At 49.4% G+C, this 62,627-nt stretch overlaps 2 protein-coding genes across 7 annotated transcripts; both read left to right on the top strand.

Moving 5' to 3' along the window:
- Nucleotides 1–20,075: 20,075 nt before the first annotated feature.
- On the top strand, nucleotides 20,076–43,226 carry LOC129129602 (hydrocephalus-inducing protein homolog). Its single transcript, XM_077189894.1, has 9 exons — nucleotides 20,076–20,085; nucleotides 26,993–27,125; nucleotides 28,563–28,751; nucleotides 32,051–32,175; nucleotides 33,479–33,682; nucleotides 37,415–37,533; nucleotides 38,652–38,875; nucleotides 40,804–40,871; nucleotides 43,001–43,226. The coding sequence occupies exons 5-9, from the start codon at nucleotides 33,577–33,579 to the stop codon at nucleotides 43,207–43,209; spliced, it is 726 nt and encodes a 241-aa protein (XP_077046009.1). The 5' UTR covers nucleotides 20,076–20,085; nucleotides 26,993–27,125; nucleotides 28,563–28,751; nucleotides 32,051–32,175; nucleotides 33,479–33,576; the 3' UTR covers nucleotides 43,210–43,226.
- Nucleotides 43,023–54,009, top strand: LOC129129600 (hydrocephalus-inducing protein-like). Of its 6 annotated transcripts, none has more exons than XM_077189890.1 (6): nucleotides 43,023–43,163; nucleotides 44,272–44,504; nucleotides 45,971–46,071; nucleotides 49,855–50,020; nucleotides 51,317–51,543; nucleotides 53,360–54,009. In XM_077189890.1, the coding sequence occupies exons 2-6, from the start codon at nucleotides 44,340–44,342 to the stop codon at nucleotides 53,769–53,771; spliced, it is 1,071 nt and encodes a 356-aa protein (XP_077046005.1). In that variant the 5' UTR covers nucleotides 43,023–43,163; nucleotides 44,272–44,339; the 3' UTR covers nucleotides 53,772–54,009. The 6 variants fall into 6 exon arrangements, 5 of the variants coding, with proteins under 5 accessions (XP_077046005.1, XP_077046007.1, XP_077046008.1 ...); XR_013185027.1 differs by lacking the exons at nucleotides 43,023–43,163; nucleotides 51,317–51,543 and adding exons at nucleotides 47,310–47,445; nucleotides 47,893–48,057 and having other exon boundaries at nucleotides 43,233–44,504; nucleotides 53,360–53,489; XM_077189892.1 differs by lacking the exons at nucleotides 43,023–43,163; nucleotides 49,855–50,020; nucleotides 51,317–51,543 and adding exons at nucleotides 47,310–47,445; nucleotides 47,893–48,057 and having other exon boundaries at nucleotides 43,228–44,504; nucleotides 53,360–53,525.
- The last annotated feature ends 8,618 nt before the right edge of the window (nucleotides 54,010–62,627 follow it).

Raw genomic sequence — 62,627 nt, 5'->3', positions numbered from 1 at the left:
ATGAGAAACACCCCCCAAAAACATGAGAAGTCTCCAAAACCCCTAAGGAGCCACCCCAAAAAACTCAAAAAAAATCATGTAGACACCCAAAAAAACCCATGAGAAAATACCATAAAGAACAAGATGACACCAAAAAACACAAGGAGAGAAAAAAAAAAAAATCCACAAGACCTCAAATCACCCTGAGAAGACCCCAAAACACTGTAAAAAAATTTCAAGAAACCATGAGAAGACCCCAATAACCACAAGGAGACCCCATAAAACCTTGAGAACCACCCCCCCCAAACCCCCTGAGGATACCCTAAATCCCCCTATCTTCCATGCCCTCCCAGGGAACCTGGATCCCCTCCAGACTTTTGCAGTGGCAGCAGTGCTGGGACTGCCTCGGCGCAAGGTGGAGGGTGCCCTCCAGGCCACCATGTCCCTCCTGTCACAGTGCCTGGGGATGGGTGAGGACGTGGCCCTGGTCCTGAGGGATATTGGAGTCCTTCTGGTGGAGAGGCACAAGGTCCGGATGAGGTTCTACCACAGCTTCCTGGAGGCAGTGGCTGGGAAGGAGAACCTGGAAAAGGGGATCTTCAAGGTGAAGGGGTTGAGGGGATGGGGGCAGGGGAGTGGGGTGATCCTTTAAAATTACTTCATCCATGGGGAGAAGGTCCCAGCATCTTTGGTCTCCTTCAATGTTGAGTTCCTCATTCACATTCTGGAGGTTCTGCCATCTTTGGGATCTCTGAGTCCCCTGGTCATGTTGAGGAGACCCCACCATCTTTGGGGTCCTCTCTGGGCTCCTACAATGCTGCATTCCTCATCTTTGAGGTCTTCCATCACTGACCTTCTCATCCATGATAGGAAGCTTCGGCCATCTTGGCGCTCCTCTAACGCTGAGCTTCTCATCCATGAGAAGGTCCCACTATCTTTGGAGTCTTCTAATGTTGAGTTCCTCATCCCCATGTAGAAAGTCCCATCCCTGTTCTCTTCCACTGCAGATCCAGGAGCTCCTGGACACTGTGGTGCCTCGGGGAGTCCCTGTGGCTGCTCTGACCTCATTTGGCTCTGTCATCGTCTTCCCTGAGTGCGTCCAGGGGCAATCCAGGGGCTCTGGGATGGGACTAGAACAGGGTCCAACCCACTTCAGGATTCCTTGGACTAAGAGGGCCTGGAATTCTGCCTTGGGAGGGTTTGGGGAATGGTGGATTTTGGGAAAATGTAGGGGATTGCAAGGAAATGGGGTATTTGGGGAAATATGGTGGATTTGGGGGAAGGTAAGGAGGACTTGGAGAAAACCATGGTGGAATTTAGAAAATGGGGTTAATTTGGGGGAAAAGGGGGGATTTGGGGAAAAAAAAATGTATTGGGGAAAGTCATGGAGGGTTTGGGAAAATGTGGTGTATTTGGGGGAAAATGCGGTGGATTGTGGGAAAAAACCCAGGTGAATTAAGGAAAGTGTGAATGTGGTAGAATTGGGAAAAACACGTATTTGGGGAAAAACAGGGTGGATTTAGGGAAACAGAGTGGATTTGGGGAAAACAAAGTATATTAAAGAAAATATGTTGGATTTGGAGAAAAAAAAGGTGGATTTGGGAAGAGTATGATGGATTTGGAAAGACTATGGTGGATTTGGTTATAATGGAGTATTTGGGAAAATACATGGTGGATTTGGGGAAAACCAAGGTGAACTTTGGGAAGATGTAATGGATTTTGGGGAAAATGGTGGATTTTGGAAAATAGTGTGTATTTGGGGAAACCTATGGTGGATTTGGGAAAAAGTGGTGGATTTAGGAAAACTATGGTGGATTTGGGAAAAACAAGGCAGATTAAAGAATATATGGTGAATTGAAGGGGAAATGTCATGGATTTGGGAAAAACGGTGGTGATTCCAGGGTGGTTCTGGGGTGATCATAGTATTTTCCATCCAGGTTTGAGAGAGAAATGGTCCAGGCACCAATTCCGAGGACGCTGCTGCTCCAGAGCCTCTGGAGCCTCCCCAAGGACATCCCATGTCCCAGGGGGGAAATGGGGCCATGGATCAGGAAAGAAAGGAAAGACAGGAAGATTGGGAGAGACAGAAAAGGTAAACATTTTTTTAAAATTAGGAAAAATGCAAAGAAATGGGGAAAAAAGAAAAAAAGGTGGAATAGGAAAAAAATTGAGAAAATAGGAATTAATTGGGAAAATAAAGGAATATAGGGAAAGGAAAGAAATATGGAAAAAATCAAGGAAAGGCACAAAATAGCAAAAAGTGGGGGAAATGGGAATTTTTGGGGATAACAAAGCAAAAAAATTGATTAGAATCAAGGAAAGGGAGCAAATAGCAAAAAATAGGGAAATGAAAAATAATCGGGATAATAAAGAAAGTAAGTGGAGGGAAAGGAAAGAAACTGGAGAAAAACCAAAGAAAAGAGGGAAAACAGCAAAAATTAGGGAAATGGGAATTTTTGGGGATAATAAAGCAAATAAATAGGAGAAAGGAAAGAAATTGGGGGAAAATCAAAGAACACGGGGAAAAATGGGGGAAAGGACAAAGGGGGAATGAGAGTGAAAAGGCAAAGAAATGGGGGGGAAAAGCAAAGAAATAGATAAAAAATGGGAAAGAAGAGGTGGGAAAGCAAAGGAATGGAGAAAGAAGAGAGAAATATGGGAGAAAAGGGAAGATATGTGGGGAAAAAAAGGGGAAGAAATGTGGGGGAAAAGAGAAGAAATGGGACAAGTGATGTGACCTCTGACTTGACTTCTCCTTCTCAGTTCCAGAGGCAGCTTCTGGAATGTCAGGAGCAGAGGAACAACCTGAGGAAGAGATTCCAGAAAACCAGAAAACCCAGGGAAGGAAGGCAAAGGAGAGGAAGTCAGAAACAGAGCTGGGGGAGAAGGAGAAAAAGTCAGGAAAGTCGGAAACCAAACTGGGAAAAAAGAAGTCAGAAACTGAATTGGACAGGAAAAAATTGGGAAAGTTGGAAACTGAACTGTGGAGGAAGGAAAAGTTGGAAACGACAGAAACTGAATTGGGGAAGAAGGAGAAATCAGGAAGGTCAGAAACAGAAATGGGGAAAAAGGAGAAGTTGGAAAAGTCCGAATCCAAAGGGATGAAGGAAAAGCTGGAAAAGTCAGAAAAGTTGGAAAAGTCAGAAAAGTCAGAAAAGCTGGAAAAGCTGGAAAAGCTGGAGAAATCAGAAAAGTCAGAAAAGTCAAAGAAGTTGGAAAAGTCAGAAACCAAGGGGAGGAAGAAGTTGGAAAAGTCCTCAAACAGGTGAGGCTGAAGGCTAAGAGACAACATGGTGTCTCCTAGCTCAGGATGACCTTTCTCATTGGATCCTTCCAGGGATCATCCCAAGATTCCAAAGGCCAGACAGCGCCAGGACCACTCTGGGCGTTGGCTCCAGATGCACACAGACAAAACTCCATGCTCCAGAGGAGGAAGAGGAGAAGGAGATGGGGAAGAGGTAAAAAAGAAGGAGAAATCCAAACAGATCCATCTTCAGGATCCCTGGAGCTTCCAAACGCCAGTGATTGCGGTTCTGTCGGCATCCAGCTCTGGCTCCAGCATTCCTGAGCATCCTGACCCCAAGGAGCCCCTGCCCAGCCCTGTGAGGCCGACGACAATGAGGACAAGCAACGAGAACTTCTGGCCAGTGCTGGACGCATCTCTGGAGTAGCTGGGAATCTCTGGGAATCTCTGGGAATCTCCAGGAATTTCCAGGAACCATCAATAAATGCCTCTGGTTGGGAGAGTGGAGGAATAACTAGGAGGAGCTTTCTTCCCTCACTCAGATTTTGCCTTTTTTGCCCCAAATCCCATTGGTTTAACCCAAAATTCCAACAGATCCAAGTTCAAATCCCAATGGATCCAATGCCAAATATTATCTGTCCCAATCCTGTCTTCGGGGGTAGCTCATGGTGATGGGGTATCCGATGGTCATTTGAGCCACAAATGGTCAGTGTTCCCCCTGGACCTCCCGCAGCTTGAGGGATATCACCAGAGGTGTGAGCATGGCCAGGACCCTGCTGGAGTGGAGCCAAGGCTGCCCCTTCCATTCAGGAACGAGGAGTGGCAGTGTGGGTGACAGAGTGAGTGTGGCTGCCCAGGGTATTGCTGCCCTGGGGTTTTCAGCACTGCCACCAAAGTCTCCCTGCTTCCCTGCTCCCTGGGAGCCTGGAACCAGCTTGTGCAGTGCCACCTGGGGCTGGGGCTGTCCCCACCAGGTCCCTTTCTGTGCCATCACTGCCCAGGAAGGTCCCACCCCGGTACTGGAGTGCTCCCTGCTGGCTGCAAGACAGCACCTGCCCTGTCCTTCCGGGGCCACCAGTGCCCCCTGCAGGTTGTGGCAAGAACTGCACTCAAGGGGGAAGGGAACTCCTGGGATTGTTCAGCTGTTGTTTATTCTGTTCTGTTTTGTATGTGTGTATATATATATATATATATGTATATATATATGTATATAAAATTTGTTATTCCTTTTCCTATATTTTTGCAATTACTAAGTCATAATTGAGAATTGGATGGGGGGGGGGGGTGTGATCTTTCCATTCTAGGAAAGTTGCCATCTTCCTGGGCAGACACCTGTTTTTTAAACCATGACGTTAATCTACCCAGTGACCTCACACAGCACCCCTGTGTGAGCACCCCTGTGCACCATTCTGTGATGTTACAATGCACCCTGTGATGTCACACCACCACTCTGTGACGTCACGCCTTTCTCTGTGATGTCAAAGTCTGTTCTGTGATGTCATACAGGTGCCTTGTGATGTTACAGCCCCTTCCATGATGTCATGCAGACACCCTATTAGGTCACAGCTCACTCTGTGAGGACACAGCTCACTTTATGATGTTGTATAGCTGCCCAGTGATATCACAGCCCACTCTGTGATGTCACACAGCCCCTTCATGTTGTCACAGCCATTTTGAGATTTCACAGCCCTCTCTCTTGGACATGCCCTCGTGTCACCTTTTGAGTGGGAAGGAGGGGTGGCCTCCAGGTGCATTTCAGCCCCCTGTGCCTGCAGTCCCCAGTGCCTGGAGGTGCCCAGCAGATCCCACAGGCTGTAGAACCTGTGCACCACCCCTGACAGCCATGAGTGTCCACCCTCACCCTGGTATACCTGGCACCACTTGGAATCCCAGTTGGAGCGTGGCTGTGGAGCAACAGCTGGGTTCATCAGGGCAGGGACCCTCTGGGTCCCCCCCAGAATGCCCCCAGTTCTCTGGCACCTGGCTGTCCATCTTGGGGAGGGTGATGAGCCAGTTCTGCAAGGGGCTGCCCTCCCGGCTCACTGCCTGCTCAGTGCTGATGTCAGTGATATCAAGGATGTTGCACAAGTCTTGGTGCTTCTGTGGCGACACTGCTGGGGTAGCACTGCTGCTACCCACATCACCACGCCATGGGACCCCTACTGCAGCCACCACCAGCACCTTGGAGCTGCTGCAGCTCCAGGACATCCCACTCTCTCCAGCGAGGATGGCGATATCCACACTGGATCCCGGGCAGGGGATGCAGGGACACTCCTCACTGCAGAGGTGCTGGAGCCACTTCAGGGCCAGCAGGGACTGGAATTTCAGGTGGGGCCTGTGTGTCCAGAAGCCCCTGAGCTCCCACAGGGATTTGCTGGAGCGGAGGTGCTGGCATGGGAGGAAGCTGTGCCACTGGATCTGGCCCTGCAGATGTACTGGTATGTAGGACTTGGAGCTGCTGAGGACAGGAGGTATGGGTGGGTGGAGGTGTGTCCCCAGGGATGTCAGAATGCCCCCATGAGTGTCAGGCTCTCCCAACAGATGACAGGTTTTCCCCATGGATGCCAAGCTGTCCCCATAGGGGTCACAATGTCCCTGTGGCTGTCATGGCCTGATAAGCAGTGGCTGCCAGGCCATCCCAGAAATGTCAGGTTTTCCTTATGGGTCCCATACTCTTCTCATGGGTGCCAGGCTGTCCCCATGGGTGCCAGTCTATCCTGATGGATGTCAGGCTGTCCACAGTGATGCCAGGGTGTCCCTATAGGTTCTAGGCTGACCTAACTGACTCCTGTCCTGATGGGTGTCCGGTTGCCCCCATGGGTATTACTCTGTCCCCTTGGATTTCAAGTTGTCCTAGTGGGTGCCAGGCTGTCCCTATGGGTTTCATGCTGTCCCCATGGGTGATAGACTGTCCTGATGGATGCTGTCACACTGTCCCCATGAGTTTCAGGCTGTCCCAGTTGGTGCCAGGCTGTCCCCACGGTTGGTGCCACACTGTCCCCATGGCTGCCAGGCTGTCCCCAGCAATGTCCCATGGATGCCACACTGTCCCCCAAGCCCCCAGCTCACCTGATGTGGCTGCAGATCTGTCCAGGGCTCTGCCGCTCCTCCTTGGTGACATGTGGCACAGCCAAGCTCAGCCCCTCCTCCTGTGTGAGCAGATTCAACCCCACAGCCACGAGACCCCATGGAAATCCCTGCGGGACTGGGCAGGGCACAAGGGTTTGGGGGCGTCATGATCTGCTAGTATTAGCGGGGTTGTGATGATTTGTTAACTGATCTCAGAGTGCAAAAACAACACAGAGGGGATTTCAGTATTGATCAAAACAAATACACCTTTTATTGAATGACCACAGCAAATGCGATTGAGGGATTAGGAAAGAGAAAAAAGATGAAGAGAGAGAGAGAGACAGAGACAGAGAGAGAAAGGGGGTATAGCTACCAAACGTAGAGATGAAATCTTTGTGGTCTAGGTCAATGGAAATTTGCCTAGTCATGTCAGGGAGAACCTCAAAGTCCTGGTTAACTCAGGGGTCTATTATAATCCTTCACCAAGGGTGGGGGGAACAGGTAAAAGACAATAAAGAATAAGTGTCTTGCAACCGCCGATGGGGGGAACAGATATTGAAGACGGGTACAGACAGTCCATGTCCTCAGCAGTGAGAGAGACCGATTGTTTTCTTGGTCCAGGGAACACACCTGGACAAACATCTTGCTTTGATCAGGCTAGCCCACACCACGTGTTAGGATTATAGGGGTCTCAGTCTCAGTCCTCGGGAGGGGGCTTCAATCTCCATCTGTCACGGTGGTAGTGAAGCAGATGAAGGGTTTTCCATGGGGGACCACTGAAGTTACCCCTGAAAGTTCATTTGGACAAGAGATGGGGAAATTCATGGGCTATTGTCAAGAAGCAGGGTGCAAGCATATAGGGCAAGATGGTCCTTTGCCAGGCCCTGCTACAAGCAGTATGCCATGGTGTCACTGTAGACACAGCTGCGAACAATCACTTGGCGAGCATCCCACTTCAACCAGGCCAGAACTCCAGTCAGGGTCCCCAGCGTCCTGATCTCTGTCCTTGTGATGGTTGTGAGGTAAATGAGAGAAACTTCAGACTGTCTCTTACAGGGGGGTTCTCCCATCTCCTGCTGTGACAGGACACCTGAGGCACCCCAAGACCCCTGGCCCATGGTTTTATTTTCCTCATGTCCCAGTGGCCACATCAGTCACATCCTGTCTGAGGCTCTGGGTTCCTGCTGCTTTCCTGGCTCTATCCCTGGGGTGTATTCCCCCAAGGGACACAGTGACCCCCATGTGGGCAACCTGGGGTGCCCTGCGCCCACTGTGGGATGGCCACGAGCAGCTCCAGGTGACCCAGGTAAGAAGATCCATATACCCCAGGCACTGGCAGGTGGTGGAGGACCCTGTGCCAATGGCCAGGACCCTCAGCCAACTATTGACATTGAGAGCCCACAGCCAGGACCTACTGTTGAGAATGAGCAAAAAACCCCAATCCCAGAACAGAGACCCACAGGGTATGCATGTTGCACAGTGTGCTGTATCAAATTCCTGTGAGCCCAGAATATTGGAATTAGTGCAGCTGTAGATCTGCACAAGAGAGCTTTTCACCCACTTTCTCTCTTTTTCTCCCTCTGGGCATGGAGGGAGCTTGTGACTTCAGCATGTGACTTGTGTGTGCAAGAGCAAATCTGGACAGAATTGGTTCAGGGAGGTTTTGGGGAATATCAGGATCTGTTCTGGGCACAGAAGGTGTTTTCCATTAGTCTGAGACTGTCTGCTGTGGAAAGTGGATTTAATGTATAACCAGATGAATGACTTTTGCATTTTATGGAGCTGTGCCTTCTCTTGGTTTTGTTTTCCTGACAATAAATGAACATCTCTCTGTATGTCGGACAGCTGCTTCTCCAAGGAAAGCAGGTGGGAGTTGGAGACAAGGAGCTGAAAGCTGCAGGTCCAGCCTGGGGTGGAGGGAACTCAGACTTGCACAAGGCTGCTCTGAGTCCCAGGGGCTGGATGGGGGAAATGGTGGGGTGGGGATAGGCACAAAATCTGATTGATTGTCAGACATAAAGAGTCTTGATTTTCAGGCTGCATTAGGAGGTGCTTGGGATCAATGTCAACTGGAGATTGCTGATACCAATCTATAAAAAGGAAAAGAAAGCTAAATAAGACAAAAAAAAAAAAGTCCCTGCATTTTTTAAAGATACAGTATATTCACTTTGAGTACATTTCTGAAATCTGTCTAATTTACCACAAAAGAGTTGAAGAATTTAAAACAAAATTATTCCCAGGGACTTGTCGTGTTAGAATGATTTGAAATATTAATGACCATTTGTCACTGAATTCCTGAACTAAAGAGCTGAGGACTGAATAAGCCAGCTGAGAATTAAAATTCATCAAAGAACCTTCAAGTTGCTAAGGGTCGATACTCACCAGAGTAGGAATGAATAGATTCCAGGGGTGTGCAAACCCATGAGCCTACTGGGGAGAGGGCAATAGCAATGCCCTAGAGAAATGCACCTTAGGCTCCAGGCATTCCTCACAGCTCAGGATGGGGAAGGAATCTTCCCCCATGGTGTTCTGCAACACTATGTTAATTTGTCTCAGTTCTGTCCTCCCCATTGGCCCGTTGGCCTTCCCTACCCCTTTTACCCTTTTATGTTCATATTCTAGTAAGTTCTCCTTTCCCTGTTACCCCATTCATTTATGTAACTCCACCTATCCACCCTAGCATTCCTATTGGTTTCTGTCCTTTGTACCACCTCTGTGTCCTCATCTCATTGGCCCTGATGCTCTTTTCCAAGCCATCTTTTCCTGTATTTATGCCCTAGACTCTCCTTTGTCTTTGGCCCCTGGATGCTTTCAGCATCACCTGAAATAAAGTACGTTGGAACTCCGTCTCTGCACCCTCCCATTACTTCACTGCCAAACTGCTGTGTGTGTGTGTGTGTGCGCGTGCAGGCGCTCTCATGGCTCCTACCTGTTGGCACAAGACACTCTTGGAGAAGGTTGTGTCTACCGCCATTGCGGACTGCAACACTGGGGTTTCTAGGATGCTAAAGAGCTGTTCAGGCACAGGGTCTCCATGGTGACATCCCAGGAGTCCCCAGGCTGCCAATGAGCCAGGATGTCTCAGACACTTACAAGGGGCTCCAGGGTGACATCCCAGGAGCTCCCAGGCTGCCAAAGAGCCCAGATGTCACATACACTCCCAGGGGTTCCTGTCATGGGCAGAGTGGGAGCTTCTGGCAAAGTTTATTAGAGAAGCTCCTGTTGGGTCACAGGGTGTAGAAAGGACCCTCAACACCCCAATTATACCCCTAAACTCCCCCAAACCAGGACCACCAGGTTTTCCAAACTTCTTCAAGAGGAGCCTGGGAGTCCCTGGATCCAATACAAGCCCCAGACTCTGTCAAGGATTTATGTGTAAAGGATTATACAGGTAGAATTGAACCTTTGTACAACTTTGTCCTGTTATGAATGAGGTCCCATATGTGCAATTAAATAAATCACAGCAGTTTTAATTGAGGTTTGCGATTTTGATTGAGATTAATTAATACAATCAGATATAATTCAAATTCAGTAGTTACAGAAAAGAAATTTGGCAGTAGTTTGACTAAAGCATAAGCAAAACCTGATCAATTGGGGCACGGGGAGGGCTTCCCACCCTGCTTCACATATGTAATGTATGTTAGAAATAATTCATGCTATAAAAACAATGTATTTTATAAAGATTGTGAAATCCAAATGAGTCTCTGACCACAAGCAGCCTGGGAGGTGGATGTCTATTCAAACGCTGAAATTCCTGAAGGTGGCCAGATAACAATCGGCATTTAGCTTATGAATAGACGCACCCAGCACGATGATCACCATTATCCCGAGCCATCTGCCTAAGAGCAATCATCGCCCTGTTGATAACATCGATCAGATAGCCCTGTTGATAACATCGATCAAGATAGCCGAAGTTGCCAGAAAGATACATGTGAATATGCAACTTCCCGGGATTCAATCAACGCTGGCTATCAGCCAGGAAATGGTGATTGTCCAGCTCTGTACAGTGAAAGAACCAACTAGGAATATGCAGAGTTACAAAAGAAACTTGGACTCCTTTGCCTCGAGCACAATAAACTGTATAAAACATCCCCGCTAGAAGCGGCTCATGTGAATGGGGGGGGATTCAATGCGATAGAGGTTGGATCCAAGTTTACCCAGCGCTGATCCCAGGCTTGACGCTTTCTCTTTGGCTGTGGTGGTTTTGAGGACCGTATTTTGGTCATGGAAAAAGATAAATAAATCTTTTTGCAATTTTGATAATTTGGCTTTCGATTGATCATCTACAACAGTTCTGGTGACCCTGACGTGATCTGAATTTGGGGTTCAGGGACCCCTCTCCGGTCAGGAGGTGCACTGCAGTCTCGTCCCGCGGCCACTGGAGCTGACAGGTGCCAGCTAGCTGCTCCTGGAGTGACCGGTGGAGACCATGAATCTGCCACTCCCAGATCCTCTGTGAGAACCCCTGAGTAGTGGCTCCGTCTGCGGCGTAGTGACACAGGCGAGAGCAGGACTGTGAAGCACTGAGGCAAAGGAAGGAAGGAGTGGACACATGTACGGATGCCAAGGCAGGGCCAGTAACAGTGTCAGAGAAAAACCGTTGGGGAGGCACTTTTAAAGGGGAAGGGTGTGACATGAGGAGCCACGAGGGACCAATGAACGAAGCCCAGGGGAGGAGCAAGGGACACAACTGAACCAATAGGAATGGTCCAGGGGAGGGAAAAGGCTCAGGGGACAAATCATATGTTAGGTAAGGGAAGACTGACATAGAAAGTTCTCGAAATGAAAGGGGGGTGGTTATAATGATGGACAGGCAACTGGCGGGAGGAACAAACCATTATGAGGGAGAACATAGGGGGAACTGAGGGTCAAACCAAATCTTAACTTATAAAAAATAACCAACTTTACAATAAAACCTGTATAAACGACACAATGCTACAGCGCCCTGCTGATTTCAGCAGCCTGACGGGATTGGGAATTCGCAAAACCAATCAAACACCAAACCGAAGCCAGAACCACAGCCAAAGAGGGATAAAATGGGATAAAATTCTTCAGATTGTTCTGAGCTCTCGGAAACTCAGAACAATCTGAAGAAGAATCTCTGAGGCTGCGATGCTTTTTTTTTTCACTTGGAAAATCGACGTGCATGAAGAATCCACATGGGAAAGGAACCATGAGTACCGTGTGGTTGAGTGGGGTGTGATCGAGCATGTGTGTGAGACATGATTCTATCATGAAGTGAGTGTGGACCCCATGATCGCAGTTCCACTCTCCTGCGAGGGAAGTGGTCGGTCAAGGGGGAAGCGAGCACTTTTTCTTGTCACACATGGGACCTGGGACTCGTAGGGAGTTCAGGGGATAGATCACAGTTGGGTCAGGAGGGTCTGTGCCAGGGACTCCTGAATTGGCAGAACATTGGTTTCTGCCAAGGAGTCCTGAACTGGCAAAGTATTGGTCTTTGCCAGGGAGTCCTGAATTTCATTTGAAGGTAAATATTGACTCAAGTTGTACTTTCTGGTTTTGTACATCTGTGCTCTGAAAGAGAATGCCAAAGGGAAATACAGTGTGAAAAACGCCAATCACTTGGTTTTTAAAATTCTAAAAGCTTAATAGTAATAAAATGGTTATAAATATAGTAATACAATTAGAGTAATAATAATTTGGACAATTTGAATTAGGACAATATGAGACAATAGAAACAAAGAGTTATGGACGGTCCAGGTACCTTTTTCTGGGCAGCACAAACTCGAAAAAGGACACACGTTAACAAAGGATTAACCCTGAAAAACAATAGCCTGTTGCATATTCATACACCTCATACATGATGTATAAATTCCATTCAAACAAAGGATTCGGTCTGGTCATCGTCAACTTCTTCCTCCTAATCTTAAGGCGCCTTCGATCCTTAGCCAGGCAGAAAGAAGTCAGTTTCTTCTGATAAGAAGGCAATAAATTCTTTTTCTCTGAAAGATTTAGGTTTCCTGTGGCTGCTATATCGCTGCAAGTCCTTTCTAAAAAAAAGCATCCTACATAGCATAGTTTCTGTTTTAACTTTTTTTTTTAATAACTTAAAACTGTATTTAACACACTACTCAAAAGAATTAATACAGCATTACTTTCTAACACAACACATATAATATTCATTTTAATATTTGTGAAAACCCAATCATAAAATAGGCATTTTTCACAGCTGCTAAAGACAAATAAAAATCTTTGATTTCAGCATTAGACACTTCCCCATGAGGAGCTCCTTCTCTCCCTCCTCCAGAAGGAATTTGATAGCTTCTTCCTCCAGTGGTGCTGGTTTAAGGACCCTGTTTCACCTCATCTCTGACTTAGCTGGGCCTGACAGTGAAGAGAGCACAAAGCAAAGGAACAATTTGGTTTAAGCCAGGGGCAGGGTGGGGGGTGAAAGGCGATAATGGGGATGCTGTGGAACGGTGTGTTTAGAGAGACAGAGCCAACAAGTGGCCAGGAAGCAGCTCTGCCTAAGCTGGGCCACGGGAATGGAGCAAGGAAAGAACAGAGAGGATGCCTCAAAGGAAGGACACAGAGGATGATCCCAGCAGCAGATTCCCTCAGAAGCTGCTCTCAAGAAGCAGCTGTTCAATACAACCCCTCCTGTCCAGGCAGTAGGAGCCATGAGGTGCTGTTTCTCTGGGCACCCTGTGCCACGGTCTCAGCAACCTTCGTTGTCAAGAATTTCTTCCCAATATCTCATCTAAACTTGCATTCTGTCAGTAGGAATCCATTCCCCCATGTCACAGGATCACAGAATATTCTGAGTGGAAGGGACCCACAAGGATTAGCAAGTCCAGCTCTGAAGTGAATGACCCAAACAGGGTCCAAACCCACAACCTTGGCGTTATTAACACCATACTCTGACCAACTGAGCTAATGTCCTGCACTCCGTGCCTTTCCTTGTGAACAGTCCCCCTCCATCCTTTTCTGTGTGATCATCCAGTCCAACCCCTGTCCCTGCCCAGACACCCCAACAATCCCAGCCTGTGCGTCCCTGGGAGTGCTGTCCAAACGCGGCTGGAGCTCTGGCAGCCTTGGGGCCGTGCCCATTGCCTGGGGAGCCTGGGCAGTGCTCAGCACCCTCTGGGGGAAGCAGAACCTTTTCCTGATTCCCAGACCGATCCTGAAGCGCTCCCCCTGGCCGGCGCTGCCCTCTTGCAGCACGGCCAGGCTTGCTCAGCAGGGCCCGGGAACCAAAGCGCAGCCGTACCACACATCCAGCTGCAGGTGTTTGCCTCCTGAACGAAAACAACTCATAGGAAATGCCCCTCGGGACTTTAGTAGTGTTTATACAATGTTTCTGGAGAACCTTTAAAATGGTTGCAGCAGTTTCAAGACCGGTCACTCCAAACAGTAATCGAAGGTAAACCTGTTTAACAAACTCAGATATGGAAACAGCAAAATCATGTCCTGAGAAAGGTAGTTACTGATTCAATAGTTCAGGGAATAGATGCAGGGCCAAGAGCAGTGCTGTTCTGTATTGACTGGCTGCTGTTTACCAAGCTATCAGTGCTGAACTGATTAATTTCCAGTTTGTTTGCATAGGCTATACTTACTGGCTCTTTCAGCATCCTATTATCTAGAGCTGGGCAAGAGATTGAAACCTGATTTGGTTTCCTCAGAACACTTAATTTTAAAAAGGTTCATTTGGGGTTCCCAAAAGGAACAGATACATATATACCTAAACTTTTTTGTTCTTTCCTATGGGAGTGTGATCACATCATTCACAACAGAGAAGCCATGCAAGGATGCCAGCTGTCTACATTCTATTTTCATTATTCAGCAATGACAAATGGCTGTTTAAGTATGAGCATTTTACCTGTGAGAACTTTTTTCTTCAGAATGTGACAATAAAAACATTCACTGTAGCTGTAACTTACACAAAGCAAATTGCTAATTGATACCATTAACATATTTACTGCTGTTTCAAGTACTTGCCAGGTGATTGTGGTGTCTGGTTATTATAATAATCCTGTGGAAATTTACTGAGAAGCCTAAATTCATTTGAACAAATACGATCTGGGAAGTAGTTTTTAAAGAGAGTAGGCAGAGACTTCTTGAACCAACTTAAAAGTTTAATGAAAGAGTAAACATGAGTTCTAATCAATAAAATCACTGTTCATTTGTCACTAAGCTAATATTCTTCATGCAACCAAAATGCAAAAGTAAGTCAGTGAGAGGGATTTTCTACAAGCCTTTTCTGAAACAGAATTAAACAGGACTTTGGAACTTTAGAACCAGTTCAGGTCAGATCTAAGAGTACAGTGCCTAAAGGAGACACAAAGATTTGCAAGCTCCAATGTACAGTTCATAGAAATGTGAGTAATATGGAACCAACTTCCCTCAAGTGAAAATTTCAGGGGGTTATACAATTTACAGAAAGCAAAGGTGGCCTTCTAATATCCAGAACAAAAGCAAATCTATTACATGTGAAAATATTTTCAAGTGGCCTGTTCAGAGATCAGACTGCAAAGGAGGAGTAATCGGTAGTCAAGGTTTGCCTATACAGAGATTACGCACAGACAAAATTCTATAATACAGAGAAAAGCAGGGCATTTTAAAATGAGCACAGCTAAGCTGGGAGCTACAGATCATACCAGATATGCATACAGTATTTATTTCTTCACTACAATTTCAGACACTGTGCTCAGTTCGACTGCTGGAAATGGTAAACTGAGAGTAGGGCCAATAATTAGTGCTTTGATTAGAAAGAGGCTTCAAACAAGTAATTGCATTCATGCTGTTGATTTTAGCAAAACTAGGCTGAATTCTGTTTAAATGTGGAAAACTACATGAGAATCAACCAAAAAAGGTGTCAGCTAGAAAGGGCCACCTTCCACTAGGAATTAGAAAAGCAAGGCTTTTCTCAGGATATGGAACTCACGGATGTAGAGGAAATACAGTAGGGAATTCATAGAAGGAAGGTCCTGCTGACTAGATCAAATAGGGGTCAGGTAGCCTCAAGGCACTAACAGTTCCCAAAAGAACTACTATTTAATGTCTCACTTAAGGTTGTGGATATGCCCATTAATCCATTGGAACAGATTTTCTACATTATCCCAGGTGTCACCCGCCACAATCTGAAGAGCAACTGTAAGACTACAAAGAAACAAGAAAAATCTCCTTTCATTTGCTACTGTACTCCCACGCCAAGAGAACAGAAAACTAGTTGAATTAATAAAATATACCCCATCTAGTAAGAACATCCTGTAATATGTTGCATGCAAGCTGGTTTTCGCTCATTTTGCAAGTAGGATTAATTTTTAGAAATTTCAGACTTTCATGTCAATCCCAGGTAATAGTGCAGTTTGGTAGACTAATCCGATGACAGGGAATGTCAGCATGATTGGATTTTAAGTGATGTGAATCTTGTTACTGGAACTATCACTCTCTTGTTTTATGAAAGGCTGACCTGGAACAATGACAGACAGGGTTCACCACATCTCAACAGCTGCAGACCTCTCCTTCAAGGCCCTTTTAAAAATATGCTTTGTTTATTCTGCTTTACCTCCGACTGACATTTTCTGACAGCAAGTTCTAACATGAATTTTTAAAAGACATGGACTTTGCCACAACAATGGATTGTGTAAACAAACACTGTGTAAGAAAATGGTATACAAATTTACCTTTAACACATACAACACTGATTCTGCTACACCACCTGCTACAACCAAACAGCTGATGTATGTTTTCAGTTAAAAACCCCACTATTCTACCTAGTCCTTCCCATTAATTGGACTCATGAGCTTCCCTTTTCCATCTCCCTCATTCTCCACATCTTTACTCTCATTGGTTACAGCAGGGCTCCAGCCCATTTTATTTCTGGTTAACTGGAGTAGGTAAGAATCTGGGCTTGTGATGTCAGTGCCTTAGTTAGAAGGAAGTACTTACTTAGTAAGGAAGTAATGCTTCCTGCAGGAAACATGGCAATTTTGACCTTTTAGAAGCAAGTCATGATCTGACTGGAAGATTAAAACTGAGCAAGCCAAACTGCAGTAGTAACACAAACTCATTCTGCAAGAGCATAGTTCAGAGAGGGATTATGGCTCATGGCAGGAAAGAAAACATAATGTCCTTGTGTTTGATTATTTGCCTGAAGAGAGCTTTGGCAGGGGAGGAAAGGTCAGCTTCAGCAAAACCAGTAGAACATTAGAAATACTGACTAATGAAAGGCTTTGGTTCTTCCATTTACTTGGCAGAAAAGATAGCTTTCAGAGCAAAGGCATCTTGATAGACTCACTTTTCTACAAATGCATGACATTATTTGACTTTAACATACCTATATTCACATTCTTTCATTCTGTGCTGATGAAACAATAGTTATGAATGTCTCTACTGTACAAAATTGCTGTAGTTAATTTTGTTTTTTCCACTTAGAAACTTACATCAGTAATTGAACAACAGCTGAGACTGAAACTAAATTAAACACCTAATTCATCAAGTTATAAACTCATTATTTAAAAATTTAATTATTTTGTATGACAGTTTAGTAGATTGCTTTATTATTATGGGCTGACACTGTATAATTCATCATATGCCAAGGCAATATTCAACAATGCCAAGGCTTTAGTTGCTGTGATGATGTGGTGCTCAAACTGATGCAGTCCTTAAAGTTCTGGTTTTGAACCTTTCATTAGGCTTTAAAAAATGCTTCACAGAGGATATTGTTGTAACAGAACTGTTTGTACTCAAGACTCTCAGTGAGGGGAGTTGTTAAACCAAGTAACAGCTACAAAGCTGCACTGTTGGAGTAGCTCCAAGCAGTAATGACTATTCACACATCAAGATTACCCTTTATTCCACAGTTACATCCACACAGACAAAGCTCATCCCTCACTTGAGCTGAAGCAGTTGTGGTGTCACTCATCAAGTGCAGCAGGAAGCTCAGCTTTGGCAAGAAGGCTGACCTTTAACTTGATTGGCAGAAAAACGCTGTGCATTTATAACTGCAAAAGCAGACTGTAAAGCTGAAGTCTATTAAATACTGCAATCAGTATGATTATTAGGCAAAAGAAGCTGGTCAAATTGCAGGGAGCATTATCACTGCATTTAAGCTGTAGTTAGGTAGAATAAAATGGACATGGGAATATTGGAGAAACCTAAACCCAACAACAAAACAAACAGCACTTTTTATACTGATGGCAGTGACTATCCTTAAAGGCATCTTTTTTTTATACTTCAAATGATAATAATGTTTATGTGTTCTCATAGTCCCAAATAATCATTGTCTTTGACCGATGATTCTAATTCAGTCAGAATCTCATACCCTGCCTGTGTATTCGCCACCAGCAGCTTCCCAGAGGCAGAAATGTTTCAAGCTGTCCAGCTGGGTCAGTCAAACATCAAGCCATGAGCAGCTCTGCACTCACTAAAGCTGCTCTCAGTGCTGTGGCACAGCCTGAGACAGCCAATCCCAGTGCCACTGCCAGTGTCTCTCCACAATCAACAAGGCATCAACAAACCTGATCTAAAACCAATGCTGTACTTAAGCTTTCACTTCACTGGCTTTCAGACATGGAGAAAACAGTAACTAAACCAGGCAGAACAGAACTGCTGACACTCACCCAGGGCTCAGCTGCGAGTTCATTCTGCATGTTCTTGGACCATTAGGGCTGATCAATTTTGAGTACTTGCAGAATATGCTTAGTCCAGCCAGGATGAGCTTCTATATCCATTGCCTTGCGCTACTATAATCTGTTCTCTGAAATTTCCTTGAACACCTGTCTCTAGTTTTATCTTTAAATGTAGGAAGCTATTCTGGCCAATTTAAAATAAATGGCAGTAATTGGTTATTTCATTTTTGGCTGCCATGAGTTGTTGGAACCCAGGGCACAGGGAATATTTCTCTGCCTGTCCTGAGATGTCCTGATCCCCAGGAAAACACTGCTTTTAACTTTTATTTCCATGGAGAAGGCTTCCAAGACTCTGAGATTAATTGGAATCTATGAGCGTGTGAAATAAATAGTAGTACAGCTTATCACAGAGTGAAAAACTCTTGAGTTTTGGGTTTTTAGTATGGAGATGGGTAGGAGACGATGGAGGATTTTGGGCATTGTCTGATCTCCTTCTTGTTCTTCATCTACTCCATTTTCTGTAGTGTTGGGAGCACAGGGTGATTGGTTAGAAAGAACCACAATGTAGATGCTGTGTGGACAGAATATTGGTAGAAAGGTAGAAACAATAGTGACTGATGGGAATGGTATATAATGAATACTTCAGAGGTTTAAATATAAGTACATGCATATTCCTCCACTGCCAGGTATCATGTACCTACCTACCACAGGTACCCAGCAAGAATATTTGCTTCCACTCAGAGCTTCTCAATAATTAAAAAAACTTCAATTCCAGCTATCAACTTCCATTAAAAGAGCAAAACACTTTTTAAGGTGCCAAGTTGGTAATGCAATATAGGTGCATAAGAAATGTTTGTGCTTCACCTTTTAAAAATTCTACTCCACAAGTCTCATGGCTCAGCCATGCTGCAGGACATCCTGAACCCCAGGATGGTGAGCAGCGTACAATCTCCAGCCCCATCTGAAAAGAAAATCGCTTGTAATTTGACTTGAATTGGATATTTGTCTGTCTTAGTTCAATCCTGTGTTGCTCTTCTGTCACCAAGTCTTTAAAGCGGTCATGCAGGCACTCTGTGGGAAGGTTTTCCACACACTTAGGGACAACATGGCTGTAAGATCTCTGTTCCCTTATTCCATTACAACTTCCTTAGGCTGCACAGAGTGGTAGACTTAGAAACATCATAAACTAAGAGGGTTGGTCTTTTCTTCCCTCCTTTTCAAAAGTACTTTCTTAATTCTGGTTAACTCAGAAAGTTTTTCATTTCTAAGTCTTTCTACTAAGACAAACCAGTTCTGCTGAAGACACAATCAATCTGTGCTATTGCTCAGCAGCAGGAAGGTGGATGCAGTAATTAAAAAAACCTAAGTTCTTTAGAATATATAAACCTACCTATTACAGATAAACTCAGAAAAAGTATTAGAATCTCGAGTTTACTGCAAGGAAACTTACAACAATTCTGATTCTAGTGTGTTTTTATTACAATGCTGGGAATACAACTGAAAATTGTATTTCATTCGAAGATAAAAGGTTGATAAAAATTGTAGGTTTTTTTCCTTTTAGCACATCTGTGTTCTGAAAGAGAATGCCAAAGAGAAATACAGGATGTGATCATGTCAGTCTTCTGGACCACTGGTTCCTGGCTGCTGATGAGGTGATAAACCATGACACCAGGAAATGCCTTCTGCTCCTTGTGTGTCCCTAAGAAGAACGAGCAGGTCCCTGTTACTGCTTCAGCTGGCTGATTCCCACTTGTCCCATGCGCTGCACACAAAATGTCGAGAGCCTGGGTTCCCCCTGGCCCCGCCTTCCTTGTGCAGGAGCAGTCCGGAGCTGGGGCCGAGGCCCCGGCGATATCGAGCGCTGCCGCTGTGGCCCGGGACGTTCCGGGACCCGGAGCGGATTCCTCCCCCTCCGCCCGGGGCCCGAGGGAGCTCCAGGGCTGGAACGAGCGGGGCCCCAGGCCCGCCCGGCGTCCCCGGCCCCGCCCGGCCCCGACAATCGGGTGCCGCGGTTGCCGGGGAACCGCGAGCGCGGCCACAGCGGCTGTGACGGCGCTGCCGCCTCAGGGGCCGCAGAGCGCGCTCCGGGCTGGGTGTTCACAGCCTGGGCTCGGGCAGCAGCTGCATTCAGCCATTCGCCGAGGGACTTGTGCACAGAGATTGTCTCTGCCAGCGAGGAGGCCTGAATTTCGTTTGAAGGTAAAGACTGACTCAAGTTGTACTTTTTGGTTATGTCACATCTGTGCTCTGAAAGAGAATTCCAAAGGGAAACAGAGGATATGATCATGCCACTCTTCTGGTGCAGCAGTTCAGTGGCATGTACAGCTGAATAGATGAACGATATATTCTCTATATATCGATTGTGCGGTTTTTTTTCACTGAAGAAATGCAGAATTTCCTAAATGTACTAGTCTATAAATTTTCTTTCCTCTAGTGAATACTTAAACTGCTTAAAGGTGAATGAGTTCTGCTCCAGTTTCAGTGGGTTGTTATTATGATCTAGTTATTAAAATTATTACGGAGATGCCCCTGAATTAAGGTGCAAACGAGACCATATGCCAAAATCAGTGGTCTGGATTTTATGTAACAGCAAATGTGAGGAAGAGAGAGAGAGAGAGAAATAGAGAAGGGAGTTGGGGAGGGGGAGAGAGTGACAGATTAAATAGAAAGTATCACCATTGCATGGATCTCACTGGCATACCATGAAATCCTCTTTTGGTCTTCTCTGTGGTGAGGTCTTGCAAAACATAGACTCCAATGGATTCATGCAGATTTGGGGAAGGTGGGACTGCCCAGGTACCTCCCTGGGATGGGGCAAGTTGGACTCTGTCTCTTGCTACTTTCAAATAATAGAAAATCTTTAGCACCAGTATATCCTTTTGAGCCTGCTGTGAACTGGGTTGTGGATTTTCAGATCTGTTGTGTTACTTTGCATGCCATGCAGTCACCTGGTGCAAGGCCTCAGGAATGGGTCTGGGAGCACTTTGGAGGTCTTTGATGGGTTATGACACCCCCTCAGCTGCCCCTCATAATGTCCCCTGGAGATGGCCTTCTGGGGCTGGGGGGTTTTAGAGCTGAGTCAGTTTGTCTGAGGGAGGATGGGTGTCCACTGCCTCTTACCAGAGGTTGCGCCACACGCCCAAAATTTCCTCCTCCTGCCTCTGTTGATGGGAGGGTTTTGTGCAAACGTGGCCTCAGCAGATGAGTCTGTGGCTATGACTTCCCCAGCCTGAAGGCAGACGGAGCTGATTTTCAGCACAGCTGCTGGGTTTGGCTTTGTTGTGGATACATTTTTCTCAATTAGCCTTATTTAGTTCTCCCCAGACCTGAGCTAACAGGACAATAGTGTCACCTTGATCTTGTCTCAAGTTCCCTTAGGTGGCTTAACTCACAATCCCAAGTTCCAGTCAGGAGGCATTTTCAGGGAGGGGTGGGCTTCAGTAGTTGCAGCTTCTTTATTTGTCACAATGGGCAAAAAGTCCTTCATAATAATATTTAAGCCATTAGCCATAACATTCCAGTCTCTCCTAAGTCCTATGAGGAGCAGCTGAGAGAGCAGGGGTGGTTTAACCTAAAGAAGAGGAGGCCCACTCTAGCTATTTTGAAGTAATATTTAAGTTACAGCTTTGTCTGTTCCAACTCTTATTAATGTTCAGCTTTTGAGCTCCAGGTTTCAGTATGATCCATCTTTGAATTGCACAAGGTAGCCATAGAGTTCAAATAAAGTCCAACTAGAGGCCTGACAATACTAGCTACTTATGCCAAACAAGCACTTAGCTACTTTCAAATCATATCAAATTTTTTAGCACCAGTATATGCCTTGAATCTGCCATGAATTGGGTTGTGGATTTTCAGAGTTCCATTGTTGCTCCTTCCAGTTTTGTTGAGGCATTGTCACTCATCTGCAACATCCTCTCTTGGAAATGGCGTCTGGATTGCCAAAGAAGAAACCAACACCTCGTCTTTTGTCCAGGAAAGGACTGAAGCCTGATGCTGTGAGTAGCCCCTGGGGCTGTGTTAAGGCTGGCAGTGCCCTGGTGTCCCTGCTCTCCCTGGCCCTGTTGTCCAGCAGTGCTGTGAAGCTGCAGAGCCCCTCCCCAGCCCTTTGTGCCGTGCTCCTGTTGCTGGGGGCTATCCTGGTGCACTAGGGAACACTGTGGGATGCTTCAGTTGTGCCTTGCCTGGCTGTGCCAGTGGAGCCAAGTGAAACCAATATACAGCTGAAGCCCTGAGCATGTGTTCTGTCCCTTTCCCTTTGCCACAGGAATTCCTTCTGATAGGCTGGGCACTCACCTGTGCTGCTCTGACCAAGCTGCCCTTGGCACCCGGACATGTGGCGGAGGAAAGCTCAAACTCTGCCCAAAGCCTTGAGAGCCATGGCTGGTCCCAGCTGGAAGAGCTTCCAAAGCAGCTGTTCTCTCCCAGCTCCTGTGTGGGCACAGATCCAGCCCTGCAGGCAGCACTGGGGCCAGGGCCACAAAGGTCCCTTGCTGTCTGCAGCTCACTTGACTGAAGATGCCCCACCGCTGAGGCTCTGTCCAGGAGATCCCTCTGTTTTCTTCTGTGGAGGGCTCTGTCAGCCCAGACAGAGAAAACAATTAACAGGGAGAACTAAAACCTGGACACATTCCTGTGCACCTCCTTCTTGGTACAGCGATATCTCCTTGCTGTGAGTTCTGAGTGTCGTGTAGGGATGGAGTTCAGGCAGTTCTGAGAGCTCCTCCCCATTCTCTGGAAAGGTCACTGCCTCAATCCAATGAAACATAAGAGGAAACAAATGCCCAAAGAGCAGAAATCCCCAACCATGTCCCATCCAGTCACGGAGAAGCTCATGGGACAGAGCCATGTGGCTGGAGTATGTGTATTGCACTCTGTATTATTAATTGACTGATGCTAAGTATTTCAGCAGGAAACTTCCAGGCCTTCCAGGACTGTCCTAGTGGCTGTGATCACAAGTTATTCACCAGTGCCACTTGTTCAAGAAAAGTCTTTCTGAACAAGCGCATCTCTGAGGCTCTAGCTGGTGTATTTTTGCCTTTCAGCTGCTTCCCTCTAAGTTCCAGAGGGAGAAGTTTCTCAGCAGGAAGAAGGAGGCCAGCACTGGGGGGAGTATTCTGCCCAGAATTGGCCCATTTCTAGACATGACTGAGACTCACCCAAAGGTAGCCTTTTCCTGCTCTTTTCCTTTTTGTTTAACATGAAGTTTGAAGACAGTGTGTGCTTGTGACAGGCTTGCCTCCAGCAAAATACCTCAGTGTCCAGGTCCTGTTGTCATTGCAGAGTGCTGGTAGTGGTGGACTGGGAGTCCTGATCTGCACTAAGCCAACACAAATAACCTCTGCTGAAGTTGCTGGGGTGTGCTGGAGTGTAGCTGCCATTGCTAGCAGGGGGAAGGCTGGGGACACAAAGGCACAACATTGCCATTTGCCATTCTCCTGCTGAAGGAGCCACCTCTTGCTTTGGTGTGGTCACCATCAAATGCTTGGGGTCACAGGATTGCCTCCAGAGTGGCAGCGTTGGCCTTTGAAGGCCAAGGATCTGCAGGAATTACTTCAGATTTAGCAAAACAAATTGCATTACTGCTTTGAGTTGGAACAATGTGTTGGACCTGGAGTGGTTGTTAGATTTTGCAGGCTGCCAGATGTACAGGGGACTGGCCCTGGGCAGAGGGGAATGGATGTGCTTTATCTGGATCAGTGCCTACTTAGAGGTGTGTTTAAAGCTGCTTTTCTGGCAGGACTGGCTCCGTAGAAAGCACAGTCCAAAGGGGTAGGTGATTGAGGTGGGCTGTTGAGCAGGAAATTGGCAGCAAGAGACACGGAACACAATCCAGGTTAAGGATTGTCCTAGAGAGGGGCCTTGGGAACACCTCAGGGAAGGTCACAGCTAAGGGACAGTGTGCTGCAGCCACTCCCTTCAGCAGAATGTGTCTGCTGTGAAGTCACGGAGGAGACCTGCTTGCGTCTCTGCAGTGACAGCAGTGTGGCCGGAGAAGGCAGACAAAGCAGGGCAGAGTTTTCTCCAAGCAATGTCTCTGCTCCAGAAGCATTTGCTGTTGTGTCATTCCAGACGTGCCTCTACAATGGCATTAAATAAGATAGCAGTAATAACAAGAAAGCACCCATGTAAAGCTCAGGGAAAAAGGAGATACCAACTCTACTTTTACCCAAGTTGCTGAGAAAATAACTGAACCTTATCCTCATTCAGCATTCACCTCACTTGTGTTTTTTATTTTCAGCTCATTTGTCTTTTTATTCTTGCCTTTCCCTCTGTTTGAAACACACTAACTTTTAAGTACAACGAAAGGCGACAAAATAATCAAAGCAAAAGAAAAGTGTTTATTAGTCACAATTCAGCTGAGCCGGGCATGTCTCCCTCCCCAAGAGCCAAGCACACACACACACCCTCCGAGAAAATGGCAATCTTTGTATCCCCTTTGTACCCGGCTGGGGCGGTCCCTGTCCCCTTTCCCATTGGATGGGTCTTAGGAGCTTCCATTCTCTACTGACCACCAACTTTTCTGTCCCCTCCCCTCTCATCCTCCTTCCTTTTGGTCAGGTCTTCAACCCCATCCCTCTCCCTGCGACACTCAACAAACCAACCTGAACAAGTCCAAACCACAAACAACACACAGAACCAACAAATTCCATTGTTTTGCTTCATAACCTTTTGGCTTCAGCCAAATATCACCTCATCTCTCACACCTCCTCTGGTCCTGTGCTCTTCTTTCTGATGTCAAAGTTCTAGAGCAAAAAAGATATTTGCAGTTGTGTGGGCCTCGGTTTCCCGGTCTCAGAGTAAAGGACATCCCAAAATTGTTTCCCATGGGGTCTCCTGTCAATTCATGGGTTTAACTTACTCCATGAGTGCTCAGTCAGTGCCCCAGAGCTCTGTGACCACATGGGCACAGAGCTGTGCTTAAGGAAAGTGCTGCCTGGCATTCTGGAGAAAGAAAGCTGGAGAAATCCATGCCAAAAGAGCAGCTTGGCTTGAGCCTCCTCTGTGTGGCCCAGCAGCTCTGGATCAGCTCAGAGCAGAGGTGGGTGAGCTACTGTTTGCCCAGTTGTCAAACCATCACAGGGCTGGGCAGACGTGCTCACCCAGAGTCTGTACTTCACTGGGGATCAGTGGAAGATTCTCCTGCATGAAACTTCCTCCCAGCAGCTGAAGCTCTCCCTGCTCTCTCTCCTCTCCAGCTGCTGTCAGCTGCCCCAAAACAGAGCTGGTTTGGGATTTCTCCACCAGAGATGGTATTTCAGAACTTCGTTGCTTGGGAGGTGTCTGAAATGGTGCTGTCTCTCATGAATAAGGACAAGGTAAGTGCTGGCACCCAGAGCTTTAACACTGTGCCGGAAGAGGAGAGAGCTGTCATTCCCCCAGTGTACAGCAAAGCAAGTTATCTGCTGCAGCACATGCAGAAGAAAATGTCTCAGCACCTTGTTCTGCAAGATGGTGGAAATCTTCCTGTGCTGGGAATTGTCCCCTGATCTTGGCCATGCATTGATGGTGTCTATCCCAAAGGAGTTTCCTTCTCTTGAAAGCTCTGGATTGATGGGAATGTTGAGGTCTGTACAGTTCTTATCTGTTCTCATGCTTTGCCTTGAGTCTATAGCACACCCTGTGTCTCCTTGATTAATCTTGGCTCCTGGTAGGAATCTCTGCCTCTCTAGGCCAGTTTGGCTCCCTTTGTGCAGCTCACAGTCAAAGCTCAGGGGCTGAGTCTTCTCCACTTTATGCTGGAATCACTTCTTATTAATGGCACTGGCACTGCAGGAAAGGTGTTCTGAAAGAGCCCTGCAATCAGACTGATGGAGCAGAAGCAGTGAGAGGCCTTTACGTGCCACTTGAGGCTCCTGCTCAGCTTCATCCAGCTCTGCTCAGCTTTTCCAAAAGCAACATGGTGCTCTGCTTTCCCTTTGGAGAACACAGGACATCCAAAGCCATGTGCTCCTGGAGATTTCCACCTTCACTTGAAGAAATTGGGATTGTTTTACAGTTTCCCAACAGAGCTGAGAGGGAAAAATTGAAAAATGTCAGCAGCTGTGTTCCAGTGTAAAGAGGAAAACTTGAGACCATTTGAATTTCAGTCAGGGAAACATTTTCTCAAGCGAGGCTTGCGCCAAGAGTGGGCTGGTGGGAGGAGACAGGAGGGAATCCAAATCATCTGGTTTAGACTTTTGGAGAGCATTTTGGTGCTCAGGGGTTGATGATATCAGTGTGCTAGAAAATGCCTGTTTGCTGTGTCTGTGAACTCCAGAGGGCAGAACCTGGCCTGCTGGCTGCAGGCAGGAATGCCCAGCAGCCCAGCTTGCTTGCACAGGCAGCAAGAAGCTCTGGAGAGCCAAGATTTGCTTTAATACTGGAACCACACTGTCAGTCAGTGCTGGTCATGTTTCTCCAGGCAGAAAATGCCTTTGAAGCCCATAGTCAATAGGCACAGCCTGTCTGTGTTTCTGTCACTTTTGGCAAGCTGATTGCTCTCCTGGTTTTATGATTCTTTCTTGCTGCTTTACTGCCCATTTAAGTTCTCTTTGCCATCTCCTTGTTTTAGGGATTGTCTTGCTGTGTTCCTTCCTTCTTTTGCTTTTCAGGTTTGCTTTTATTTCCAGTAAGGCCACAGCGTTTGCTCTCCTCTCTTGCTGCTCTACCTGCCTCACTCTATCCCCACAACGTCCCTACCCCAACCTGATCTGCTAGAAGGGAATTGCTTCCTTCCCCCAGGATAATGTGCTGTTTTGCTTTTAGGTAGCACATTCCCTCTCTGGACCATGACAACTTCATGGCTGTGTGGTGGCAGAAGCCAGCAGGTTTTTTGGCCTTATTGAATATGCAGATGACTTGGTTCAGGTGTTCTGTCTCCATCCTGCTGGTGCTGACCTGCTCGGCCCTTCCTTCCCAGCAGGCACTGCCCTAATGGCCCTGGCCAAAATGCCGGAGCCAGACAGAAGGGATTCAAGTTCAGCCTTGTGAATGATGTGCCTGTGCCTGCACAGCTGAAAGTGCTTTGGAAAAGGGGCCAGGGAGGGATGTCAGCAGGGCACGGACAGGTCTCCTCTGGTCCTGTTTCCACAAGTGGCAAAATCATCATTTCCTGTCTTTGCTGCAGATGCCTCAGCTGGTGAAGGTGTGCATGGAGAGCTGCCCTTATTTCCAGCTGGCGTGCCCCAGGGATGTGTACCATATGGTGCCAGCAGGCGCCTCTGCCCGTGCGCATCCGCTTCAGCCCCGACGAGAACAAGGTGAGGCTGGAGGAGCCAAAGCACAGAATGATCTTCAAAGCCATTGCACTCTGGCTCCAGCCCATTGCATGCTGTGAGCTGGGCTCCAGGCCGTGGGCAGGCAGCCTGCAGCCAGTCACACCTTGGCACGTGCTGGCAGGCACTGCAGCCAGGCCTGACAGGCTCTGCTTCCCCTCCCTGCACATCCCTGAGCATTGCCAGGGGAAGATGCACAGGGAACAGGATGAAAATGACAGAGGGCTGTTGATAGATGTTGGGCCATCTCTAGGTCCAGTGGAAGGGGTTTCATTATGATGGAAAACACCAGAGGAGCAAAGAGGTCAGGGAGCTTTCCTCCTTCCTGACTGGCAACAGCTTCCCTGCCTGCCCCTGGGCTGGAGCAAAGACGGTGCTTTTTCACCCCCTCTGTTCTCCAGCCTTGCAGCTGCGCTGTCCCAGAGCACAGGTGACCATGGCACAGCTGCAGGTCCAGGGCAGAGGATGTGCTGTGCCTGTGAGCCCGGCCTGGCACAGGCACACTGGGCTCTGGGTGCCCTTGGTCAGCAGGAGGTTGCTGAGCTGCAGGGGACTTGGACACCTGCCTGAAGGAGCTGGTGTAGGGCAGGTACAAGCTGCAGGCAGAGCTGTGAGCTCAGAGCCCATGGCAGTGACACTGCTGTGGCTCTGTCTTCATGCCTGTCACTGTGCTTGCTCTGTCAGCTGGCACCCATTCCGTGCCAAAGGTGCTTTTGTGGGCAGGTTTGAACAGCAGTGCTGAGGCCCTGGCAAGTCTGATCTCAGTGCTGGGATCTGGAGGGTTAATGTTCTGATCTGGAGGCTTGTTCATACGGAAGGGTTGAGGACATGGCATGGAAGGGAGGAAGCCTTGCAGGGAAACAAAGAGAGGCCCTTTCCAACAGCATCCTGCTGCCTCTTGGCACTGTTCTTCTCCTGACTTGGTTGGAGAGGCAAGGTGAGAGGGGAGTTCTGAGCCAACTGATGTTTCTACACCAGGCCAGAGGTGCAGGATCTCTTTGGGTGCAGCTGTTTTCTCATCTTCCTTTTGCTGCTTAGAGTCAGTTGAACACTTTGTCCTATTCTCAGACAGTGGGAATATAGAAACCTAAAGAGGAATGTCCTGTGTTCCCTAGCTCCATGCTCCTTAGAAGGGACTTAGGAATTCTTTAACATCATTCAAATTTAGAGTAAAAATTATGGTGGCCTTGGGTATGGGTGTGACCCAAGTGACACAAGAGCTGAATGCCACAGAGATAGGTTTTGCAAAGTGCACTGGTGCCTTTAAAATGTGACATATTTTAAAAAGAACTTAGTGTTCATTTGAGGGTGCAATAGGTAAATTGATGCCCTTGAAGGGTTATAGAAATGGATTTTCTTCTGGCATGGGGATGGCACTAAATGCCCTGTGCTGAGGCAGTTTCTTTTTTTCTTTTCCTGCAGGATTATTGCCACGAGCTGGTCTGCATCACTGCAAGGGAAAGGAATTTGGGCCATTGGTGCCCGAGCTGTGCTGGACTTCCCTGCCCAGCTGGACTTCTCCAAGTGTCCAGTCAAGGTCAGCACCCGGCAGACTCTGCTGGTGCGCAATGTCGGTGCCCGGGCAGCTCGGTACCAGCTGAGCACCCAGAGGTGAGGCAGCTCATCTGTCCCTGTGCAAAACACCTTGGGTGATAACAGAATTGGGAAAGAGCAACAGAAGGAATCAAGCATTGGATCTGCTGCCCTGCAGCCTGGCTGGAAGTGAGCAGCATGGATGGCATCTGCTCTTTCTTTCAGTGGCCTTTGAGCTTTCTCTGTCCCAGATTTCCTGGAGGCTGCTGGAACATGTTGGTAGCTGGCTTGCACCCCGCTGAGCACCAGCAGTTTCTGAAATGCTTCCTCAGCACTGTCAGCCAAACAGAGCCATTCTCTAGGAGGCCACAGGCATGTGGCTTTGCAGTGGTCCTGGAGGGGACCTCTGGAAATCATCTGAGCACACACACTGCTCAAAGCAAGAGCAGTGTCTGGGGATTGCAAGGTGCCATTGGGAGATCTGGGTCTGTCTTTAGATGCCATACAAGGAAACAAACATGTCAATGGACCTAGTTAAAAAGCAGAAGAAAACAACCTATTAAAACCCTCTCCATCCCTTATCTTTTCTGCCTGTCAGGTGCAGATTCATTGAGAGGATGGATCTAACAGGATGAGAAGTGTCTTAAGGAGCAGCCCACAATTAACAGATAAAAGGCCAAAATTTAGCTTGCCAGCCCCATCTCTTGGCAGTGGCTTTCATTTGGTTATTTCAGTGTCAGGAATGTCTCCTTCACAGCTCTTCTATCTGTGGGCTTAGGGAACAGCTTAGTGATGTTGGCTGAAATTCAGAGGAGTTGAGAGATGATTGCTACATCAGGAACAGAGGAGTCTGGTGGGTACAGCCCAGGGATGTAGGAGATGCAGAGGCTGATTTGCACTCAGTTTTTCAGTCCTGACAACTGAGTCCTGAACTTGGCTGGATCCTCTTCTCCTGATAATTTGAAAAGAAGAAGACACCTTCTTTCTCAGGCAAGCCCTGAAGTCACCCCCAGGAATGTTATTCCCATCCTGCCATCTGAAGGCAGGAGCATGGGAGCATGTAACATGGGGCAGAAGTGGGAAGGGAATGTGTCTCTGTCTCTCTGCGAGCCTCTCAGGAACCCTGGGCCAGTCCCGAGTTGGCAGACACCGGGGAGGGCAGCCCCGACATGGCCGACAGCAGGGAGACACTCTCTGTGCCCCGAGGTTGCTGAGGGCACCTGGGCTGGGGGGAGACACTCTCTGTGCCCCGAGGGTGCTGAGGGCACCTGGGCTGGTCGCCTTTGCTGCAGAAGAGACTCCAGAGACATTGGTAGAAGAGAAAGGGCCGACTCCCAGCAGGGGTTAATCCAAGGTTTTATTAGGATCCCAAAGGAGCTCCTGCACCTCAGGGGCCTCCTGCCGAGAGCCCCGGGAGATGTGCCAAGGTCACGTTTAAAGGGAGGTGGAAACCAAAAGTAGATAACATTTTACCAACCAATGAGTGACCCTAAGGGATGGGTACTGGGGGATAGACATATAGGACAGTGTATGGGGCAAGGCTTGGGGGGCTGACCCCTGGCCTCTGGCTAATCACTCGACGACTTGGACCGAAACTTCTGGATGGAGGGATGGGATGCTGAGTGATTGACAGAGAGCCAGGGTGGGGGTTTGGAGATGATCTCATCCCGGGAGAGGAATTACACAGGTAAAGGGAGGGGGGTACAGTCTGGGATAAACCATTTGGGAAAAATATGGGAATACAAAACAAAACTACTTCAAAGTATTACAAAATATAAAAACGCACTACAACAGGAATGGAATGGAAGGTTGTGCTGAAGTATGGCCAGGGGTTCCCCTAACTGGCAGCTTCTGTGTTCTGATGAAATTTCTGGCAAAAGACTAAGAAAAGAATGCTATGCCTTGCCCCCAGCAGGCCCTGATCCCCCCGAGCCCCAGCAGAGCTGCAGCAGTGCTGGCATCAGCCCCAGGGCAGATGCAGGAGCACGTGCACTGATCTGGCTCTGGGGCTGCTGGGGCCTTGTCTTTCCTCCCCTCCCTCCAAAGTCTCACGTCCAGCACATGAACATTGCTGGCCCAAGGCTTCTCCATCAGCCAGCAGTGATGTTCTCACCAGTGGGAATGGGAACAGGTCAGCCCATCATTGCAGCAAGAGGTCCTGAATGAGCAGAACCTGAAGCAACGAGAAAGAAACATGAACAACGTTCAGCTTGCCAGATGTTCTCTTTGTTCTTGTGTGTGATGCATTCATCACCAAAGTCCCCAAAAGACACTTTTAAGTGACAGATTTACCAGCAGCAAAGCACCAAGGCCAGGAACTTTTGTTTTCTCACTGGGGCTGTAGAAGAGCACAAAGCCCAGCAGCTGCTGGGCACAAGCACATTTCCCCTGAGCTGTCCCTGAGCTTCAAAGCACAGAGTCTTGTGTTTGTCAGGCAAGAGCTGTTTACCTGGTGACCAATCCTGATTGCTCATGGTAAATCCAAAGTGCACCAACACATCTGCATAATTATTTCCAACACATTGCATAGAGTTTCTCTGCTGGGCCAAGCAAACAATTACCAGCCTGCATGACAGCCCAGAGTCCCAGACTGCATTGCTGGTAAATGCAAAGAAACCTCCTGTTCTGCTTCCTTGATGTGCTCCTGCTAATGGTGCTTCATTTAGCTGGGATTGGACCCTTCAGACTGTAAATGGCATCCTCCTTTTGGGTCTTGTTTCCATGTCACTGTATTGCTCTAATCTGCATTTGCACTCTTTCAGAGTTTTGATTGCTCCTTTTCTTAGAGCAGCTTCCATTGAAATGCTGATAAAATGTGTCCTTTTTAGGCTAAATCAGGATGTTTTCCAGGTAAAAGAAACCAAAGAACCCCACTGCAAATTCAACAGTAACTATTCCTTGGTCTTCAGGGAAAAGTTCCTTCTCCCTGTCTGCTTCCTAGGCTGTAATCTCCCAGGACAGGGAGTGCCCTAACATTTGCATCTCCTGAGATGAGGTTTATAGGCAGCAGGAAAAGAGAAATTCTTGAGGCAGTCAGTGTCAAGTTGTGCATGCAGATAGCTCTGAACCCTCTCTGTGCTCTTCACAAACTATTCTCTGATGGGATTGGTGGCAGCTGGATCCTTGATCCTCATTGCAGAGAGCTGGATGCAGAGTATGGGGGAGCTCAGGTCATTTTACCCCCAGGGTCTTGTGAGGGCTGGATCTCCTCAGCAGTGGCTCAGTGGCTGTTTCTGATCCTGTCTGTTCTGGCTGTCTTCTGCTGCCTGTGCTTGGTTTGCTCCCTGCTTGCCCAAGGGAGCTGCAGGGAGCTGCAGTGCAGCAGGAATCTCATGGCCAGGTGTCCCCCAGCCCTGATGCCTCTCTTTGTGTTGCAGTCCTTTCTCTGTGGTGCCGGCCACAGGAGCTCTGGGCACTGGTGACACCGTGCAGGTGACAGTGGCATTTCACCCGCTGGCCAGCGGTGCCCATTGCGGCTCCCTGGCCGTGTGCTGCAGCTCAGGTGAGTGCTGGGCCCTGCAGGGCACAGGACAGTTCTCCAAATGGCTCCCTGCTGTCCCTTTCCCTGCATTCCCTCTAGAGGTGCCTCGCCTGTTCAGCTTTACCCCAAAGCAAACTGAGAACTCCTTAGTGTTCAGGGGCTTGAGAAAGTGGATCCCCTCTAACAAAGGCAAAGATTTTTGACTCCTGTTTTGCTGGAGTTGCTGAGTGGAGGAAGCAGGATCCCTGATTCTCCACTACCATGTGGCACTGCCTGGCTGAAGTTTTATTTGATTCCTGGGCAGTGCTGTGGGTGAAGTCTCCATCAGACTCTCTCCAATGCAATGGATTTCTTGCATACCTCTGTCCCATATGCTGCTTCTCCACTGGCTTGCCACAGACCCTTTTTCTATGTGGCCCTTACACATAGATGTAGTTTCTGCACAACAACATTTTCAGGCCCTCTAGTTCCTTTTTTGTGACAAATCAAAACAAATTTTTCCCTGTCCCCATTTCCCAGGCCGTTCACCCTGTTGCAAACCTCTCACATCTATCTCCCATTTGATTTCCAGACTGAGGAATCCCATTCAGTCTTAATGTAGAAGCTGCTCTGTACTTACTAATCTTTCCTTTGTCCCTTTTTTATTTGATTTGCAATGCTCCAGCTTGGTTTTTCAGATCAGAACACTATAAAATATTTCAAGAGTGATGTGGCCATGGGTTTGGACAGGGAGATGATGATGATGATTTTATGGTGTTCATTTTGTAGTGGTTTGTCACATTGCAGAGCCAGGCTGGTTGTGTTTCCTCACCTGTGTCCCCTCCTGCTGTGGGCTGTCCCTTCACTTGTTCCTCTGGGCCTCCTTTTGCTGCCCACCTGCCCCCAGGCATATTTGCTGGTCAGCAAGAAGGGATCCAAGGCATCAGGAGAGACAGGAGTCTCCTGGGATGCCCGGGGAGACCCTGGGCAAGGCAGGTCTGAACAGGGCTCCTCAGCCCTGTCACCTGAAGGACTTGGATGCAGAAATTCCGGTGATCTGAGTGGATCACTGGAGCACATGGACCAATCTCCCTGCCCATCCTGTCACCTTGGGGCCAAATCTCTACCAACACCCTCAGAAATAAGGTGTTTAAGGTGCTGCCCAGGACATCCCCACCCTCTACACACAGAGCTGTCAGGATGTGATAAATGGACTGATCCACAGAATTGCTCATTCAGCTCAAAACTGTGACACTTTCTTCTGTGCCCTGTGGTTTGCTCCGTTCCTTCCTTGGCTTCCATCAGACAGTGAGCTGAGCAAAGACTCCCCTTTGCTTTGTTCCAGGTGAAGAAAGAATCCACACAAACCTCCACGGAAAAGCTGTAGATGTCAACATTGGGCTGAGCACAAATTCTGTGGGGGTTGACAAGACTTTCATCACCATGTCAAGCCACAGAACTATGTTCGTTGAAAACAGGAGTAACATCACAGCCCACTTCCGTGAAGGGCTTTTCCCACTGAGGAAGAAGAGAATGAAGACAAGAGGAGGTTGGTTTGAAAGATGCATTTCATTGAGATACAGGCCCAAGACTGAAACTAACGTGTGGCCTCAGGGAGTTGTTGGTGCTTTTGAATGGTTTAGGCCAAGTAAACCATGCCTGGCACTGGGGTGTGTGTCCCTGGGCTTCAGGAGCTCAGCACTCAGCATTCCAGTTCCATTTATACTCCAACCAGGGATGGCATTTTGGGAAGGAAAGGTTGATTGTGATGACTGGATTTTCTCAGGTTCTAATTGGGCTCTTGTCCCTCTAATCTTCTTCTTACATGACCTGGCAACATCCCTAAACATTTCCTGAGCTGCCAGGCCCTTTCCAAAGGTGATACACCCTCTTTTTTTTTCCTTAGTTCCTTCAAAAGCTCCTTGCCCATGTGGGCTGGTTGTCTCCCCCTGTCCTGCTGTCAGAGAAGCTTTTGAGATCTCAGAGCAGAGAGGATTTTTTATGAGAGAAGATAGTGCAGGATCCTTTCCCTCTCAGGACATTCTACTACCGTGCACTGGGATGGGAGCCAAAAAGCTCTGGCTCATGAAAAGGTCTCTCCAGGAGTTTGCTGTCTCCCTCCTAAACAACAAAGTCCCTTCCCCTCTCAGAGCCTCTGTTCATGCATATTGCATATAAACCTTGAATGTCACTCAAGGGATTCAGTGCCTGAATTCATCAATTTCCTTTGGAAGCGCTCTGGGCTGCTCTTGTGAAATGCAGCGTAGAGAACAGGGCAGGTCCAAAATGGAAGAAACAAAGAGTGATGCTGGTAACACGTAGCTGCAAGCCAGCTTGGTCTCCCCTTTCCAGGGAAGTGCTGCAGTGGGTGCTCTGTGATCTTTCTGTGCCTCCCCTGAGCAGCTCAATGGGAGGAAAAGCCAGCTGAGGTGGCCGCTGGATTCTCCCTCAGCTGTGGCAGAGGCTTTGAGGCAGGAGCTTCTCTGGAGGGCTGCTGGCTTTGGAAACCTCTGCTGAGCTTGCAAGTGTGGAGTAAAACTCCCTGCTGTGCCAGTGAACAGCAAGTTATCCTCCGATCCATGTGGGACCCTTGTGGCTTGGGCTCAGCCTTTGCTGGGGAACTGCTGCTGCTGCTCCTCCCCAGGTGCTTTGCTCTCCTGCACTCCCACTTCTCTCTGCAAATCTGTGGCTCATGAAACCATCTGCTGGCCTTGTCTCTCCCTGGGGCTGCAGGCAGTGCTTGCTGCAGCCGCCCAAAGAGGTGTCCCAGGAAAACTTCCCAGAGGAGAGAGAAATAGAGAAAGTGAAGGGCTTTTGTGGAGATCACACTGGCCTCCTGAGCAGCATGGTCCAGGAGAAGATGGAAAAGGTGCGAGAAGACCCCATGCTGTTCTCCCGTGACATTTTTTTCATTGAGCCAATGGTAAGTGATAGCTGAGAACCTCATTTTCCTCCTCCTCTTCCTCTTGCTCCTCCCAAGCACCCTGCCCTGCTCCCTTCCCCCAGCTGTGGTCACTGGGCAGATCCTCAGCTGGCCCCATGTGCTGGCAGGGAGGACATGGAGTTTCTGGAGCAGCTGCAGAGCTCCCTGCTAAAAGCATTTGTGCCCTGCAGGCTCAAGGCAGGGCTGGGAGCCTGACAAAGCCCAGCTCTGCTGCCAGGCTGGAGCTCAAGGCCCCGCGTGCGTGTCCTTGCAGTGTCACAGGGAGCAGTTCTTGTAGGCAGGGGCTCCCCCCGCACATGGGGCTCAGCAGAGGCTGTTGGAGCACTGCCAGCTCACACACTGACCTGAAGCTTGCAATGGTTCCCTGGTAAAAGGAGGCCAAATTCAGCCCACTCACTATTTCTGAGTCTGCCTTCCAGTATTATCTGTGAGCCTGGACACAAGGGTGCAAGGTTGAAATGGGCTTTTGGAGTTCTCCTGCACACAGGGACAGAAAACCTTTTCCTTTTTTGGTGATGCAAGCAAACTGCCACATGCTCCCATCAACCAGAGCCCTGATTCTGACAACTGGCATTGTGAGAGATGATGAATGCCTGGTGTCTGCACAGTGCAAAATCCCTTCTCGTCTTGGAGTAAAGCCCGGAATAATCCCAACCTCTGCTTTCTTTCAAAACAGATAACTAATACTTGCATTTCAAGGAAGGGGATCTTGTTCTCTTCTTGGTTACTCCTATGGCCCATCTAAGGCCAAGAGCCAGCCAGTGCACAGTGGCAGTTGCATCCCACTGCAGCTGACAGCAGCATGATGTGACTTGTGTCAGAGCAGCAGGAATATTGTGGAGAATGGGAGCTGATCAGCTGAGCATTGAGAGCTTCCAGCGCTGTGTTGAGCTGGGTTTGGAGTGTTCACTCACCATTGATGCTCTAAACAAAGGCTTACAGGAGTGTGGTGGAAACAAGCAACGTGAAGTTTGAAGAGCAATGTTTTGCTGTCTCTTTCTGCTGTAGGAGGGAGAAATTGGGCCAAATTGTTCAGCTGAAATCAAGGTGACCTTCAAACCCCTGGAAGCACTGGAGTATGGAAGTGTGGCTTACTGCAGCATCTCAGGTGCAGCTCCTTTGCCCTGCTCCTGTCCCCCTCAGTGAAGCCATAGTGCAAGCCTGAACCCACTGGGCTCCCATGGAAGTGCTGGGAAGAGTCCCTGCTCAGCAGGGCAGTGCTGGCACATCCCCCCCCGGCCCTGCAGCTTCCAGGGAGTCTCCTGTGCCAGGCCAGGGCTCAGAGTGCTGCGTCTGCCTGACTGATCCCAGAACAAGCCAGGCAGTGCAGGGAGAGGTTTTCATGCCACGGCTTTGCCAGCATTCCCTCAAAGGCCAGAGAGCTCCAGAGCAGAACAGCTTTAGTGAACAAGCACTAAGGCCCTCCAGGCCCCTGGCCTCCAGGATGGGTCCATTTGACATGGATCCATCATCAGGTGGGAGGAGCTGAGTTAGAAATGGGCTCCCTGAGCCTGGATCACCTCCCAGTGCCCAGACAGCAGCAGAGCAGAGGTGGCTGAGCCCCACTGAGACCAGGCTGTTTGTAGAGGGAGCAGCCTTGGCCAGCAGCTGCTTCTCTCCCTATGTGGGAGTTGTCACCTTGCAGCTCTCAGTCTGTGCAAAAAGAACACAGTGCTGAGTGTCAGAAGGGGAGCACTTGGGCAACAAAGTCCTGTGCTACTGGGCCAGGGAATTTGGTAATTGCCAAACTCTGTATGAGCTTTGTGCCTGCACTGAATGGATTTCAAAGCTCCTCTAGGTGCATGGGAAGGAAACCACAGAATCACAGTATGTTAAGGATGGAATGGACCTTAAAGATCATCTGGTCTCAAGGTCCATTCCATGGGCAGGGACACCTCCCCCTAGAGCAGGTAGCTCCAAGCCCCATCCAGCCTGGCTTGGAACACTTGCAGGGCTGGAACCTCCACAACTTCCCTGGGCAACCTGCTCCAGTGTCTCACCAGCCTCACAGTAAAAAATTTCTACCCTAATATCTAACCTAAATTTCCTTTCTTTCAATTTCTACCCATTACTCCTTGGCCTGTCACTACAGGACAGCAGAGATGTTTTAAACTCAGCAAACGGGTGGCTCAAATTGGAAAGCAGCTGGAGGAATGGGTTAGAAATTAGAATTCAGCCCCAAGGTATCTCCTGAAGGGAGAGAAGGGTCCATATCTTCTCCTGCAGCATCAGGAGCTGGTTGCATCCAGCTCAGAGTCAGGGACTAGCACTGAGGCAGCCTGGAAAATCCAGTGTGACAGAGGCAATGATTGTACTGCAATGGACATCTCTCCCCAGGCCGTGAGAGCAGGCTGACCCTGCAGCTCAGAGGGGAAGGCCAAGGACTCTTGGTTGAACACAGCTCTCATACTCTGAACCTTGGGAACGTTTTTGTCAACACCCCCCATGTCCATGAGGTGAGCAGCAGGGCTTGGGATGGGTCCTGATGGCTCCTGAGGCAGCAGCAAGCCTGGTGGAGCTGTGGAATTGCTGCCAACCTGGGCACTTGTGAGCAGGGAATATTTGATGTACTGCTCAAATTTGGGAGGGTCAGAAAGGTGTGTCTGTTGTTCCTGAAGCCCCAGTCCCTGCTTTTGGGCAGCCTTCCTTAGGGATCAGCTGGGAGGCTTCCTTCAAAACAAGCCCTTGGCACATGAAACCAGCACTGGCTCCAAAAGCTGCATGTTCAGAGGCTTTTGTGGCAACAAGGCACCTTTGGACTGGGCTCTGCAGAAGCAGCTGCAACAAACTGGCTGCCTGTGAGCTTCAGCCCCTGCAAACAGCTCCCAGTCAAGTGTCTCCTGCTTATTCCTGCAGGTCACAGGAAAGCCTTGGGAGTTCTCTCTCTTGCTGACCAGTCCCTCACCACACTTCAGCTTTGGTGCATCTCTGGCTCTAGAAAGAGAAAAGTGTTCCTGGGAATAAAGCAAAGGATTTTTCTACCTATTTGCCTCCCCCACAGTAGTGTCAAGCTTGCAAAAAATTCATGAGAGAGCAACTGAAGAGGTAGAAAATGAGGCACTGCATCATGCCAGACACTTTCAAAAGCTTGGCTGGGGAAGAGAAAGACACCCTGAGTTTTCTTACCAAAAGATGGTGCTGTCTGTACATTTTGATGCTAATGCCTCATTCTCAATGTATTGTTTCATGGTATGGGAAAAAGTGAATGAGTAGATGGTGCTGTTGGAGCTGTGCTCAGTGGGGCAGCAGCAGCTCTGGGGTGATTCACTCTGCAGCTGCAATCAGCCCACGTTGCTCTCAGGGCCAGCTCCCCATGAGCTTGGTGATGCTGAGCAGAGATGCACTGCTCTGTGTCCATGGGACAAGCCCAGGGTGACTGCAGTTCTGTGGAGTTGCCACTGCTCTGCATGAAAACCTAAAGGCAGAACCTGTCCTGTTGTATCTTTTGACTTCTGCCATTCAGCAGCACAAAGCATCTTCTGCCTTTGCTGGGTGTTCATTGCATCATTAGCCAAGAACTCACAAGAAGGGAAGGTTCCACATGTATTTCCACTTTGCTTTCTTGCTGCTGCAGGTGAAACTGATGAACCAAGGAGCTCTTGATGCTCCCTTCACCTATATCCCTTCAGCCACCAAGGTGGGCTTCTGCTTCAAGTTTGCACCCAAGGAGGGCATCATTGCAGCAGGTGGGAGCCAGAGTGTTCAGATCTCCTTCAGTGCCACCGTGCTGGGGAGCTTTGAGGAAGAGTTCCAGTTCAATGTGGCTGGATCTCCTAGGCCTGCCATCCTGACCATCAAGTAAGGACCCTGGGAGCTGGGTGGGCACATCTGTGGCTGTCTTTGGGACATCCCCCACCTACCTCCTTTTGAGGTGGAGCAGAGAAAAAAGGTGTTTCCTGAGGTCTGAATCTCTGCTCCAATCCTGGCATTGCTTTAGTGTGAGGATGCCTCCTGCCCTGTGTGGTACCTGGGAGCTGGAATGACTCCTCCCTGCAGGGATCTGCCTGTGCCTTGGGCCGTGGCAGGCAGTGGGATGGATCAGCTTTGGGCAGCAGCTGCTCTGGGATGTCCCACCTGAACACCAGCAAGGCCTCCAGGGCTTTGCAGATGGGCTAGCCTGGGTGATTCTGCAGCAGCAGCAGTGTTTGTAAAACCTTGTGTGAATAATCCATGCCAGATGGGCAGCAGCAGCCTCAGCTCAGCTCTCATGGCCATGCTGTGGGGGACAAGCTGTGCTCCCAGCTCCTGTGCACAGAGTGCTCTGGTGCCTCCTTTGCACAGCCAGCAAAGAGCTGATGTGGGAGTCAGGGAACGGTGCTGCAGGAACTGTGCCAAGGACTGGGGCACCATCCCATGGGCTGGTGCCATGGCAAGAGACAAACCTGGCCCAGCAAAAGGGAGAAGGGCTGATCATAGGGGAGGCAGAGCTCAGTCCTCAGGACCACAGCAGCGTAAGGCCTTGTCCCTGCTAGCCTGAGCCATGTGCTGCTAGGATAATGGAGTGGAAGCAGGAGAGCTGATGCTGGCAGCTCTGCAGCTTTGGAGCTGGGCTGCTGCTGTTGGCAGGCACTGGCTCAAGGCAGTAAAGAAATGAAAGCAATCTGCACTGGATGATACCAATAAGATAAGGGAGATGGATAAAGAAGAACAAGGAAGTTATTACTTAGCAAGAGAAAAGTGGTGAGTTGGTGTGCCCATAGTGGAGACACAATGATGCTGGCTTTGTTTTTGGAGGAAAAGAGCTGCTTTTTTCTTTTGGAAATCAAGAGGGAATCTTTCACCATCAAACAATTGATTCTCCTCTCTCCCTCCCCCAAAGTGGTCATGGGGTGTTTCTGCATAAGCAGCTTTCTCCTTGAGCAACGGCAGGTGTCTCTTGTTGAGATGTGCAGAGCAGAGCCAAGGGCAGTCCTGTGAATACAACAGAAGGCCCAGTTCTGTGCTCCTTGATTTTGAACCAAAAGGCAGAGTGGGCACAGATTGGCATCAACCATGAAATCAACTGGTGAGTATTGTGCAGCTCCAAGTGCTGATTTCAGTGGATGTTGGTGACTTTTGGAGTCTGTCTGCTGAGTTCAAGGACAGGTGAGGGGCTGTGCTAGATTCAGGACAGCCTTGTTTGCTTGTTGAAGCTCTTGCTCTTGGCTGTGCCAGCTGGGGCACTGCTGACAAGCTGGTCCTTTCTTCTAGGATTCATCTGTCCCCTGGGTAGAACTGTTGCTGCTCTTTTCAGAGGATGTTTGGGAATGCCCTGGATTCATGTCTCAGAACTCTGTAGTGATTGGGTGGGTCAAACTCTCCTGAGAAAGCTCCTCCATGGGAGCAGCAGTGGCAGCTAAGAAGGAGCAAAGCAGGGAACCTGTGGCTGGAAGGGCTGCTTACAGAAGTTTGTGGGGACACCTTGATGTCCATCTCATTGCAGATGGCGAAACTGAGGCACAGAGCCATGTCTGTGTGGTGTGTGTTCAGGGTCCTTCATGGGACCACGAGGAAACCGGGGGCTTCTCCTGCCTGCCCTGCGCCCAAAGCCCATCAGTGGCTGTTGGCTGCTGGCCACTTGGCTTTAGCTGCCTCCTGTGCACAGGGCCCTGTGCTGAGCACATGGTGCTGTGTTGGTTGGAAACCCAGGGTGCCCTGAGCCCAGGTTTTGTGCCCCCGAGCCATGACAGCCGAACCTTTGCAATCCCTTTAACCGAGCCATTTCCTGCTCTGTCCTCGGTCTCCAGGGGCAGCGTCACTGCACCGAGTTTACACTTCGACCTCCCTGAGCTCGACTTCGGGGACATCTCCTTTGGTGAGTGTTCCCTGGGCTGGGACACAGCGTCAGGGATCTGTGCCTTCCAACAGAAAAGCATCCCTCACTCCTGGTCTGCCCCAGCAGCCTCTTCAGGCTGTGAACTGCAGGGCAGCTGCTGCTGCCTCACGGGGCATTTTGCCATTGTGAGATCCAATAGAAGCAAGGAATAGAAAGTCAGTATTTTCTGGTGTCTCTGCACTGCTTTAAAAGACAGATGTCTGCCAAGGAAGGTGGGAATCTTCCTGCAATGGAACAATGAGCCCCTCCCTCCAAATTATTGTACCTTTGAAATGACAGGGCTCCCAGGCAAAACTATGGGAAAAGGAATAACAGTTCTTTCCTAGACTATCTCAGGAGAGCACAGACATCAAGGCAAGAACAGAGGTTTCCCAGGTGCCAAGTCCTGTTTTTCCCCTTTGGTGGAGTTCTGGACACATCAGGAGGAGCTGTGGGCTCAGGGCAGTGATCTCCTCCCAGCTAGCACTGGCAGGGAAGGAGGGAAGAAGGGAGGGCAGGCAGGAAGGAAATGCTCCTTTTGCAGACCCCCAAAGGGCAGGGGGATGCGGGCAGTGCCCAGCAGCAGCAGGCAGGAGCGGGGCAGGCAGGCAGGGTCGATGGCAGCGCTGAGCTGCAGCCAGGGCAGTCCCAGGCCAAGCACACAATCTCCCGCAGCAGCAGCGGCCGAGCTGCGATCGCCAGCGGGAGGGAGGGAAGCTCCGCTCCCTGCCCAGCCTCAGCTCCCACTGCACAGCCGCCCACGGCATCACGCCACAACTCCCAAAAACCCCCAATGGAAAAGCCCAGCCCAGGGCCAAAACCTGCCAAAACCCCTATCCCCCTTCCCAGACCAAGGGCAACATTCACTGCCAAGCCTAAACCCAGAACAATGAAGTTCATGAACTTTTGAAGGAAACTCATTGCCTTTCCTGAGCTGCTTCTTCCCCAGCCTGCATCACCACGGAGGCACTTGTCAAGTTGCCTTTTGAAGAAATGAAACAAGAAAGGTAACAGATGGAAATATGATTCTGAAGCAGGAGATTGATCCTGCTGAATCTGATTTCATTCCTAAGGTCTCTTCAGCTGAAGGCAGCTGTTGTATGTTTGCTTCTTTGTAACTGTTGACTGTTGTCTGCAGGTGCTGACCTCAGTCTCATTTGAGGTTTTGACATCTGGGTTTGACCTTTTTGCGCCTCTCTTGCCTCCCTGCTGGAGCCACTGCTGGAGCTGGCAGTGGTCACTTGGATGGGCACAGAGAAGCTCTGGGCTGCACCTGCAGTTGTTTTTTCTCCCCATCTGTGTTCCAGTGACTCTTGGTGAGCAGGCCTGGGGAGAAGTCTCCTCCCCACAGAGCTGGCCAGCCCAGCCAGATGTGCACTGCAGAGCAAGCAGGTTGTGGCTGCTCTGCGGGCTCTGCAGGACATCCCCACCACGAGTGGCTGTATCTCTGGCTTTGCAGGATGGAAAGCAAATCTCAGAGCTAGAGTGGGGGAAACCCTTGCAGGCAGCAATCACAGTGAGCAGCATGGCTGTGATGTCCCTGTTTGTTGGGTGAGGTGGGACCTGGTTCCTAATTGCTAATCTCAAAGTAAGGCTTGGGTGTGCCCCCAGCTGAGTGGGCTCTGAGCTGTCGCATGCTCAGTCTGTTTGGCCCAAACCAAGAGATGCCTTAAGGATCCTGCAGAGAGAAGCTGCATTAGGGTGCTTTGCCTCACGTTCTAGTTCCTGGTTCCATCCTCACTTTCTTTTGCTGTAGCTTCTTCTCAATGATGACTCACTGTTCATATATCTTGAAAATGGTGGGAGTGTTGGCAAGCTTACCAGGGAATTTTGCAGCTTGAATTCTGTCCTAGGGTGACGTTATGATGCTTGTACCCCCATTCATGTGTTCTGTTAATGTTGGATATTATGTTCTGTACCTTTAAGACCGACTCTGAAGAGGGAAAGTTTTGTTTTGGTTTTCTTGTCAGCCTGGCGGGACACAGAGACTGCGGCTTTTGCTTTTGCTGCTTTTGCTTTTTGCTTTGCTCTCTCGCTCTTGCTTCTTCGCTTCTGCTTGCTTTTGCTCATTAGCTAGTTTGCTAAACTGTCCAATTTCTTCCTGGACTGTTTCTCCTTTCCTTTTTCAGATCATTTTGAACCTGCTCCAGACTGGGACCTGGGAAACACCAAGAGTCTGCACCTTGAGGCCTGCAGCAGCTGCCCCAGCGCTGGAGGGACTGAGAACAGAGTGACCACCCCCCAAGAGAGACTTTCTGAATTTGTCATCTTTTTTCAGAGCGGTGTCATCGGGTATTGTTCATTTTGTGTGCTGGGGGGTGCCGTGCTTGTTAAATAAACAGGTTCTTTCCACTCCTCTCCGAGGAATCCTTCCCGAACCGGTTGGGGGGAGGGGCTGTGTGGGTTTGCTTACTGGAGGAGCCCTAATTTGGAAATTCTCCTCCAAATTTGCCCTAAACCACGACAATTCTCAGAGTAAATGCTCGGTCTGGATGCACACTCATCACCGAGAAATAACTGGTGCTGGTTTGGGGCAGTGTTGCAGTGTGATGCCATTTCCTGTTTCACCTATCCCAACCCCCCAGGTGTGCCAACCTCTCCTTTACCCTCCCCCTTTTCCATCCTGCTGAGAGCTGTCTGTCAATCTTAACATTCCAGCAGGGTCGTGGTGTGGTTGGCAGAAGTTCAAAAGGTGCCCCTCAGGTCCGGGCTCATTGGCCTGTCCAAGTGTCTTTATCCCTTGAGCCTTCCCCTCCTCCCTCCTGGTTGGTGGCTCACCTGTGTCTTCCCCTCCCCCTGTCCCCGGGGCTTAAAAGGAGATGGGACCATGTGGTCGGGACTCTGTTGGGAGCTGTTACAAGATTCAGAGTCTGTCATCCTGGAATAAAACTCTGGATTAAAACTCTACGATAGAATCCTCTCCTGTTTCTCTTCACCATCACCTGAACCTTTTCCACCAGAGGTCAACTGAGTTTCTACTATGCCTGGATTTGTTGTGAGTGCCTAGCTGCAGCATCCAGCCAGCCAAAGGTATCTCTGAGGTGAAACACCACTGCTGCCACCTTTGGCCCAGCAGCAAGGGTCAGACGAGGCCAGGCACATCCCACCTGGAAATATTGGGAATAATATTCCATAGGGCAGGTGAAGGAGCTCCTCCCCATCACAAAGACAGAAGCTTGCAGTGTTCAGCAGGGCTAGGAGTGGGCATTTTCAAGGCTGCAGTCTGGAATCTGTGTCAAAGGGAACTAAATAATGATTAATTCCTCATGCAGCTTCTCGGTAAGCTGTAGTTCAGATAATAAAGAGCTCAACTCCAATCCCGCTTTCATCCTGCCAGGATATTCCCACCAGGAGTCACGCTCTAATGGGTGCCTGAATGGATATTTGTGTCCTTCCCCAGGCTTTCCCTACACGCGGCGCTGCCGCCTCACTAACAGCTCCCCGGTGCCCCTGACGTTCCAGCTCCGCATGTCGGACGATGGCACGCAGCCGGCTGTGGACAGCGTGGATCAGATCCGCAGGGACACTGACCCGGCCTGGAGGAAGGGAATCCATTTCTATGTGGAGCCCAGGGAGTTCACCATGAATCCCAGCCAAGGCACCATCCTGCCCCAGGGACACCAGGATATCGAGGTACGGCCAGAGTCCAGCCACAGACGCTGCAGCACCAGGGCTGGAGCTGCACTGCAGTGTGGGAGGGCTTTAGCTCTGGTGCCAGCTTTGAGCATCCTGGCAGTGAGAGATCTGCACTGCTGGGAGGCCTCTGCTAGCTGGCTTACTCAGGATGTTCCTCAAGGAGCACTGTTTAGTTTCCAAAATCATATGCTGAGGTCACATACCTTATGGTCAAGGCCTGAAGCCATTCTTGTGTTTTTGAGAGGGATTTATTTGATTGCAACTGGGCAGAGCAAGGATGAGGGTAGAAGGTGGCTGTTAGAGAGATGTCATTGTATAAAGCAGTTAGCTTTTCTTCTTGGTCTCATTTCCCCCATTCTGGGGAGCAGAATGATTTGTGTTCACTGCAGGAATCTCCAGTGGAGACAAAAACTCTGCAGCCATGTGTAGCAGTTTGAATTTATTTTATTGATTCCTTGTTAAGTGGTTTGTTCTGTTGTACCCCCATGTTCTCCCTGAGTTGGTTTACCCCTGGGTTTTACCCTTGCTCAAAGCTGTCCCTCATGCCATTCCCTGCCCCTTGTTTGAGCTCTTTCCCTGTCTGTCAAGGCAACCCAGCCCCTTTTGTTCCACAACCTTCTTTGCCAATTTAACCTGGAGCCAATCCCTGTCTGCAACACCCCTTTGGAATTCCCCTATTCCTGGAGGCCCCATTGGCCCTTGTGAGCCATCCTCTCTACCCTCCTGCCCCAAGTGGTCCCAGACACCTGATGAATCCCCTCAGTGCTCCCCTGAGGATTCCCTATTGGTTTGCTGTTTGTATCTACCCCCTGATTTGTGTCTGTACAAAAGCCCTTGCACAGGAGTGCCCAGGGCTCTTTTGGCTCTGATCACTTTGCTTGGAATAAACCCTTCCTTGTGGAACTTCAGGACAGAGAGCCTCCTCCTTTCTCCTCTGCCTGGTCCCTGTGGTGGCTTGTCTCTTGCAGCATAGAGCAAGTGGCTCTGAGGGTTCTGCCTCTGGTAAATGCCCATCCTGAGGCAGTTCCCCACTCCTGGTGTGGTGCCAGAGTTCTCAGAGCCAGCCCGGGCTCTGGGTCCCACAGCAGCCATGAACTGCCCAGCACCTGCTGGGCCACACTTTGCCCTCAGCTTCCTGCTGTAAAGCTGAACTCATTGTGTTCAAGTCAGATTTCCTCTGCATGGATGTCACTGTAGTCAGATGAGAAATTGGACCCTTAATTTGAATGCAGTGGTGCATAGAGCTGTAGTCTAATGTTTTAATGTAGCTGACCTGTGCCCTGATAGCAAGGTGTGTTTAACAAATCTGGTATTGCCAGAAGGCTTTTGTTACTCTGAGACTGTGCTCTACACATGGAGCAGCAGAAGAATTAAGGCCAAATCCTCCCTCAGGAACAGAAGGATATCACACATGGGTAATGAGCTTTTGTAAGGAAGAATTGACGGTTCTTCTCTTCCACCAGGTGACCCTGTGCTCCAACACGGTGATGGAGTTCTACCAGAGAATGCTGGTGGACCTGGAGGGTATTGGCAAGGGAGTGGCAACCCTGATCATCACAGCCAGGTACCAGCTCTTGCCTGGCCTCCCCCAGGCACTGCCTTGCACAGGCTTTGCTGGCTGCAGCTGCCAAGGAGAAGTGCTGCTGAATGCCCTCATGTTGTGCCAGCTGGACATGAGAACAGCAGTGCTTGGGCAGCAGCCTGTGGTGAAAAGCACCCCTGCTCACAGCCCAGCACGGTCCTGGGCCCTCTGCTAAAGGCACCAGCAATGATATCATTGATTGGCCTGGGTTTTGGTGCTTGAGGTGGAACAAATTTCCCGAGGGCCTCCTCTCCTTCTTCCTGCAAGAGGTGGAGTTGTGCTGGTTGTGAGCACCGTGCACTGGTTTGGGCCACACCAGGCAGCCTGCTGAGAGTCAGGGTCTGGCTCTGTCCATGAGGGCACATGGCAGGGGGAAGTGGCTCCCAGCAAGAGTGGTAAGGGCAAGGTCTTACGAGGGGAAAGCAGCCCTTGATGTGGCAGGTCAGCTCCAGTTTTTCTCCTTCCCTCTGCTTCCCATTTTGAGCTTTGATGTTCTCATCATTGAGACCAAAAGTCCTTGTTGCTGCAGCAGAATTCCGTGCTGCTGTGGGTTTCAGTTGAATGCCAAGAGGGATGCAGCTCCCTGGTGCTGTTCCCTGTCCCAGGCAGAGCCATCCAGTCAGTGCCTGGGCTGCCATTCTGTAAAGCAGGTGGAGCTGGGGCCAGTCAGTGCCTGGAGCTGTGCAGTGAAGGAGCCAGAGAGCTGCAGGGCCTGGCAGGGGCTGATCAGCCACTCTGTGGGGCAGCTGCTGTCTCGTGCCGTCCAAGGCTGGGGCAAAGAGCTGAGTTCTCAGGCAGGGCAACAGCACCATGGGAGAGAAGGGAGTAATTTTTACTGAGACACTGGAGTTGTGCGTTCCTTGAGCCTTAGTGAGCACTCATCCTTGTTGGGAAGGCTCCCCCAGAGCTTGTGGGTTACTGGGACTGTTACAGGAGTCCTTGCAAGCCTTCTTGGGTAAATGAGGGGCTGAGGCAGCTGTGGCACAAAGTGCTCTGCCTGGGGCACTTGGCAGTCTCTGGGTGCTGCCTCTCAGGGTTTGCCCCTCCTTGACAAGACATGTTGGAGTGGGAAGAGGTAGAAGACAATTTATCACTGTAAAGCTGTTGAATGTGCATTTGACAGTGACCAATGTGTTCTGCTCCATTTCCCAATCTTTGGGGGTAAACATTCTCCATTCTCTCAGTATCTATGATTGCCCTGGGGTCATCTCTTTGCCCAGATGTCTCGTTCTGGAGCTCCAGCTGTCTCCCCAAGTGCTGCTGTATGATGAGTGCCACCTGAAGGTGCCCTATGACAGGAAGATCCTCATTAGGAATCCCAAGCACCTTCCTGGCTGCGACAGGCTTATTCCCCAGGTTTGGCATCACATCCACCTCCTCCTGTCAAATATTATTGAGGAGATTATTAGGGGGAAAAAGGGGTTGGATAAGACCTTGCTGGTTTCTATTCAGTCTTAAAGATCTGCTGAGAACAGGATCTTATCTGAATGTAAACTTTAGGAGGCAGTTGAAGCTCCTGAGGAAACAGTTGATGTTCTGGTCTTCAGAGTGTTTTCTTGTGGGAGATCTTACAGGGTTGTGAAAAGCTGCTGCATCCACAGACACCAAAGCCTGTGCTGGCAGCCTCCTTTCAGGATCCCCTGGAAGTGCTGAGCCTACAATTCTTGCATCTTGTTTGTGCCTTTTACCTTTATCCTGGGGAGTTTTAAATGTGTGTGTAAGTTGCTGTTGTAATGGATGTTAAGGAGTCTAAAGTTTCTTCAAAGGTCCCTCTGAAGTTGCATTTCATTCTGTCCCTTCCAGAAACGCAAGGAGGACTCTGCTATGCTCTACTCCAGCCCCAAGCCCTGTGGGATTGTGCAGCCCCAGAGCACAGCAGAGATCCCAGTTGTGGGGGCAGTGCAGGCCCTGGGCACTCATCGCACCAACGTTGTCATCGGCGTGTTTGGGGATGAGAGAAACCCACTGGTGGGTGTGCCTGTGTGCCTGTGTGCAACTGCTCCTGGCAGGCTGCACAGGGACAGGGATTCTGTCGGGGAAAACAGGCACAGGCTGCTGGGGAGAAGGACAGGAGGGATGGGTGGCACAAACGGCTCCTGCCTTAGAGGTGGGAATCTCAGTGTCTGACACTGTTGTTGTTCTATTATTTCTCTAGTGTCTCATACTGTTGTTCTATCAGATTTCTAAAGTCCATACCTCTTTGGTGTATTCTTATGGCTGCAGATCTTCACTGACTGCTTCTTCTGCAGGCTGTTCTCTCTCTCTCTCTCTCATCAGGGCTCCTCCCAAGGCTCTCCCTGACTGGCTAACCTGCCCCCTTTTATCCCACTTTTATCCCAGTTCTCTTCAATGGTCACAGCTGCAGCCCAATTATATTCAAATACATTTCCTCTACTATATGACACAGAATGGAGTTCAGCTAAGCTGGAATCCAGGGTCATTTTAGTTCATTTTTCTTTAAAATGCTGTTAACTTTGGAAACATCTGTTTGAAAATTTCATCTCTCTGAGCACAAAAGAGGATGTCAGAAAACTTCTGGGAACCTTGAGCTTTCTGTAAAAGAAAGGAAAGCTGACATCTGAAGAGTGATTGCAAGGATTGAAACTTCTATTAAGACATATGGAAATGATGAGGCCAAATTCCCTGGATGGCACCAAACATCTGAACCTGGGCCATTGTGGCACTGCCTGTAAATCAGCGAACAGGAAGGACAGGCAAGGCAGGCTGTGCCAGGGAGCCTGAAGTTTGACAAAACATTTTCTTTCAACTATCAGGCTGCTTCCCTTAAAGAGAAGGAAATTTCTCCCCACCAGAAGAACCAGTTGTTTAACTGTCAGCCTGGTCTTAACTAAAGATTTCTTGCAAAGGTAAAAGCTTTGGGCCAATAATTTGTAGTTTGAAAAGTTCTCTTACCTTAATCCTTTTCAATTTGGAGGTGAACATGTAATTTTCTTTTTCCCCAAAAGCCCATCATTTCAGCTGGAGAGTGGTAGCTGTCCCTAAAGAGATAACTTGAGCAGGGTTGAGCTGTTGAAGGTTTTTTAGGTTTCCCTGTTGTGGTTTGTTTTGGGTTTTTTTAAAATCTTTCTTGCTTGCTTCCTGGAAGAGAGAGCACAATTACGGAGCTCAGGACGGCTGGCAGAAATCTCCCCAAGCCCAAGGCTGGCAGAGCTTGGCAGGATCCCAGCACCACAGCTGATGGATGGATGGATGGATGGATGGATGGATGGATGGATGGATGGATGGATGGATGGATGGATGGGGAATGAGACCTGAGTCACCTGGGAGTGTTGGAAAATGTCAACCAACCCCCCCAGCAGTGTCAGGGGAACATTCTTGATAAATCCCTGGTGGAGCTGCAGAGTTTCTGGCCTTGGGCACTGGGGGGGCTGTGCTGGCTGGGAACTGGATGGGTCTGCCCCTGAGTGCCTCAAATCTCACCTTTTTGCTTGCCTTCTCTGTCTTTCCCTCTCCCACTGTGCTTTTTGCATCCCCACCAGGTGTTCATGCCTGTCCTCTGTAGTTGCTCAGTGTAAGCAGTTGCAGCTGCTGCAGCACCTCAGTGTCATCCCTGGGCTACCGTTAGAACAGACCTGCTCCAGCCTGGATTGGGAAGGGCTGGATCAAACCATTTCTCAGTTCAACATGCCAGCACCCACCCAGGGGCTGCATCCTGGCCAGGAGCTGCATCCTGACCAGGAGCTGCTTGTGCAGGTGTCGCTCCCTCCCACTGCAGGCCCCTGTTCATAGTTATTTATTTTCCAGATATGAGCTCTACCCACCTAAATTCAAACCCCAACCACCAAGGGGGACAAGAACCAGTTTGGATTGCCAAGCATCTCAATGGAGGCAGTTCAAGATCAGAAATGTGGAGGAGCCAGTCACAGCCCTGAAAGAAGTGCAGGATTTTAGCCAATCTTCAGGAGCAGAGGTAGATTTTCTTGTACATCCAGTGCCTGTGTTGGCTCCCCAGCCTGCCAGCACTAAGTCCTGCTCATGCTGAGCTCCCTTTTTGCTGCCCTCCTCTGCTGTGCCCTGACAGTGGGCTGGGCAGCAGGGCCAGTGGCTGGACATGGGCTGAGTGGGGGGGAGAAACAGGAGAGTTTTCCTTGGAGAAGCTGACTCAGATCCTACAGGCCTGTGTTGAGTGTGGGATTTTTTGCCTTGTTTCCTTCCCAATGTAAGATAAGGCTTTTCTCTGCATCATCATGGTAAGACCTCCAGCTTCCTTCCCAGAGCAAGCTGGGATGATCCTGATCTCCATGGAGCCTCTTCCCAAGGCAGCCAGACTCCCTGTCTGCAGGGCTCTGCTTTCCCCCAGAGCTGCTGTTGCACTGCTGGCCCTGAAGCTGTCTTACAAAGGGAGACTTTGCAAAGTGGCTGTCTCTTCCTCCCAGCATAGAAAATGGCTTGTTTTTCAGGTGCCAGCACCAAGTCCTGCAAACCCCCACCTGCCACGAGGCTTGGAGGGATTCAGGTGCTCCCTGGATGTGGCGCACACTCCCCTGGGAGCGGAGAAGGCCAGAGGGAATCTGTCTCACTTGCCCGTTGTCAGTGTGACAAGCAGGGCTGGAGCTCCCAGTGCCACTGGGGGCCCTCAGCATTGGCCACAGAGGGGCCTCCCATCCCTGCAGGCCCATCACAAAATGCTGCTGAAGCAGCTGCTTGTTGGAGAGGCCGTGCAGGAAACGTTGTAGGGCTGCCCAAGGATGCTGTGCAGCACCTCTGGAGGGCACTGCTTCCCCTGGAACTCCTCAGGTGGTCCACAGGAAATTTTTGCAGGAGCTTTTGCTGTAGCACCTTGAGAAAGCAGCATTTAAATCAGAGAGAGAGGGGAAGAGCTTTAGGAGTCAGATGAGCTGCGCTCAGCGCAGATGAGCTGCGTTTCACTCAGCTCCAAGAGCTCTCACTCTGAGGCTCCTCCTCTTCTAAAAGCAGGAAGCTTTTAAACTTTTTAAGGCAAGTTGTGCATCAGAGAGAATTTCTACTGCCAGGAGACATCCCAGTTCATTTTCATGTAATGTACTAATTAATGCATTACCCCGTGAGTATGGGAGAAGAATTTCCCCATGGTCCCTGCACTGGCATGGATGCAGGATGAGGTGAGGGTAATTCTGGCAGTGTTTGGGGAATAGGCCCCTCTGGCTACACCTGCACTTTGCTCCAAGATGCTCTTCTGCATCCATTCCCATGCTCAACACCTCAATCTCTCCTGTCTTCCATCCAGGCTTTCAGTATCCTGCCACTGTCAGGTGTGCTGCAGCCAGGAGAGAGCCAGCAGGTCTCCTCCACCTTCTCTGGCCACATCAACAGCAACTCCAATGTCCTGGAGCTGTGCCACGTGGAGGGAGGCCCCACCTCCGAGGTGCTGGTGCCTGGGGAGGCCTCACTTCTCAGCTCCTCCCTGAGCCCCCGGGAGATCAACTGTGGCTCTCAGGCCCCTCTCAGGGAGAGGTGAGTAAGCCTTCCATGGGTTACTGCTCTTCCATGGGTTATTGTCCCTGCAGGGCTTCTCTGCTCCAAGGACTCTGAGCTCAGAGGTGCTGCATAGCAAAGGCCAGCAGCAACACAGGGATGGCCACTCTGAGCTCCCTGGCTGCCAAGAGAGGAAGGACCTTCTTCTGTTGAGACAGAACATCTTCTCTATTTGAGTGTTGAGCCCTCCTGGCTTAGCTGCTGCCTGCAGGGAGCTGGGCTCTGGGCTTGCCTTGGCACTGCCTCCAGAGGTGTCTTGAAGTCCATGGAGTTGAGTGGCATCTCCTTCATCATCTCCCTTCTTCACCAAAACTGTGGGATTGTGGTATGGGAAGGTGTGGGGTACAGAGCAAACCTTGCTTTGGGTCCTGCTCCTGCCACAGATGAAATCCTTGCAATGCTGATCTGCCAGGGTTCTCTTTATGGTGGGACACCACCCAGAAAAGCTCATGTCCTTTAGGCTCCCCTTCAGCTGCAGCAGTAGGCAAGCACAGGAGAAGCTCAGCTCCAGCGAGGCAGCCTAGCTCAGGACACACAGGCCCAGTGTGGAGCTGGGAGTGGAGGTGCTTCAAGCCAGCCTGTGTATCAGGACTTCTTCTGAAGTTGGTTTCATGGGGAGGAGACAGACGAGGCTGCTTCCAATGGTTTCCATGGCAGCCAGCACTGGTTTGCTTGGTCACAGCTGGGTTCCAGCAGGAAATCTGGCTGACAAGATCCTGTCTTGCAGGAGAGGAGTTCCTGCAGCATTTGCTTTCTGACTGATAGGATTGTTCTCATTAAGGAGCAGGCTATGAGTCATTAAAACTGAAGATCACGGACAGAGACTCTCTAACTAATTAAAGTTAGACAGTGGTATGTTTATTAACACCGGCGGGTGGCACCAGAGTCCTCCCTAAAACGTGCTGTCCAAGGTTCTTTGCCCTGTCTTTATTGCCCAAGATCTTACATACAATACATCTGCACAAACCCAGCACCTCCCATCCCCGCTCTGTATTCAAATGAGGTCATTGGTCCTTCACACCTGTGCAATTCTTCCCTTGAATTGGGTCAGTGGTCTCTAATTGGGTCAGTGGTCTTAAGGAATGAAGTCAGGAATGTCTTCATCAGGTCTCTGTGACCAATCCAAGGTCCCCTGCTTAGTGATTCATTGACATCAATCCCAGGGGCTAAACCATTGTTCTCCTGGTTTCTTATAACAGTTCACTTACTCCACTTCCTCCTAGAAAGAAGCTCCTAATGGTAAACAATAGAACAATCAGCTCCAGCTTAAGCATCTCATAATCATTAACCTATGGTCTGCCTGTCTAACTTACAGCCTGATCAATGTGAATTGCTTCTAACCCTCAGCTGAAATCTGAACTCTTTAAAATCATGCTTCAGCTATGCCCAGGGAGAAGGGGGCTGAATGAGCTGAGTAAGAATTGTAGGGGAGATAAGTAGATGTCAGCAATCTGTGCTCTGCTTTAAACTGGGAAGCCAAGAGACAAAGGGCGTTTTCAGGCATCAGCACAGAGAGCTGGTGGATCAGCCTTTGGCAGGGGGCTGGAGGAGTCTGGCTGTGCCTTAAGAGTGAGCTTGCACAGTCAAGACCTTATGATGGCAAAGTTTAGGTTTGGCTGGTCCTGGAAGTCCCCTTCCACCAATGCCCTCACTTGGGATGTTCCTAACCTCTGTGGGTTGTGGAGAATTCATGGAAATGGCCTCAGGGTCAAGGAATGAAGTGCAGGGCCAGCCAGGACTAGGGAGCCCAAGTTTCTGGTGGGACTCTCAGCCATGTTTTCTGTTTTGTCTGCAGAAGGGAGCTGAAGCAGCTGGCTCAAAAGCTTGAGGAGGAGGCAAAAGCCTTAGAGGAGGAAGAGAGGCGGAAGGAGGAAAAGAACGGTGTCTCTGTGGGGAAGCAACCTCCAAAACTCCCAGAGAAGGGGAAAACCCCCAGAGAAGAAGGAAACCAAAATCCCAAGAAAGGAAACCAAGGCCCCAGAGAAGAAGGAAACCAAAGCATCAGAGAAGAAGGAAAACAAACTCCCAGAGAAGAAGCAAAACAAACTCCCAGAAAAGAAAAACAAACCTCCAGAAAAGAAGGAAACCAGATTCCCAGAGAGGAAGGAAACCAAAATCCTAGAGAAGGAAACCAGAGCGCCAGAAAAGAAGGAAACCAAAGCCCTAAAGAAGAAGGAAACCAAAGCTCCAGAGAAGAGGGAAACTAAAGCCTTAAAGAAGAGGGAAGCCAAAGCCCTAAAGAAGGGGGAAGCCAAGGCCTCAAAGAAGGGGGGAACTGAAATCCCAGAGGACCCAGCTGAGTTGGAGAAGAACTCTTTACTCTTTATTCACACAACTCATTTTACACAGTTTGACAGACCTCGTGAGCAACTTTAGTTAGTTCAGAGATTTCTTGCCATTTATTCTATTATTGGTTAATAAAATAGATTTTACTTGTGCATCAAATCTCTCTATTGTATTGTTTACCTGTTCTCTTCACTGATTCTCATGGGACAAATCCCTTGTTATTGTAGGTGCATTTGTTTTTCACCCTCAGAATAGATTGTTCACAAAGTCTCATTCTCAAAATAGCTTCACATGGGAACTTGTAACTGCGTAGCTGCACTCAGAAGAGATGACAGGCCAGCTATTAATATGGCAGAACAAAGCCTGATTTCCTAAGGCCTTTCTTTTATCATTATTCTACCTGTCTATGACATCTCCCCCTTTTTGTTAATTTAGAAAAGGCTCATATGTTCTGATGCTGAAACAGCTCACTCTTACAAGGGTATTATCTCATCAAGGTTATCACTGGTTATCTATTAGATATGGGATAAGATAGATAAAAGACCAATTACAATCAACAAAACTTACCAAATTCTATCAAGTCATTGACACAGGGTTTTGCAGCATGAGAAAACAAAAGAATTATTTCCAATGTCTCTTAGGGAAATGGAAAGAAATGATCATTGTTTCCAATGAGTTGAGAAGTATGAGAAAGTCTATGAGCTGGAAATGTTGATCTTGGACATCACTGAATGTCCTCCTGGGAGCTGGAACAGGGAATAACAGAGAAGGAGAAGGTTCGTAGGAGCACTGTACCATGAGGATGCCATGAGGCTTTTGTTGGCAAATTGCCTCTGTCAGTTTCCAGACACAGCCATGTCTGGGCAGTCCTCCTTCTGCTCCTGCTCTGGCCACAAAGGCTGCAAGGTGATGAGGTTATTTCTCTTTGCACTGGGCCTCATTTTTTCAGAGCTGATCAGTATCTGATGGAATGAACAGGTGACTGCTTTGAACTGCTGATGATAAAACACAGGCACACCTTCTCCTGAAGTTAATTAATCAATTAGGCTTCACTGTGGTACACTCAATTGGGATTTAGATATGATGATCTTTTTTTCCAAATTTCTCATGTAAATATTGCATTATTTGAATGTTCTCAAGGTGTTCATTCCTCTTCTTTTTTGTTTTTTAAGAATGAGATGTATGTCTTTTGTTATGAGTATGAAGCAACATCATAGTAAAATAATACATGTAGTGGACAAGAAACTTACAGCAATTAGGAATAATTTGGATACAACAATCAGAAATATTTCAAATAGCAAAGATAACAACATAGGTGGAATTAGGCAAATAGCAATCTCTGAAATAATGTACAATCATCCCAGAGTCTGCAAACAGCTGACAAACCTCGATTCAGGGGGGACTTGGATAATTATTTCCAGATAATAATTCCCAAGCTCCCTTTAAAAATAGTTCAACTGTCATGTTGTCCTGAATCAGCTAATTTTGGAGAGAATCCCCAAAGGGGCTCTTTTAGTAAAGCAGATTCAATTTTCCCCTTCCCCCAACTGATCTGGGAGAAAAATACCTCCTTGGAGAAAAGTGGAAAAAACCCTTTTTATTAAACAATAAAACCTAAACAGTATCAAACTATAAAACTCCTTGCTGCTCCAAAAGAGATGACAAACTCAGAAAGTCCCCTCCCCGGGTTGCAGCTCAGCTCACTCAGTCTCTTATCAGTCCCTCCGGTGCTGGAAATGTTGTGGCCCAGGCCCGGCCCGGTGGCCACAGGTGGAGCTGCTGGTGCTCTTCTGGTGTTCAGTCCAGAGCAGGTTTAAACAGGTCCAAAAAAAAGGGGGAAAAACACAGTCCAGGGAATTTCTTTGCCTTTTTAGTTAGTTTTAGCTAAAACAAAGGACAGCTCTGTCCCTCTGTCTGTCCATCTGCAGACAACAGTCCAGGAGCAGGAATGTGGAGGAGTGAGTGCAGTGTCTGAAAACAAACTGCACGCTTCTTCTCTCCCCTCTTCACTCTCTGGAACAAGTCTTAAAGGTGCAAAACTTATTATTCAGCATAAACAGAATAAGACAATTGGGGATAAAAGCATCATATAGTCAACCTAGGACAGATATCTTTACCAACGATTCGATGGGTGAAGGTGGGGGTGTTAACATCTTTGAAATGGGTCTTAATGTCTCTTCTAACATCAAGCAACAGTTTTATTACAGAGCCCAGACAGCTTGGATCCTGAAACAGACAAGTGGGTCTGCACAAGCTTGAGTTTCTGATGTTTGGGTTAAAATGACAGGTTCAAGAGGGGAATGTGGGGTAGGAGGTTCAGGAAGGCTGTACCTTCCTAGTACCTCAGCCAGTGGGGAAAGGAGGAGGGCAGTGTGCAGCCAGGAGCTTAGGATAAAAGGAGGCTGCACCCTCTGAAACCTCGAGAGAGAAAACCCCGTGGGTGTGTGCCCTGATGGATTCTCTCCCTTTGTTCCAATAAAGTTGAAGGACTCCTCTATCTCCTTCATGGACACTGGCTTTTCATAGCCTGATTTTCCATTCATGACACTATGGAATGTCATGGAACCAAGGAGCCATTGTGACACATCAAGGCCCTTCTGGAACAAAGAAACCATTGCTGACAGTACAGAACTCATGGAACCAAGGGGCCCTTGTGACAATGCAGATCCAAGGACACCATGGTGGCACTATGGAACCTTGTGGAAGCAAAGAGACCATTGTGACACTCTGGTGCCTCACAGGATCAGGGGGACCATTGTGAAACTCAGGCCCCCTATGGAGCCAAGGCCCAAGGATGAAGCTGTGGGGCCCATGGAACCAAGGAGCCATTGTGACACAGCGGGGCCACAGCGAGCTGAGGGGCCATGGTGACATTGCAAGGGCTCAGGGAAGCCAAGGGGCCATTGTGACAATGCGGAAGAAAGGAGAACATTGTGACACTACAGGGAATCATGGAATCAAGGAGGCCATTGGGACACTGTGGGGCCCCATGGAACCAAGGGCACAGGGAGCAGGTGTGGCTGGTTTGGCCTCCGGGGGCTGCTGGACAGGTCTGGCTGACCTTGGCATGTCGAGGGCTGCTCCTCATCTGCCCCTGAAGCACTGGGGCTCTGGGCTTTTCTTCCTATGGGAGAAAACTGTCCTGATCCTCCTCCAGGGGTCCATGGCCAAAACTGGGATTCCTTCTCCAAATTCCTTTATATGCAAAGATTGCTCCCAGATGAAATCTGCCAGGAGAGACAGATCTGGCTGCCTTGGCTACCTTGGGGCCACCTCTCATCTGCCTTTGAAACACTGGGACCATGTGCTTTTCTTTCTTATGGGAAAAAACATCCATCTTGACCAGGCACTCATGGCCAAAACTGGGCAACTGCCTCTGGAATTCCCTATATCCTAGGATAGCTCCCAGACAAAAGCTGCCAGGACTGACAAGTCTGGCTGGCCTTGGCTTCCTGAGGGCTGGCACTCATCTGCTTCTGAAACACTGGGGCTCTGTGCTTTCCTTCCTAATAAAAAAAACTCTTCTTACTGTCCAGGCGCCCACGGCCAAAATTGAGATTCCACCTCCAAAATGCCCAATGTCCAAGGAAAGCCCCTAGACAAAAGGTGCCAGGAGAGACAGGTCTGGCTGGCTTGGCCTGAGGGTGGCCACCTCTCATCTTCTTCCAAAACACTTGGACTTTGTCCTTTACTTTCCTATGGGAAAAAAACCCACCCATCTTGACCATGGCGAAAATTGGGATTCCACCTCCAAAACTCCATACATCCAAGGATTGCTCCCAGGTGAAAGCTGCCAGGACAGACAGGTCTGACTGCCCTTGGCCTCCTGGGGGCTGTCTCTCCCCTGCTGTTGAGACACTGGGGCTCGGTGCTTTCCTTCCTATGGAAAAGAACCATCCTTCTTATCTATGCAGAAACGGCTGAAATTGGGGTTCAACCTCCCTAATTCCCTATATCCAAGGGTTGCTTTCAGACAAAAGCTACCAGGACAGAGAGGTCTGGCTGGCCTTGGCCTCTGGTGGCTGCCCCTGCCACACTGGGGCTGGGTTCTTTCCTTCCCATGGAGATCCCTGTGACACTGTGGGGACCTCACGGAACCAAGGGGATCATGGTGGCACCACTGGAGCCCATGGAACCAAGGGGATCATGGTGGTACCACTGGATCCCATGGAACCAAGGGGATCATGGTGGCACCACTGGAGCCCATGGAACCAAGGGGCCATGGTGACACAGAGGGGCTTCATGGACCCAGAGACCATTAGGGCTCTGTGGGGCCTGATGGAACCTTGGAGACCATTCCGACCCTTCAGGCCTTGTGTCACCAAGGGGGCATTATGACACCTCAGGGCCTGGTGGAAGCAAGGGACCATTGGGACGCTGTGGGGCCTCATGAAACCCAGTGAACATGGAACAGCTCTGGCTGGCTTGGCCTCCCAGAGGCCACCTGACAGGTCTGGCTGATCTTGGGAAGTCAAGGGCTGCCTCTCATCAGCTCCTGGAGTACTGGGACTCCGTGCTTTCCTAGCAATGGAAAAGAACTGTCTGACTTTTCAGATGCCCATTGCCAAAATTGGTACTGTCCCTAAAAAATTTCCTCTATGCAAGGGTATCTCACCAAACAAAACCTGCCAGCTCTGGCTGGCCTTGGCCTCTGGTGGTCACCTCTCATCTGTCCCTGAAACAGAGGGGCTCTGTTCCTTCATTCCTATGGAAGAGAACCAGCCTTCTTGTCCAGGGACCATGGCCAAAATTAGAATTTGGCTTCCCAAATTCTGCATATCCAAGGATAACTCCCAGACAACAGTAGCTAGGACAGACAGGTTGGGCTGGCCCTGTCCTCTGATGATTTTCTTACACTATGAGCTGAATGTTTTCATTTGGGAACACCTTGGAGAGGGCCCAGAGATGTCCCAAGGTGGTGTTTGGAGGCCTTGGGCACATGAGCACTGTGTAGGGACAAAGGAGCTCTGTGCTCAGTGGTGTGGAGACTGAGGACATCGGAGCAGAGCCATGAGAGTGTTTAAAGAGCAATTTCAGGGATGGTGGATCCTTTTGACATAGTGGAAAACAGCCAGAGAGAGACAGAATTAATGCCAAGGGCAGCTGGAGAGGCCCAGACTGGGCACCAGGAGAAAGGAATTCCTCTGCCAGGGCAGCTCTGTGGTGCAGCACATCCTCAGAAGGGGCCTGGAGCAGCTCAAAGCTTTGTGTGCCCAGGCAGAGCCAGGCAGGAGGCAGAGCTGTCAGCAAAGGAAGGGGTCAGCAAGGTGGGGCAGCCAGGGGATGTCTGCAGGGACAGAGGCGCAGGGAAGGGACACCGTAGGACAGCCTGGGCTGCATAGGGCACAGGGATGGGCAGCAGCTGCAAGGCCCTGACAGAGCCAACTTGGGCAGCACTTTGGCCATGGCTGCTGGCCCTGGGCCTGAGCCAGGAGCAGGAGACAAGTGACCCTTGCAGCCCTGGGGCCTCATTGGCTCCCTGTCCATGTTCAGCAGCCTGGCAGGGGCCACCCCATGGTCCTGCCCTTGGCATTGCACATCCCCACATCCCAGTGCCCATCCTGGGAAGAGCCCTGAGAAAGGAGGGAGGGACAGGATCTGCCCTGTCAGGGGCTGGGGCTCAGGCCTTGGCCCTTTGCATTCCTGACACACATCCAGGTTTGCTCAGCACCAGAGACACCTTTCCCTTGCTTGTCTCCTCTGTCATCACTGTCTCCAGTGTTCTGCTCCAACTGGAACTTGGGGATGCTTTCACATGAGTTTTGTCCCTCAGACCCATTAAAAGAATAAAAGTTTGCACTTTGAGTCTGACTTTGAGTTCTTGAGAAGTCCTTTGAGCAGACTCTGAGGGACTGGGTCTGATGCAAAGAGCACCAAAGCCCCAAGAGGGTCATAAAGTCCTTGTGCTGTGTCCGTGCTGCTGAGCTGGGCCAGGCTCCTGGCCCAGAGGCAGCTCCTGGCAAGAGCAGCACTGCAGAGAGACAGCTCTCCCAGGAGCAGCTCCTGTGCACAGCCTAGCAGGGCTGGGGCACTGCCAGGGCCCCTCACTGGGGGCACTGCCAGGGCCCCATGAGCAGTGCACAGACAGTGCTCACAGGGGCTCAGCACTGGCAGGGGCTGTGGGATGTCCCAGACGGGGCTGTGTCACAGAGGCACAGAGCAGCTGTGATGTCAGAAAGGGGCTGTGTGACAGCACAGAGTGGGTTGTGTGAGGTCATCACAGAGTTTGTTGTGTGAGGTCATTGAGCAGCTACAGCATCATAGAAGTGTATCAGGCAGGAGAATGGGCCCCTGTTATCCAGGAGGAGGCTGTCAGAGAATTGCTGAGCTGCTTGGATGTTCATAAATCCCTGGGAGCAGATGGGATCCACCCCAGGGTGATGAGGGAGCTGGCAGCTGAGCTTGCCAAGCCAGTCTCCATCATTTACCAACAGTCCTAGCTCACTGGTGAGGTTCCAGATGACTGGAAGCTGGCCAATGTGACCCCCATTCACAACAAGGATGAGAAGGAGGGTCCTGGTAATTATAGGCCAGTCAGACTGACCTCAGTACCCAGTAAGGTAATGGAACAGTTTATAGTGAGTGTCATCACCCAGCACTTCCAGGATGGCCAGGGTATCAGCCAGCCAGCAGGGGTTTAGGAGGGGTAGGTCGTGTTTGACCAACCTGGTCTCCTTTTATGACCAGGTGACCCTTAATGGAACTGAGCAGCCACTGACCACCCCAGCCTGGGCTGATGTGGGTTCCTCTGAACACAGCTCAGGGAAGGTCCCCCTGCCCACCTCCACTGTGCCACAGACAAGTGTCAGACACAGTTAGAGAGCTCTGCCCGGAGCTGACGGGGGAATTGATTAAAAAAAAAAAACCAAAACAAAACAGAAAACTCTCCAAATAAACAACAAAAAAACCAAACAAAACCGTATCAGAAAAAAAAGAAACCAAAAACCCCAAAAAAACAAACCAAAACAACAACTGAAACAAACAAGAACCAAATAAAGAACAAAAAAAAAATCCAAACAAACAAAGCAATACAATAAAAAAACCAAAACAAGAAAAAGAGCACTCATTCCCCCCCAGTAGAGCTGTTCCATCCTTCACCTGTCACACCTGCACTCACACAAGACCTGGGGCTGCAGAAAATTAGAATTCATTAGGCTCATTTGCAGAAAATCGGGTTTAGGACAGGCTTTCAGCAGAACTGTTCTCAGCTGAGTCAGAAAGGCCTCTTTGGCAGCTGCAGGGCCATTGGAAATGCAGAGCCTCAGCCCAAGGGGAGACAAGGGCTCTGAGTTCCCTTCCCCTGACACTAAACCCTGTTCCCAGGCTGCTTCACACTCAAGATTCTGCTGGAGGGCTGCACAAAGCTGAGAGTGGGCTCTGGCTTTTCCATGTTGCATGTTCTAAAGCTGCCTGGGAGAAGGAATTTCGGGTCAGCTCCGCTGGCACAATCCCTGCTGGCGCAGGGCACAGCCCCAGGAAGGGCTTTGCATTCCGAGGCTTTGCTGCAGGCAAGGAAAGCTCCTGGCTCAGGGTCACCTTTGCTGCTCAGAGCCCCGAGTGCCCCAGCAGCAGCAGAGAAGGGCAGCAGTGCCACTGACAACCATCACCAGGCCCCTGTTGCTATGGTCAGTTTCCATGGCAACCATCACCAGGCCCCTGTTGCTATGGTCAGTTTCCATGGCAACCATCACCAGGCCCCCTGTTGCTAGGGTCAGTTTCCATGGCAATCATCACCAGCCCCCTGTTGCTATGGTCAATCCCTTGGCAGCTCCATGGAGACCCCATGCCAGGGGTAGTTGCCATGGACACCAGCTCAGGCCTGGAGCCAGAGGCTGTTGCCATGGCAACCATTTGCAGTCCCATATCCAGGGTCATGGGATCCCAGAACCACAGAATTGGCTGAGCTGGGAGGGACCCATCAGGATCCTCCAGTCCAACTGCTGGCCCTGCACAGGACACCCCAACAATGCCAGCCTGGGCCTGGCAGTGCTGTCCAAACGCTGCTGCAGCTCAGAGAGCCCTGGAGCTGGGACCTTCCCTGGGGAGCCTGGGCAGTGCCCAAGCAGCCTCTGGGGAAAAACCTTTTCCTGACATCCAACCTGAGCCTGCCCCGACTCAGCTGCAGCCGTTCCCTCCACTCCTGTTCCTGGGCACCAGAGGGAAGAGGCTCCCACAGCCCCAGCCAGGGACCTGCTCCCAAGGCTGCTACCATGGCCACCAGGGCTGGGACCAGCTGGGATGCTCGATTTCCACCTGCCGGTGTTTAGGAACGGGATTCCTCAAATTCCTGCTCCCGTATAAACTGTGCTGCCCTTGCTGCCCTCCCACCTCCCATGGAAAGCACAAAAGACAAAGATCCCAGGCTGGGATAAGAACAATTTACTGGGAACAGCAACAAGATAAAGAACAAACAGGAACAGAAATAATATTGATAACAGAAGGGATAAGAAAAGCTACTGACAGGGAAAACTACATCACCACTGACTGGCTCTTCCTGGCCACGTATTCCGTCCTGCCTGGAAAGGACACCTTTCTTCTCAGGAAGAGAGAGAGTCCCTTTCCTGCCCCTGGCAATGACCTGAGGTGGGAGTGAATGTAATGACACAGCCAAGACCAGACCCTCATATTCTTCCATCTCCCATCATGTCATTGGCAGGGGCAGGAAAAGGGACAGGTGTCTTCCCAGCATGGATCACAGGGAACATGGATCACCAGGGCTCTTCCCAACGTGGATCCTCCAATAGGGGATGAAACTAGAGCTGGGCATGAAGCTCGTC

The sequence above is a fragment of the Agelaius phoeniceus genome, chromosome 23, assembly GCF_051311805.1.
Source record: "Agelaius phoeniceus isolate bAgePho1 chromosome 23, bAgePho1.hap1, whole genome shotgun sequence".
NCBI classification, from domain to species: domain Eukaryota; kingdom Metazoa; phylum Chordata; class Aves; order Passeriformes; family Icteridae; genus Agelaius; species Agelaius phoeniceus.
The sequence above is the reverse complement of the archived record's forward strand: the minus strand, read 5'-3'. Positions and strand labels throughout refer to the sequence as shown.

Coding starts and splice junctions, on each gene's coding strand:
- LOC129129600 (XM_077189889.1), top strand. CDS start 44,124: ATGATTAATTCCTCATGCAGCTTCTCGGTAAGCTGTAGTTCAGATAAT. Junction 44,505..45,970: donor AGGGACACCAGGATATCGAG/GTACGGCCAGAG, acceptor CTCTTCCACCAG/GTGACCCTGTGCTCCAACAC. Junction 46,072..49,854: donor ACCCTGATCATCACAGCCAG/GTACCAGCTCTT, acceptor TTTATTTTCCAG/ATATGAGCTCTACCCACCTA.
- LOC129129602 (XM_077189894.1), top strand. CDS start 33,577: ATGTCAAGCCACAGAACTATGTTCGTTGAAAACAGGAGTAACATCACA. Junction 33,683..37,414: donor GAGAATGAAGACAAGAGGAG/GTTGGTTTGAAA, acceptor ATCTCTCCCCAG/GCCGTGAGAGCAGGCTGACC. Junction 38,876..40,803: donor CCTGCCATCCTGACCATCAA/GTAAGGACCCTG, acceptor CTCGGTCTCCAG/GGGCAGCGTCACTGCACCGA.